The following is a 72,089-nucleotide window of genomic DNA, read 5'->3' on the forward strand; positions in this document are numbered from 1 at the left end:
AAGGGTTGAGCTCTTCTAAAAACTGTTGAGGTCTTAGGTTCTAAAAACATTCTGGAATCACATGCCATTCCAACTCATTATACAAGCGAAGGGATGCATAGCAGTGGGAAGCTCGCTCATGGTACACTGTAACCCAAACAGGACAGTACGAAATTTTGAGTTCCCAGTTAAACAGGAAATGTCAAATGTTGAACACTTCTGAGATCAACACCTCCTGGATCTCGTGGGATCTCGCGGGAATTCAGTTGCAAGTTGACACTCAAACAAGAAGTGCCAAATTTTGAGCCCACAGTGAAGCAGGAAATGTTGAATGTTGAACACTTCCGAGATCAATACCTCCTGGATTGACAATAGATGAGATCTTGTGGGATCTTGTGGGAATTCAGTTACAAGTTGACACTGAAAAAAGAAGTAACAAATTTTGAGCCCACAGTGAAACAGGAAATGTCAAATGTTGAATATTTCCTGGCATGGGAGTAGCTGGAGGGGAGCCCAGGGTGGCACTGGACCCCCTGAAATCTGATTGGACACCACAGGTGCTACATGAGATGACTGACATGTCACGGCATCACACGTCTGGTTGAAAAGCTGCATTTTGAAATCGTTGACACATACTGACTACTAGGTCTCTCCTGTACAGTAGTTTGCGCTGTGTATCACAAAACTTTCTAATACATCTTAGTAGAAGAAGAAAAATCTTCGAGCCAGTAAAGATTTGAACCTGAGCAGTGAACACAGCTTCCAAACCCTGGACTCCTAATGACACCAAAGTTATATCAGCGAGTAAACGAGTTATGTAACCCATCATCTTAGTTTTTATATTTTTAATTACCTTATATCAAGTTTCAGACATTTGCTTTCAGTCTGAGTTTAAGGCAGATAATTTTAGAAATTTTTATTTTTCACATTTTCTGTATTTTTTGTATTTGAAATGGCCTAAACAAATTAAAATGTATGAAATAACAAGTGTTCCATTACTTTTAGAGGACACTGTATCCTAATCTTATGATGAGTGCAAAATGAGTGTGGAATTATTACTGTTTGGTTTAAAAATGCTTAATATTCACTGGAGCTGCACTTTGTGTGAAATCCTAGTCATATTGTACAATATCATATTGATACAGATATAATATTTGGCTTCAATATTGAGATACGATAATTTGGCCATATCGTGCAGCCGTACTTTCAACTAGCTGAAAAGTTTGAATATTAATTTACATCTACAGGGGTGTATTTGTCCTGGCATTTTTTTTTAGGCTGGAAGTGGGTAATTAATAACATTGTGTAATTGCAAGTGATGCTAGGAGTAACAAGACTGGCATATTTTTTTCATAGGGTCAGTTGAAAAGGAAAAGACAGGGGGAGAAGATATATGACTTCTCTGGAAAGAGAAGCAAATCATGCACAGATAAGACAAAGACAGGGGTTAAGGGGGCTGTAGCTGGGGGGTGGGGGGGGGGGTCTGGGGTCTGAAGGTTTTTAACCATGCTAATGCTCCCCAGAAGCATTTACTGAAACAAAGGGGATCTAAATGTCATGGTGAGATGCTGAAGAGCGTGGATCATTCATTTCTGCGAAATATACATATTAGTTTATTAGAGACTATCATAGTACAAAATATCAACTGACTGAAATAACTCAAACATTATTGTTGATTTATAATTTATTAGAGACTATCATAGTACAAACCATTAAACTGATTGAAATAACTCAAACATTATTGTTGATTTATAATTTATTAGAGACTATCGTAGTACAAAACATAAACATTATTGTTGATTAATAGTTTATTAGAGATTATCACAGTACAAAACATTCAGCTGACTGAAATAACAGAAACATTGTTGATTTATAGTTTATTAGAGATGATCATAGTATGTTTTGTACTATGATCGTCAACTGGCTGAAATAACAAGCATTGTTGTTGACTGATAATTTATTAGATAGTATCACAGTTGAACAACATTTAACTGACTGAAATAACAGAAAAATGATTGTTGAATTATATTTTATTAGAGACAACCATAGTACAAAACATTCAGCTGACTGTAATAACATAAACATTATTGCTGATTAATAATTTATTAGAGACTATCATAGTACAAGATATTCAGCTGACTGAAATGACAAACATTATTGTTGATTTACAGTTTATTATAGACTATCATAGCACTAAATATTCAGCTGACTGAAATAACAGAAACATTATTGTTGATTTATAGTTTGCTAGAGGTGATTGCAGTACAAAACATTCAGCTGACTGAAACAACAAACATTATTGTTGATTCATTTTTTTTTATATATTTATTTCATTCATAGAAAAGCAGAAATGAATACATTACAAGACGCTGAATGAAAAGGAGCAGAGAGAAGAACATGTCTTATATTTTCTGCCCCTTTTTACAATACAATCTTTCAATTTTAAGCATCATTATTCAACATTATTTAACAGATTACATTTTTTTGACTTTATCACATACCACTGACTTATTTCATAATTTTAGCCATTATTTAAAATATTACATTTTTAACAGGTTACATTTTAGACTTAAAACATTTTAGACATTATTAACAGATTACATTTTAGACTTTATCACAACCCACTGACTTATTTCATAGTTTCATACTTACTTAATACATCTAAAATAAAATAGTAAAATAGTAAAATAACATTTATTTATTTATTTATTGAGTGAAATGCTGATTTGTAAAATCCTCATGTTGTGTCTAACCAGATCCTTACTCTGGATGGCATTACCCTGACCTCTAGTAATACTGTGAGAAATCTTGGAGTCATTTTTGATCAGGATATGTCATTCAAAGCGCATATTAAACAAATATGTAGGACTGCTTTTTTGCATTTACGCAATATCTCTAAAATTAGAAAGGTCTTGTCTCAGAGTGATGCTGAAAAACTAATTCATGCATTTATTTCCTCTAGGCTGGACTATTGTAATTCATTATTATCAGGTTGTCCTAAAAGTTCCCTAAAAAGCCTTCAGTTAATTCAAAATGCTGCAGCTAGAGTACTAACGGGGACTAGAAGGAGAGAGCATATCTCACCCATATTGGCCTCTGTTCATTGGCTTCCTGTTAATTCTAGAATAGAATTTAAAATTCTTCTTCTTACTTATAAGGTTTTGAATAATCAGGTCCCATCTTATCTTAGGGACCTCGTAGTACCATATCACCCCAATAGAGCACTTCGCTCTCAGACTGCAGGCTTACTTGTAGTTCCTAGGGTTTGTAAGAGTAGAATGGGAGGCAGAGCCTTCAGCTTTCAGGCTCCTCTCCTGTGGAACCAGCTCCCAATTCAGATCAGGGAGACAGACACCCTCTCTACTTTTAAGATTAGGCTTAAAACTTTCCTTTTTGCTAAGCTTATAGTTAGGGCTGGATCAGGTGACCCTGAACCATCCCTTAGTTATGCTGCTATAGACGTAGACTGCTGGGGGGTTCCCATGATGCACTTTCTTTCTTTCTCTTTTTGCTCTGTATGTACCACTCTGCATTTAATCATTAGTGATCGATCTCTGCTCCCCTCCACAGCATGTCTTTTTCCTGGTTCTCTCCCTCAGCCTCAACCAGTCCCAGCAGAAGACTGCCCCTCCCTGAGCCTGGTTCTGCTGGAGGTTTCTTCCTGTTAAAAGGGAGTTTTTCCTTCCCACTGTAGCCAAGTGCTTGCTCACAGGGGGTCGTTTTGACCGTTGGGGTTTTACATAATTATTGTATGGCCTTACCTTACAATATAAAGCGCCTTGGGGCAACTGTTTGTTGTGATTTGGCGCTATATAAAAAAAATTGATTGAAATTGATTGATTGATCTAGTTTAATACGTTTTTAAAATAATTTAAGCGACCTTGATTCTTTGATTTCTTTGTTGAGGTTGTTCCATAATTTTACACCATTCACTGCAATACTCCGTTCCTTTACTTTGGTTCTGAATCTTGGTTTTTTAAAGATGTCTATTCCTTTCAAATTATAACTATTTACTCTTTTTTCAAACATATTTTGAATGTTTATTGGTAAGGTATTATTAGCTTGGTGCATTGTTTGTAATATTTTCAAATCAACTAAATCATGAAATTTAAGTACCTTATACTTAATGAATAATGGACTAGATGGATCTCTAAAACGACTATTGCTAATCATTTTTAAAGCTCTTTTCTGCAGAATAAGTAATGGTTGTGTATAAGTTTTACATGTTGATCCACAGATTTCTACACAATAAGTTAAATATGGGACAAACAATGAATTGTACAATGTTAATAAACTATAACTATTCAATGAAAATTTTACTTTATGCAAAACAGCAATGGCTTTCGCTATTTTTCCTTTTGTGTAATTTATGTGTGACTTCCATGTAAGATCTTCATCAATCATGACTCCTAGAAATTTTGTTTCTTTTACCCTTTGTATGTCCATTCCATCTATTTTTAATGACACATCATTTTTTTCCACTCTGTCATTAAACAATATGAAATTTGTCTTATTAAGATTTAGTGACAATCTGTTTATATCAAACCAGTGTTTAACTTTTTCCAACTCTGTATTTATCACTTGTACTACTTCCTGTATATCTGATCCAGAGTAAAATAATGTTGTATCCTCAGCAAATAATATGCTGCCAAGTACTTTAGATACATTCACAAAGTCATTGATATACAAAATAAACAGTTTGCGTCCAAGTACCGACCCTTGTGGTACTCCATAAATAATGTTACACAATTCTGATTTAGTATTATTTATCTGAAGAAACTGTTTTCTATTTTCTAAGTAGCTTTTTACCCACTGATGTGCAATACCTCTAATTCCATATTGTTGTAACTTGTGAAGCAATCTTGAGTGGTCGATAACATTAAAAGCTTTTTTCAGGTCGATAAAAATACTTACAAAATAATCCTTATTATCTATTATTGTTGATATTTTCTCTGTTAATTCCATAATTGCCATAGCTGTCGAATGTTTTGTTCTGAATCCATACTGAGCATTATTTAAAATATGATGTTTCTTAATGAATTTGTCCAACCTTGTCACAAAAACTTTTTCCATAATTTTAGAAAACTGTGGAAGCAATGACACTGGCCTGTAATTTGAAAAATTATGTTTGTCTCCATTTTTATATAATGGGACTACCTTGGCAATTTTCATTTCGTCTGGGAAAATTCCTGTTGACAGAGACAGATTACAAATGTAAGTGAATGGTTCAACAACAGTTTCTGTTATACTTTTTACAGTCATCATGTCTAAATCTTCATAGTCAGTTGATCTTTTGCTTACACAGTTTTTTACAATATTTCTTATTTCATCTTTTTCCACATTGTCAAGGAAAATACTATTGACCGTATTTACAAGTGTATTTAATTTATCTTCTACTATTAGTTTATTTCCCACCAGACTTGATCCCACATTTGAAAAATAATCATTAAACTCATTTGCAACTTCTTTTATGTCATATATCTCTTTATTTTCCTTGACAAAGTAATTTGGAAAAGTTGATTTTGCTCCATCACTTTTAATCACACTATTTATAATTCCCCATGTTGCCTTTATATTATGTTTACTCTTATTTAATTGTTCACTATAATAATCTTTTTCTTGTTTCCTAATTATTTTCAATAGTTTATTTTTATATTTTTTGTATCTGTGTTCTGTTTCCTTTGTTTGCATTTTTAAAAAGCACCTGTATAAATAGTTTTTCTTTACACAAGCATTTTTTATTCCCTTAGTCAGCCATGGTTCATTTACTCTTTTCTTACTAATTTTTATTAATTTACAGTTTTTATTATATGATTTCATCAGTATTTTCATAGATGAATTATATGCTATGTTAACGTCACCGACATAAACTTCTTCCCAATTTTTGATTTTTAAGGTCATAATTTAATGCCTCTAAGGCTTTTACTGACTTATCTCTTTTAAAATTTACAACAGTTTTTTTATTGTACCAATTTTTGTATTTAAATATTGAAAAAACTGGCAAATGATCACTAAGATCTGTCATCAAGATCCCATTCTTAATAATTTCATCTGTTCTATTTGTGAATATATTGTCAATTACAGTTACACTTTGCGATGTAATTCTGGTTGGTTTTGTTATCAAGGGGAATAAACCCAAACTATACACTGAATTCACAAAATCACTTGTTCTTTGGCAACTGGAGCTTTCTATATAAATGTTAAAGTCTCCACACATAAAAAGCGTTTTGTTTTTGATTTGATGGAATAATTCTATTATTTTATCTGTAAATTTCACAACGCAAGAGTCTGGTGCTCCTGTATACACAACTGATTAGAATATTCTTAAATGTTTCATGTACAATTTCTATGACATCATCTATAATTGTCATTTCTTCTACAATTGTACATGTCAGATCTGTTTTTGTGTACAAAGCAATACCTCCGCCTTTTTTTATCTCTTCTGTTTACAAAATACAGCTCATATCCCTCCATTTGAACATCAGCCATGAGGTCATCTTTAAGCCAAGATTCTGTGATTGCAATAATGCTGAATCTATTTTAAAACTGATTTAAATAATCTTTTATTTTTGACATTTTACAATACAAGCTTCGGCTGTTTATATGTATAAGTGACAGGGTATCTTCTGTAATTTTTCACTATTTAACTGTTCTTCCATATAATACTCACAACCAATTGTTTTTAAGTCAAATATACTTTCATCAATGTTGGTGTCTGTCATATATTTTATCATCAGTTTCCATGTTTGATCTGATTTTTGTTGGTCAAATTACCAACTGGTGTCATACTTAATTGTCTATTCAGGTCTGTATTTTGTAAGGTCCTCCATGTTTTTGATTTGTATACCATTTGTTCCTTCTTTCACTCTGATCCACACCCTACAGTTCCAGACCAATGTAGCAACAATGTGTTTCTGTTTTCTTAGTAGTCTTGCTTCCCTAGCAATATCTGCATTTTTTTTCGTTAGATGCTCATTTATATAGACACTTGTTCCATTCAGAATCTTTGCCTGTCTTAATAATTCATTTTTGTATTTTCTGCTTGTAAATCATATAATAATGGTAGATAGTTTATTTTTACTATCTTTGGTTGGAATAGTATGACAGTCTGATATAGTGTCTTGATAGTTAGCTTTATCAGCTAAATTTCATTAGCGTTGGCAAGCTAACTAGCTTGCTAACACTTTCGTTTTTATTTTTTTATTTTTATTCTATTTTAGCATCGTTGTCGTGCGTTCGCTGTTGTCGTGCGTTGCCTGTGCTGCTTCATGGCCTGTTTGGTGCCTTGATTGGGGCACTCCTTCTGCTGAATCACCTCTGGATTATTTGCACATTATTCACTTTGTGTGTTTTTGGGAATCCGCTAGCTTAGCGCAGCTACTAGCTCTTAGCCGGTTTAGCATGGCGGCTTCTCCTGTCTCTCCCGTACTTTTCTGCTCTGGGTGTGAAATGTTTAGTTATTCCTCTGCCTCCTTTAGCAGTAACGGTACTTGTAATAAGTGCAGCTTATTCGTAGCTTTGGAAGCCAGGCTGGGCGAATTGGAGGCTCGGCTCCGCACCGTGGAAAATTCTACAGCTAGCCAGGCCCCTGTAGTCGGTGCGGACCAAGGTAGCTTAGCCGCCGTTAGTTCCCCCCTGGCAGATCCCGGGCAGTCGGGAAAGCAGGCTGACTGGGTGACTGTGAGGAGGAAGCGTAGCCCTAAACAGAAGCCCCGTGTACACCGTCAACCCGTTCACATCTCTAACCGTTTTTCCCCACTCGACGATACACTCGCCGAGGATCAAACTCTGGTTATTGGCGACTCTGTTTTGAGAAATGTGAAGTTAGCGACACCAGCAACCATTGTCAATTGTCTTCCGGGGGCCAGAGCAGGCGACATCGAAGGACATTTGAAATTGCTGGCTAAGGCTAAGCGTAAATTTGGTAAGATTGTAATTCACGTCGGCAGTAATGACACTCGGTTACGCCAATCGGAGGTCACTAAAATTAACATTAAATCGGTGTGTAACTTTGCAAAAACAATGTCGGACTCTGTTGTTTTCTCTGGGCCCCTCCCCAATCAGACCGGGAGTGACATGTTTAGCCGCATGTTCTCCTTGAATTGCTGGCTGTCTGAGTGGTGTCCAAAAAATGAGGTGGGCTTCATTGATAATTGGCAAAGCTTCTGGGGAAAACCTGGTCTTGTTAGGAGAGACGGCATCCATCCCACTTTAGAGGGAGCAGCTCTCATTTCTAGAAATCTGGCCAATTTTTTTGGATCCTCCAAACTGTGACTGTCTAGCGTTGGGACCAGGAGGCAGAGTTCTGGTCTTATACACCTCTCTGCAGCTTCTCTCCCCCTGCCATCCCCTCATTACCCCATCCCCGTAGAGACGGTGCCTGCTCCCAGACCACCAATAACCAGCAAAAATCTATTTAAGCATAAAAATTCAAAAAGAAAAAATAATATAGCACCTTCAACTGCACCACAGACTAAAACAGTTAAATGTGGTCTATTAAACATTAGGTCTCTCTCTTCTAAGTCCCTGTTGGTAAATGATATAATAATTGATCAACGTATTGATTTATTCTGCCTTACAGAAACCTGGTTACAGCAGGATGAATATGTTAGTTTAAATGAGTCAACACCCCCGAGTCACACTAACTGTCAGAATGCTCGTAGCACGGGCCGGGGCGGAGGATTGGCAGCAATCTTCCATTCCAGCTTATTAAGTAATCAAAAACCTAGACAGAGCTTTAATTCATTTGAAAGCTTGTCTCTTAGTCTTGTCCATCCAAATTGGAAGTCCCAAAAACCAGTTTTATTTGTTATTATCTATCGTCCACCTGGTCGTTACTGTGAGTTTCTCTGTGAATTTTCAGACCTTTTGTCTGACTTAGTGCTTAGCTCAGATAAGATAATTATAGTGGGCGATTTTAACATCCACACAGATGCTGAGAATGACAGCCTCAACACTGCATTTAATCTATTATTAGACTCTATCGGCTTTGCTCAAAAAGTAAATGAGTCCACCCACCACTTTAATCATATTTTAGATCTTGTTCTGACTTATGGTATGGAAATAGAAGACTTAACAGTATTCCCTGAAAACTCCCTTCTGTCTGATCATTTTTTAATAACATTTACATTTACCCTGTTGGACTACCCTGCAGTGGGGAATAAGTTTCATTACACTAGAAGTCTTTCAGAAAGCACTGTAACTAGGTTTAAGGATATGATTCCTTCTTTATGTTCTCTAATGTCATATACTAACACAGAGCAGAGTAGCTACCTAAACTCTGTAAGGGAGTTAGAGTATCTCGTCAATAGTTTTACATCCTCATTGAAGACAACTTTGGATGCTGTAGCTCCTCTGAAAAAGAGAGCTTTAAATCAGAAGTGTCTGACTCCGTGGTATAACTCACAAACTCGTAGCTTAAAGCAGATAACCCGTAAGTTGGAGAGGAAATGGCGTCTCACTAATTTAGAAGATCTTCACTTAGCCTGGAAAAAGAGTTTGTTGCTCTATAAAAAAGCCCTCCGTAAAGCTAGGACATCTTTCTACTCATCACTAATTGAAGAAAATAAGAACAACCCCAGGTTTCTTTTCAGCACTGTAGCCAGGCTGACAAAGAGTCAGAGCTCTATTGAGCTGAGTATTCCATTAACTTTAACTAGTAATGACTTCATGACTTTCTTTGCTAACAAAATTTTGACTATTAGAGAAAAAATTACTCATAACCATCCCAAAGATGTATCGTTATCTTTGGCTGCTTTCAGTGATGCCGGTATTTGGTTAGACTCTTTCTCTCCGATTGTTCTGTCTGAGTTATTTTCATTAGTTACTTCATCCAAACCATCAACATGTTTATTAGACCCCATTCCTGCCAGGCTGCTCAAGGAAGTCCTACCATTATTTAATGCTTCAATCTTAAATATGATCAATCTATCTTTGTTAGTTGGTTATGTACCACAGGCCTTTAAGGTGGCAGTAATTAAACCATTACTTAAAAAGCCATCACTTGACCCAGCTATCTTAGCTAATTATAGGCCAATCTCCAACCTTCCTTTTCTCTCAAAGATTCTTGAGAGGGTAGTTGTAAAACAGCTAACTGATCACCTGCAGAGGAATGGTCTATTTGAAGAGTTTCAGTCAGGTTTTAGAATTCATCATAGTACAGAAACAGCATTAGTGAAGGTTACAAATGATCTTCTTATGGCTTCGGACAGCGGACTTATCTCTGTGCTTGTTCTGTTGGACCTCAGTGCTGCTTTTGATACTGTTGACCATAAAATTTTATTACAGAGATTAGAGCATGTCATAGGTAGTATTAAAGGCACTGCGCTGCGGTGGTTTGAATCATATTTGTCTAATAGATTGCAGTTTGTTCATGTAAATGGGGAATCTTCTTCACAGACTAAAGTTAACTATGGAGTTCCACAAGGTTCTGTGCTAGGACCAATTTTATTCACTTTATACATGCTTCCTTTAGGCAGTATTATTAGACGGTATTGCTTAAATTTTCATTGTTACGCAGATGATACCCAGCTTTATCTATCCATGAAGCCAGAGGATACACACCAATTAGCTAAACTGCAGGATTGTCTTACAGACATAAAGACATGGATGACCTCTAATTTCCTGCTTTTAAACTCAGATAAAACTGAAGTTATTGTACTTGGCCCCACAAATCTTAGAAGCATGGTGTCTAACCAGATCGTTACTCTGGATGGCATTTCCCTGACCTCTAGTAATACTGTGAGAAATCTTGGAGTCATTTTTGATCAGGATATGTCATTCAAAGCGCATATTAAACAAATATGTAGGACTGCCTTTTTGCATTTACGCAATATCTCTAAAATCAGAAAGGTCTTGTCTCAGAGTGATGCTGAAAAACTAATTCATGCATTTATTTCCTCTAGGCTGGACTATTGTAATTCATTATTATCAGGTTGTCCTAAAAGTTCCCTAAAAATCCTTCAGTTGGTTCAGAATGCTGCAGCTAGAGTACTGACGGGGACTAGCAGGAGAGAGCATATCTCACCCGTGTTGGCCTCTCTTCATTGGCTTCCTGTTAATTCTAGAATAGAATTTAAAATTCTTCTTCTTACTTATAAGGTTTTGAATAATCAGGTCCCATCTTATCTTAGGGACCTCGTAGTACCATATTACCCCATTAGAGCGCTTCGCTCTCAGACTGCGGGCTTACTTGTAGTTCCTAGGGTTTGTAAGAGTAGAATGGGAGGCAGAGCCTTCAGCTTTCAGGCTCCTCTCCTGTGGAACCAGCTCCCAATTCAGATCAGGGAGACAGACACCCTCTCTACTTTTAAGATTAGGCTTAAAACTTTCCTTTTCGCTAAGGCTTATAGTTAGGGCTGGATCAGGTGACCCTGGACCATCCCTTGGTTATGTTGCTTTAGACGTAGACTGTGGGGGGGTTCCCATGATGCACTGTTTCTTTCTCTTTTGCTCCGTATGCAACACTCTGCATTTAATCATTAGTGATGTAGCCGCCGCTAGCCTCGGTTGTAGCGGCCGACAGCCTCGGTTGTAGTGGTTGCCAGCCTCGGTTGTAGCCGCCGCCAGCCTCCGATGTAGCCGCCGCCAGCCTTGGATTTAGCCGCTGCTAGCCTCGGTTGTAGCGGCCGTTAGCCTCAGATGTAGTCCCCGTTAGCCTCTGTCAGCTCCTGTTTTGCCACTCTGCCTGGGCACCGGGTCCACCACACCAGTTTGTCGTGGAGACTCCGCATGTTCCGACACAAGGAGGCGGAGAAAAGTCAGCAACCGTGCTGCTCCGGTTTGTGCACAAGCTGAACCCCTCGTCCAAGCCAAGTTCAACACTCACAGCTGAACATGAATGACTGCAGCTCCTGCAGATTCATAGTTTATTAGAGACTATCATAGTACAAAACATTTAGCTGACTGAAATAACATAAACGTTATTGTTGATTAATAGTTTATTAGAGACTATCAAATCAATTTTATTTATATAGCGCCAAATCACAACAAACAGTTGCTCCAAGGCATAGCGCCTTGGGGCAACTGGGGTAGCTGAATGTTTTGTACTATGATAGGACTCTTTTAAGATTAGGCTTAAAACTTTCCTTTTTGCTAAAGCTTATAGTTAGGGCTGGATCAGGTGACCTTGAACCAACCCTTAGTTATGCTGCTATAGATTTAGACTGCTGGGGGGTTCCCATGATGCACTGAGTGTTTCTTTCTCTTTTTGCTCTGTATGCACCACTCTGCATTTAATCATTAGTGATTTATCTCTGCTCTCTTCCACAGCATGTCTTTTTCCTGATTCTCTCCCCTCAGCCCCAACCAGTCCCAGCAGAAGACTGCCCCTCCCTGAGCCTGGTTCTGCTGGAGGTTTCTTCCTGTTAAAAGGGAGTTTTTCCTTCCCACTGTCGCCAAGTGCTTGCTCACAGGGGGTCGTTTTGACCATTGGGGTTTTTCTGTAATTATTGTATGGCTTTTGCCTTACAATAGTACAAAACATTCAGCTGCCTGAAATAACATAAATATTATTGTTGATTTATAGTTTATTAGAGACAGTCATAGTACAAAATATTTAGCTGCCTGAAATAACACAAACATTATTGTTGATTAATAGTTTATTAGAGACTATCATTGTACAAAACATTCAGCTGACTGAAATAACAGAAACATTATTGTTGATTTATAGTTTGCTAGAGACGATCGCAGCACAAAACATTCAGCTGACTGAAATAACAAACATTATTGTTGATTAATAGTTTATTAGAGAAAATCATAGTACAAAACATTCAGCTGATTGAAATAACATAAACGTTATTGTTGATTAATAGTTTATTAGAGAGTATCATAGTACAAAACACTCAACTGCCTGAAATAACAAATATATTATTGTTGATTTATAGTTTATTAGAGAGTGTCATAGTTCAAAACATTCAGCTGATTGAAATAACATAAACGTTAGTGTTGATTAATAGTTTATTAGAGACTATCATAGTTCAAAACACTCAACTGCCTGAAATAACAAATATATTATTGTTGATTTATAGTTTATTAGAGACTATCATAGTACAAAACATTCAGCTGACTGAAATAACATAAACATTATTGTTGATTAATAGTTTATTAGAGACTATCATAGTTCAAAACACTCAACTGCCTGAAATAACAAATATATTATTGTTGATTTATAGTTTATTAGAGACTATCATAGTACAAAACATTCAGCTGACTGAAATAACATAAACATTATTGTTGATTAATAGTTTATTAGAGACTATCATAGTTCAAAACACTCAACTGCCTGAAATAACAAATATATTATTGTTGATTTATAGTTTATTAGAGACTATCATAGTACAAAACATTCAGCTGACTGAAATAACATAAACATTATTGTTGATTAATAGTTTATTAGAGACTATCATAGTTCAAAACATTCAGCTGCCTGAAATAACATAAACATTATTGTTGATTAATAGTTTATTAGAGACTATCATAGTTCAAAACACTCAACTGCCTGAAATAACAAATATATTATTGTTGATTTATAGTTTATTAGAGACTATCATTGTACAAAACATTCAGCTGACTGAAATAACATAAACATTATTGTTGATTAATAGTTTATGAGAGACTATCATAGTTCAAAACATTCAGCTGCCTGAAATAACATCAATATTTTTGTTGATTAATAGTTTATTAAATCAAATCAAATCAAATCAATTTTATTTATATAGCGCCAAATCACAACAAACAGTTGCCCCAAGGCGCTTTATATTGTAAGGCAAGGCCACACAATAATTACGGAAAAACCCCAACGGTCAAAACGACCCCCTGTGAGCAAGCACTTGGCAACAGTGGGAAGGAAAAACTCCCTTTTAACAGGAAGAAACCTCCAGCAGAACCAGGCTCAGGGAGGGGCAGTCTTCTGCTGGGACTGGTTGGGGCTGAGGGAGAGAACCAGGAAAAAGACATGCTGTGGAGGGGAGCAGAGATCGATCACTAATGATTAAATGCAGAGTGGTGCATACAGAACAAAATGAGAAGACTATTAGAGACTATCATAGTACAAAATATTCAGCTGCCTGAAATAACAGAAAAATTATTGTTGATTTATAGTTTGCTAGAGACGATCACAGTACAAAACATTCAGCTGACTGAAATAACATAAACATTATTGTTGATTAATAGTTTATTAGAGACAGTCATAGTACAAAACATTCAGCTGACTGAAATAACATAAACGTTATTGTTGATTAATAGTTTATTAGACTATCATAGTTCAAAACATTCAGCTGCCTGAAATAACATAAACATTATTGTTGATTAATAGTTTATTAGAGACAGTCATAGTTCAAAACATTCAGCTGACTGAAATAACATAAACGTTATTGTTGATTAATAGTTTATTAGAGACAGTCATAGTACAAAACATTCAGCTGACTGCAATAACATAAACGTTATTGTTGATTAATAGTTTATTAGACTATCATAGTTCAAAACATTCAGCTGCCTGAAATAACATAAACATTATTGTTGATTAATAGTTTATTAGAGACAGTCATAGTTCAAAACATTCAGCTGACTGAAATAACATAAACGTTATTGTTGATTAATAGTTTATTAGACTATCATAGTTCAAAACATTCAGCTGCCTGAAATAACATAAACATTATTGTTGATTAATAGTTTATTAGAGACAGTCATAGTTCAAAACATTCAGCTGACTGAAATAACATAAACGTTATTGTTGATTAATAGTTTATTAGACTATCATAGTTCAAAACATTCAGCTGACTGAAATAACATAAATGTTATTGTTGATTAATAGTTTATTAGACTATCATAGTTCAAAACATTCAGCTGCCTGAAATAACATAAACATTATTGTTGATTAATAGTTTATTAGAGACTATCACAGTTCAACAACATTCAACTGACTGAAATAACATAAATATTATTGTTGATTTATAGTTTATTAGACTATCACAGTTCAACAACATTCAACTGACTGAAATAACATAAATATTATTGATTTATAGTTTATTAGAGACTATAACAGAAACATTATTGTTGATTAATAGTTTATTAGAGACAGTCATAGTTCAAAACATTCAGCTGACTGAAATAACATAAACGTTATTGTTGATTAATAGTTTATTAGAGACAGTCATAGTACAAAACATTCAGCTGACTGAAATAACATAAACGTTATTGTTGATTAATAGTTTATTAGACTATCATAGTTCAAAACATTCAGCTGCCTGAAATAACATAAACATTATTGTTGATTAATAGTTTATTAGAGACAGTCATAGTTCAAAACATTCAGCTGACTGAAATAACATAAACGTTATTGTTGATTAATAGTTTATTAGACTATCATAGTTCAAAACATTCAGCTGCCTGAAATAACATAAACATTATTGTTGATTAATAGTTTATTAGAGACAGTCATAGTTCAAAACATTCAGCTGACTGAAATAACATAAATGTTATTGTTGATTAATAGTTTATTAGAGACAGTCATAGTTCAAAACATTCAGCTGACTGAAATAACATAAATGTTATTGTTGATTAATAGTTTATTAGAGACAGTCATAGTTCAAAACATTCAGCTGACTGAAATAACATAAACGTTATTGTTGATTAATAGTTTATTAGAGACAGTCATAGTTCAAAACATTCAGCTGACTGAAATAACATAAATGTTATTGTTGATTAATAGTTTATTAGAGACAGTCATAGTTCAAAACATTCAGCTGACTGAAATAACATAAATGTTATTGTTGATTAATAGTTTATTAGACTATCATAGTTCAAAACATTCAGCTGCCTGAAATAACATAAACATTATTGTTGATTAATAGTTTATTAGAGACTATCACAGTTCAACAACATTCAACTGACTGAAATAACATAAATATTATTGTTGATTTATAGTTTATTAGACTATCACAGTTCAACAACATTCAACTGACTGAAATAACATAAATATTATTGTTGATTTATAGTTTATTAGACTATCACAGTTCAACAACATTCAGCTGCCTGAAATAACATAAACATTATTGTTGATTAATAGTTTATTAGAGACAGTCATAGTTCAAAACATTCAGCTGACTGAAATAACATAAATGTTATTGTTGATTAATAGTTTATTAGAGACAGTCATAGTTCAAAACATTCAGCTGACTGAAATAACATAAATGTTATTGTTGATTAATAGTTTATTAGAGACAGTCATAGTTCAAAACATTCAGCTGACTGAAATAACATAAACGTTATTGTTGATTAATAGTTTATTAGAGACAGTCATAGTTCAAAACATTCAGCTGACTGAAATAACATAAATGTTATTGTTGATTAATAGTTTATTAGAGACAGTCATAGTTCAAAACATTCAGCTGACTGAAATAACATAAATGTTATTGTTGATTAATAGTTTATTAGACTATCATAGTTCAAAACATTCAGCTGCCTGAAATAACATAAACATTATTGTTGATTAATAGTTTATTAGAGACTATCACAGTTCAACAACATTCAACTGACTGAAATAACATAAATATTATTGATTTATAGTTTATTAGAGACTATAACAGAAACATTATTGTTGATTTGTAGTTTATTAGCGACTATCACAGTTCAACAACATTCAGCTGACTGAAATAACATTATTATTGATTAATAGTTCATTCAAGGCTGTTGTACATTGTTTTCTGAAAACATTCCAGTGAAAGCAGGAAACACAGCAGAAACATCAGCAGCTTTATGACTGAAGAGGAAAGGCTGCTAAGCCCCGCCCCCAAGAACAGTATTTCCAGGAATCCCCTTTTCTCATTTGTCAAGGGATTCCTGGGAAAACTGGACCCCAGGAGAGAGGAGACGAAATCATTCACTTCTGATTGTCACACATTCTCACTTCTTTTTCATTAAAATCACCTGCACCTTCCTTCCTTCCTTCCTTCCTTCCTTCCTTCCTTCCTTCCTTCCTTCCTTCCTTCCTTCCTTCCTTCCTTCCTTCCTTCCTTCCTTCCTTCCCCAGTTTTAGCAAATGTCTAAGATTCTACTGTAAAAATCAGTCAATCAATCAATAAATATGTAATTCAATTTACACTGTTTTTTACTGATTCTTTACTGTATCTTTGCACTAATTTACTTTAATGGTTGCTTTAGATATTGCGTTCAATGAAAGTGTAAAAAAACCATTAAAAGGTCCTGTGGACATTTTGCTTCAGACTAATAAATATAACGAAGAAAAATATATGTAATAAAATTAGTATTTTTCCAAATTTACTGTATGTGATTTGTGACTTTTGATCGTTTAGCCATTGATTTAAGTTGAACTAATATTTTTAAAAACACTTTCTCATTAATTTAAATGTATTGCCAGTTGAGCATCCCTCAAATAATGCATATAACAAGATAAAGAATGTTATTCACCGGTATAAATCCCTGTTAAACAAAACAAAACAAAACAAAAAAAAAAAAACCCTTAAACGAACAAAATATACAGCACTGCCATAAAATAAAGACAGAAAAAGGTGTTGAATGATGACGGTGATGAATTGTGGTTGGAAGCTCTGCTGTTCCTCACAATCTCACCATCCTGTGCGTGGGGGGCATGGGCATCGTGGAATGTGGGTGTGTCCTCCGTCCCGAGCTACAGTGCTTCATCTCAGACTACCAAATGACCAGAGATGCAGCACTGCACCGTGGGCCGCAGGGCAGCAGTGCCGGTTCACTGGCAGCGAAAAAAAAAACCCCACACAAACATAGTGAGTGAGTGAAACCCAACAACCTGAAATTCATCAGTGAGATTCAGCAAGACAGTCTGAGTCCACATCAAGCCCTTTGTCAAACACAGCAGGATGCTGGAGGACTTTAAGTCGGGCTTTAGATCACAGAGACAATCAATCCACCTCAGACTGAACCTGGATGAGAATACGCTCTCAGTTCTTGTTCTTTTGATATCTGAATCAGCCCTAATCAATGGCCGTGAGAAATCAATCTGCATTTCTGACTTGTTTTACACTGGTTCATACATCAAAAGGAGAAGGTTCCATGTCAGTCTTGGATCTCACCTCACCAGGAAATATGTTAACAGCTATGGAGTTCCACAAGGACCTGCCTTGGGCTGCTAATGTTTTCACTGTACATGTTGCCACATGGTGACATCATCAGACTGTGTTTCCATAGTTACTGTGTTTCCACTCAAACATTATTACCTCCGCCAAGGAGGTTATGTTTTCGGTCGCATTTGTTTGTTTGTCTGTCTGTCAGCAGGATAACTCAAAACGTTTTGAATGGATTTTGATGAAATTTTGTGGAGTGGTTGGAAATGACAAGAGGAACAAGTGATTAAATTTTAGTGGTGATCCGGATCACCACTAAATGCCATAGACATGCTAACGTGTTAGCATGTCTATGGCATTTTCTATGTTAAAAGTTAGCATTAAGCAGTTGCAGCTGTCATCACGTTCGGGTGCATTTGTTTTCAAATTGTAATATTTCTTAAATTTATTTTTGTTTATATATTAATAATCTAATGATTATTATATACAATTTTAGAGAAAGAGACAAAAAGAAATAGATCACTGTGCCAAGGAGGGAATCTCTTTAGGGTCAGTGACCCTATGGCCTTGTTTAGAGAAATGTTTCATAAATGTTAAAAAAAATCATATATTTGCAGTTTAGTTGAATAATGAATTGAATTTTGTCTCTTATTTGTTTTTGTCTATAAGCACATGCAATATCAATATCAGTGCTCAGATGACAGTAGCTTCTGGGAAAGGTGCAAGTTGCAATAAACTGTGATGCCAAGCGCTAAGGATACATGCTATCCAGTCACAGCAGATGAAACTTTTTTACTACTGAGCAAACATCATCGTTAGACTTTTTTAGGTTCAGTGATTCCACGGCGTGCAGATGTTATGGCGTCAGTGACCCCATGGCCTTGGCGGAGGTTTGCACTCTCTGAGTGCTTCTAGTTTTCAGTTATAGATTCTGAAAAGGATACAAATTATTTATAAAACCCCCAACTGTACAATACAAGTTGAATTCATTAGCAAATATCCCTTTCCCACATGAATTTTGACTGTCAAATGATTAGTTACATTGGTTGGTTATCAGGTTTTGCCAGATTTTTAGATTTGATGGTTTTTTTTTTTTGGTTTGATGAATGTTCCTCTTACGTAAAGGTCACGCATGTACGGGGAGTGGAAACAGTTTTCTCAGATGTCCTAAAACCTTTGAAACATAGAAATGCAAGAAAGGGTAAACTTGATGTAAAATCATCAATAATTGGATTATTTCATCTTTTCATAAGCAAATCAGTAAAATATTTCTGAAAATGTCTTTTTATCTGCAAGTCATGTTAATCGGTTAACCGGTTATAAGATGTAAAGTCTGACGCACTAATATTTTTGTTTTCATAAAAAAATAAATAAATAAAACAGAAGCATCACTGGGTATCTTTTCTTCCCTTTGCCCACACACACAATTGGGGACTTATGGCTTCAACTTTTAGTGTGAGACAGGTTGAAAATGGCTCCGGCCCCGAACAAATGTAACATCCGTCATGGTGGAATTGTCCAACTGTGTTCTGGCAATAAACATCTGGATGAGCAATAAGTTCTTCAAATTCAGTGAGCATAAATCACATTTTTTGGTGTTATTTTAGATTAAGATCTAAACTTCAGTGCACACATCAGCAAAGTGACACAAACAGAACCTTTCCCCTGTGACCACCCGCTGCAGGATTACGGGAGGTTCCCAGAACACTGCCGTCATCCTCTGAAGGTTTATCGGAGGTTCCCAGAACACTGCCGTCACCCGCTGTAGGGTTACCAGAGGTTCCCAGAACACTGCCGTCACCTGCTGCAGTATTACCAGAGGTTCCCAGAACACTGCGGCCACCCGCTGTAGGATTACCGGAGGTTCCCAGAACATTAAGGTCACCTGCAGCAGGATTACCGGAGGTTCCCAGAACACTGCCCTCACCTGCTGCAGGATTACCGGAGGTTCCCAGAACACTGCGGCCACCCGCTGTAGGATTACCGGAGGTTCCCAGAACATTAAGGTCACCTGCAGCAGGATTACCGGAGGTTCCCAGAACACTGCCCTCACCTGCTGCAGGATTACCGGAGGTTCCCAGAACACTGCGGCCACCCGCTGTAGGATTACCGGAGGTTCCCAGAACATTAAGGTCACCTGCAGCAGGATTACTGGAGGTTCCCAGAACACTGCCATCACCTGCAGCAGGATTACCTGAGGTTCTCAGAACACTGCCATCACCTTCTGCAGGATTACCAGAGGTTCCCAGAACACTGTGGCCACCTGCTGTAGGATTACCGGAGGTTCCCAGAACATTACGGTCACCTGCTGCAGGATTAGTGATGGTTCCCAGAACACTGCGGCCACCCACTGCAGCTTTACCGGAGGTTCCCAGAACATTAAGGTCACCTGCTGCAGGATTAATGGAGGTTCCCAGAACACTGCCGTCACCCGCTGCAGGTTGACCGGAGGTTCCCATTTTGACAATACTCACTTTATAGTCACCCTTTCTTGACTTCAATGAACATAAATACTTGTTTTATAAAAAAAAATAAGTAAAAACATCTTTCTTGACCTCATATTTAACTGTTGACAGCACTGTAACAGTAAAATTTACACTTTCTAATCTACATTGTTTATAAATGTAACTATTAATTTTCAATTTCAATTTATTTTCATTTATATAGTGCCAAATCACAACAAAGTTGCCTCAAGACGCTTCACACAAGTAAAGGTCTAACATTACCAACCCCAAGAGCAAGCACATAGGCGACAGTGGTAAGAAAAAACTCACTTTGTAACATTTTTCCGGCACCTCTTGATTTTGACCCCCGTGTTCCGGGACTTATATGGGCTGATCCGGCACCTCTCATGAATAATAATAAAAAAAATTATATGAAAACCATTTTAAAATGTATAAAATAAATTGATACATTTTATTTAAATAACAAATCTTCATAAGTTCATGTCGTTTATTAAAACTCAACGTTATTTGAGTCGGAGATTTGTTGCTTGGCATACAAACCACGCCCCAACAGGAACAAAACGGAAACTAGAAAATTCACACGTGAGGAGCAACGAATGGTGTTTCATTTCCAAAAAAAAAAAACACGTCTAAACAGATGAATTTGATGTCCTTTTTTAAGAAAAAGAAAGAGGGAGATGCCTCAAAATGACTTAAAGCAACCGGCGATGGGGGCAGCAGCATCGCTCACCAACAGGCCAGTGCCTTAGCATCTAGCCTGGAGCAAGGAACAAGCAAGCTGGACCAAGAGGTGGGAACAGGGACAGCTAGCTTGGAATGTTCAGGGGGGAGAGGAGAGCACGGAGAGCGGAGAAGGAGTGTGGGACTTGCAGCGAGAGGTCAGGGATGGGATGCACAACTGTTTGGACAGCAGATCAGTTCTGGTGATGTGGAGTATTTTGAACAACTAAATGGTGAGCATACTTTGCATTCGTAGGCCGCCATGCCAATCCTTAAATAAAAATGGAAGATTTGTGTAACCTTTTGTAAGCTCTGATTTTTTAAAAATGTTTTATACGTAGACCTGTAAAGTCCCTCCTGGTGCGGACAGTTGCATGTGCCCTTCATAGTATAACCTAAATATTGGTTAATTGTTGTCATAATAGCATTTATAAAAATCAAATCAAATCAATTTAATTTATATAGCGCCAAATCACAACAAACAGTTGCCCCAAGGCGCTTTAGATTGTAAGGCAAAAACCATAGGGATGTTGTCTGAAATTGAGGCTTTTAAGTGCCACAGCTCTAGAAGTGGCCATTCACATGTTGTTTTTCTGTGCGTTCCGGGACCTGTGTCCATCTCGTCATCGCCGTGCTGTCATATATACTTTGCGTTCCAGTACCTAATGATTTACAAATTAAGCACTGGTATTAGTAGTAGTAATAGTATGAAAAAATGTCATCAAAAGTGGTCCTTTTATCTAGGGCTGTTGTGTGGAGCCATGCCCACCCACCCCTCCACCCCCTGTACACGTTCCTTTCCCACATGGATTCGCCCCTGGTTTGCTGTTTGAGCAGGAAGAATGGATAAACTTTATTTATGCAGAAAACATGACTAGATTGACAGGTAAAGTTTTTTATTAGTGTTTTTACGTCATGTCGTCCTCAGAAAGAGACTTCAACTCGGAGCTGCTGCACAGTGGATGCGGCTCTGTGCAGCTCAGCTCACCCCCCCCCCACATCTAGTCGGGACACCTGTTGTAAAGCTGCGATCAAACCACAATACAAAAATAATAGTAACGCAATAGTGACTCAGAGAAGTAACTTTAATCTGATTACTGATTTGTAAAGATTAACGCGTTAGTCGTTACTGAAAAAAAAGTGGTCAGATTAGAGTAACACATTACTAAGTGACGCGTTACCGGCATCGCTGGCCGTCACCCGCTGCAGGTTTACCAGAGGTTCACAGAACACTGTCAGCAACAGAAGCATTTCAGGGTTTTGGACTTTATGCTGATGCTGAAACATTTCCTGTAAATGCTGTCAGAGACTCTTCCACAGCATCAACACTCTAAACCAGTGATTCTCAACCGGGGTGCCGCGGCACCCTAGGGTGCCGTGATCGATCGTCAGGGGTGCCGTGGGTATTTTTCATATTCGCGATTATTTTTCATATTCGCGATTACCGTGAATTATTTATTTTATCCACAAAGCATAAAACGACTCAGAATCTGACGTCATTGTGCTGCAGTCTCGCTCTCGTCTTAAGGCGGGACAATAACAAGGAGGCTGACGGCCGATTAAAACAGTGCCATCTCCTTCAAAAGCCGTCTAAAATGCGGAGCTGTCGGTGTGTGTGTCTGTGCCTGTGTGTGCACGCGCGCGGAGTTAACAGGCTGCAGACTGCGAGGGAGGGGAGGGGGTGAGTGAGGGAGGGGGTGGGTGAGGGAGGGGAGGGGGTGAGTGAGGGAGGGGGTGGGTGAGGGAGGGGAGGGGGTGGGTTGAGGGAGGGGAGGGGAGGGGGTGGGTGAGGGAGGGGAGGGGGTGGGTGAGGGAGGGGAGGGGGTGGGTGAGTGAGGGAGGGGGTGGGTGAGGGAGGGGAGGGGGTGGGTGAGGGAGGGGAGGGGGTGGGTGAGGGAGGGGAGGGGAGGGGGTGGGTGAGTGAGGGAGGGGGTGGGTGAGGGAGGGGGTGGGTGAGGGAGGGGAGGGGGTGGGTGAGGGAGGGGAGGGGGTGAGTGAGGGAGGGGGTGGGTGAGGGAGGGGAGGGGGTGGGTGAGGGAGATTCCTGAATGCAGACACGTTCAGTGCGCAGCGAGCGCGGAGCAGAGAGGATTTTAAATGGAGTGAACATGTTAACAAAACGAACACGTGAAGCTTTTACTTCTCTCTGAACTTTCTCTAAAGGTGTGATTCTGCCGTTACCGTCCTGTTCACACCATGTGCGCGTCGTATGCTGAATTTATGAGATCATGAGATGAAATAAACGGTCAAATATCTTTAAAAACATATTTAAAAAATGAGAATATATGAATGAACTGAGATACACACACACAAAAAAAAATGTTCAGACGCACAGATCACAAAAAGCAGGTGAGAACTCTGAACTTTAACAGCTGTTATTTTCCAAATGTATTTATTTGTTCAGTCTTGAGCTTAATGTAGTGTTTAATCACAAAACGTGACTGATGAGGAGAAACAATTTCAGAAATGCAACAGAAACAACCACAAATCAGAAAAAGTTGGGACTGTATGTAAAATGAAAATAAAAATAAAAATGTTGCACCATTCCCAGTTTCTCCACTTACAGAAGCCAAACATTCTTCCAGAGTTGTGTAATTATACTACAATAGTAGAATATAAAGAAGGGGAAAAAAAGAAAAAAAAAATAGACAATATATTCGTCAATCGCAATTATTTGTCTGACAATTAATCGTCTCCAGAAATTTCTAATCGTGACAGCCCTACTTGAGATCAGAGCGCAAAATGCTTGAGGATTTTCGAAATGCGATGTTTTCTGTATCGATTTTCTATTGCGATAATTGGGTTTTGCGCAAAACCAGAGGTAATAGCATTATAATATTATTTTAGTTGGTGGTGTGCCGCAGGATTTTGTAAATATAAAAAGGGTGCCGCGACTCAAAAAAGGTTGAAAAACACTGCTCTAAACGACATGTTCTCCTTCATGAGTGTTTGGTTCTACAGCTGCATGGTCACACTCACACATCTCAGCGCCTGTGGGAAACTTTGCCCATATAAGGTGTCAGCTGGTCTCTTATTTTTAGGATCATGGAAAAATCAGACGGCTGCTTGGATAAACATTCCCTCTCCGGGCCGATGGCTCCCAGTGATAGTCTGTCATCTGTCAAACCTCCTCCCCCACCTCCACACACATTCCCTTTTCCAGTCACAAACTCACTATCTCAGGCGCTGCGTCTCTCCAGCTCCAACAAGTCCATATTAAGAAGAAAGACAGGCTGGTGTCACAGAACCAGAACCACGTGCTCCAGTCCAGGCTCAGCCCAGACCTGCTGCATCAGGGCTGCGAAAAGAGAAATTAGTCTGAGTCACAGTCCATCTAAATCCACCAAACATCTCCAGACGTCCACCAAAAACCAAATCAGCAGGAAGTAGAAAGTTTAATCTGTTTTTATCTCCACTTCCTGCCTGGACCTGCCCCACACGGACCCTTACCCAGGACTCCAACCAACGTTCATGATGCATTTCATAAGGCCACAGTTTAGTGCACGTGAAGCTACAGCTGTGCACGTGAGACTGTGAGAATCTTCTACAATCTGTATATTTGCAGCAGCCAGAAGTGACAGGGGCTTCTTCTTCTGCTGCATCTTCTGCTTCAAACTTCAGTCTGACACCATTCAGACGTACAGTACATCACTGCTGTGACCAATCAGAGGTCAGCAGATGATAGACTTTACAGATGAAAAAAAGAAGACATGGCAAATATTTTTCTTTCTACCACTGGCAATGTTGAGGTATGAACTGAGCCAGTGATGTCACAAAGGCAACACAGTGGTAATGGAGTGATATTACAGTCATACTGTAGTGGTAGCACAGTTGTAGTCCAGGGTTAGTACAGTGGTAATGCAATGATATTACAGTCGTATCTGTAGTACAATGGAATTCCACATTTATGGAGTTCCACAAGGTTCTGTGCTAGGACCAATTTTATTCACTTTATACATGCTTCCCTTAGGCAGTATTATTAGACGGTATTGCTTAAATTTTCATTGTTACGCAGATGATACCCAGCTTTATCTATCCATGAAGCCAGAGGACACACACCAATTAGCTAAACTGCAGGATTGTCTTACAGACATAAAGACATGGATGACCTCTAATTTCCTGCTTTTAAACTCAGATAAAACTGAAGTTATTGTACTTGGCCCCACAAATCTTAGAAACATGGTGTCTAACCAGATCCTTACTATGGATGGCATTACCCTGACCTCTAGTAATACTGTGAGAAATCTTGGAGTCATTTTTGATCAGGATATGTCATTCAAAGCGCATATTAAACAAATATGTAGGACTGCTTTTTTGCATTTACGCAATATCTCTAAAATCAGAAAGGTCTTGTCTCAGAGTGATGCTGAAAAACTAATTCATGCATTTATTTCCTCTAGGCTGGACTATTGTAATTCATTATTATCAGGTTGTCCTAAAAGTTCCCTAAAAAGCCTTCAGTTAATTCAAAATGCTGCAGCTAGAGTACTGACGGGGACTAGAAGGAGAGAGCATATCTCACCCATATTGGCCTCTCTTCATTGGCTTCCTGTTAATTCTAGAATAGAATTTAAAATTCTTCTTCTTACTTATAAGGTTTTGAATAATCAGGTCCCATCTTATCTTAGGGACCTCGTAGTACCATATCACCCCAATAGAGCGCTTCGCTCTCAGACTGCAGGCTTACTTGTAGTTCCTAGGGTTTGTAAGAGTAGAATGGGAGGCAGAGCCTTCAGCTTTCAGGCTCCTCTCCTGTGGAACCAGCTCCCAATTCAGATCAGGGAGACAGACACCCTCTCTACTTTTAAGATTAGGCTTAAAACTTTCCTTTTTGCTAAAGCTTATAGTTAGGGCTGGATCGGGTGACCCTGAACCATCCCTTAGTTATGCTGCTATAGACGTAGACTGCTGGGGGGTTCCCATGATGCACTGTTTCTTTCTCTTTTTGCTCTGTATGCACCACTCTGCATTTAATCATTAGTGATCGATCTCTGCTCCCCTCCACAGCATGTCTTTTTCCTGGTTCTCTCCCTCAGCCCCAACCAGTCCCAGCAGAGGACTGCCCCTCCCTGGGCCTGGTTCTGCTGGAGGTTTCTTCCTGTTAAAAGGGAGTTTTTCCTTCCCACTGTAGCCAAGTGCTTGCTCACAGGGGGTCGTTTTTGACCGTTGGGGTTTTACATAATTATTGTATGGCCTTGCCTTACAATATAAAGCGCCTTGGGGCAACTGTTTGTTGTGATTTGGCGCTATATAAAAAAATTGATTGATTGATTGATTGAATTCCAGGGTTAGCACAGTGGTAATGGAGTTACCACTGGTATTGCACCGGTAGTACAGTTGTAGTCCAGGGGTAGTACAGTGGTAATGCAGTGATATGTGAGTCATATCGGTAGTACAGTGATATTCCAGGATACGTACAGTGGCAATGCAGTGCTATTACAGTCGTATCATTAGTACAATGGAATTCCAGGGTTAGTACAGTGGTAATAGAGTGATAATACAGTCGTATCATGGTGGTAGTACAGTTGTATTCCAGGGTTAGTACAGTGGTAATGCAGTGATATTACAGTCATATCAGTAGTACAATGATATTCCAGGATACATACAGTGGTAATGCAGTGATATTACAGTAGTATTGGTAGTACAATTATATTCCAGGGTTAGTACAGTGGTAATGCCGTGATATTACAGTCGTATTGTAGTGGTAGTACAGTTGTATTCCAGGGTTAGTACAGTGGTAATGTAGTGATTTTACAGTTGTATCATAGCAGTAGTGCAATGGAATTCCAGGGTTAGCACAGTGGCAATGGAGTGATATTGCAGTCGTATCATGGCAGTAGTACAGTTGTGTTCCAGGGTTGGTACAGTGGTAATGCCGTGATATTACAGTTGTATTGTAGCAGTAGTACAGTTGTATTCAAGGGTTAGTACAGTGGTAATGCAGTGATTTTATAGATGTATCATAGCAGTAGTGCAATGGAATTCCAGGGTTAGCACAGTGGTAATGGAGTGATATTACAGTCGTATCATGGCGGTAGTACAGTTGTATTCCAGGGTTGGTACAGTGGTAATGCCGTGATATTACAGTCATATAGTAGCAGCATTACAATTGTATTCAAGGGTTAGTACAGTGGTAATGCAGTGATATTACAGTTGCATCGGTAGTACAATGATATTTCAGGATACGTACAGTGGTAATGCAGTGATATTACAGTCCTATCTGTAGTACAATGATATTCCAGGATACGTACAGTGGTAATGCAGTTATTTTACAGTTGTATCATAGCGGTAGTACAATGGAATTATAGGGTTAGTACAGTGGTAATGCTGTGATATTACAGTCATATCGCAACAGTATTACAGTTGTATTCAAGGGTTAGTACAGTGGTAATGCTGTGATATTACAGTCGTATCGGCAGTACAATGATATTCCAGGATACGTATAGTGGTAATGCAGTTATATTACAGTCATATCTGGACTACAATGATATTCCAGGTTATGTACAGTGGTAACGCCATGATATTACAGTTGTATCATAGCAGTATTACAGTTGTATTCAAGGGTTAGTACAACGATAATGCAGTGATATTACAGTCGTATCTGTATTAAAGTGATATTCCAGGGTTAGTACAGTGGTAACGCTGTGATATTACAGTCGTATCATAGCAGTATTACAGTTGTATTCAAGGGTTAGTACAATGGTAATGCAGTGATATTACATTCTTATCATAGAATCAGAATTAGAATCAAATTTATTGCCAAGTAAGTTTGCACATACATGGAATTTGATCTGGTGCGTAAACAGTAAGAAAAGAAAAGAAAAGAAAAGCACTTCTATAAGAAGTAAAAGAGCCAAATAGACAAACCTATATTCTATTTTAAATAAATGTAACGTAATGTAATGGATACTCACAGCAGTGGATGGAAATGAAATTATAGACATTGTGAATAATTGTAAATATAAAACATCTACCGATTTAAATGAAATTGATATGGTGGTGGTAAAACAGGTCATTGAATGGATTGTAGAACCATTAACATACATCTGTAACTTATCATTTCAAACTGGTAAATTTCCCAATCAAATGAAAATAGCTAAGGTTGTGCCGCTGTATAAGACTGGGGATAGACACCACTTCACAAATTATAGACCTGTTTCTTTGCTTCCACAATTTTCCAAATTATTAGAAAAGTTATTCAATAATAGATTAGACAAATTCATAAATAAACATAAATTACTTACTGATAGTCAATATGGATTCAGAGCACATAGTTCAACATCACTTGCATTAATAGAATCAGTTGAGGAGATTACAAACGCCATAGACCAAAAATTACATTCAGTTGGAATATTTATAGACCTTAAAAAGGCTTTTGATACAATTAATCATGACATATTAATCAATAAACTTGAACAGTATGGGATTAGGGGGTTGGTGTTGCACTGGGTGAGAAGCTACTTAAGTAACAGAAAACAGTTTGTGAAGTTGGGGGAATATACATCATCATGCTTGGACAATGCTTGTGGCGTCCCACAGGGGTCAGTATTGGGTCCAAAACTGTTTCTAATTTACATAAATGATATTGTCAATGTTTCCAAAATATTAAAATTAGTATTATTTGCAGATGACACAAGCATTTTTTGTTCAGGGGGGGATTTGCAGGAGTTACTGAGGAGGATCAGTATAGAAATGGGAAAATTGAAAATATGGTTTGACAGAAACAAATTATCATTAAACTTAAGTAAAACAAAATACATGTTATTTGGCTATTGTAATACAGACATACAGGTTCAGTTACAAGTCGAGGGGGTAGATATTGAAAGGGTACATGAAAATAAGTTTCTGGGGGTGATAATAGATGATAAGATAAACTGGAAGACTCATATAAAACATATACAAAGTAAACTGTCAAGAAGCATTTCAGTTCTAAACAAAGCGAAACATATTCTGGACCACAACTCACTCCGCATTCTTTACTGCTCACTGGTTTTACCATATTTACAGTACTGTGCAGAGGTATGGGGTAATACTTATAAAGGTACAACACAATGACTATCAGTAATGCAGAAAAGAGCTATAAGAATTGTTCATAATACTGGCTATAGAGATCATACAAATCCACTATTTTTACAATCCAAATTCTTAAAATTCACAGACTTGGTTCATTTTCAAACAGTACAAATTGTGTATAAAGCAATAAACAATTTACTTCCAGCAAATATTAAAAATATGTTTTTTAACAGATCAGGGGATTACAGTCTGAGGGGGAAATTTAATTTAAAGCATCAGTGGGCACGAACAACATTAAAAGGTTTCTGTATTTCTGTCTGTGGGGTGAGGATGTGGAACAGATTGGGAGTGGGGCTCAAGCAATGTCCAAGCATGAACCAGTTCAAACAGCGGTACAAAAATATGTTTTTTTCTGGGTATAGGGAGGAGGAAGGGTAATGAGGGTTAGGGTGTTTTTGTTTTTTGCTTCGGCTTGTAAATATATAGTATTTTGTATGTAAGTAGGTATGTGTAGGTGTATATTTATGTTTGTGTATATATATATGTGTATATATGTATATGTGTGTATATGTGTATGTATGTTGATGTGTGTATGTATATATATATGTGTATGTGTATGTATATGTGTATATATATATATATATATATTGATATCGGTTTAGGTGTGTAGGAATTTATGTGTATATGTGGCAAAGGGTATTACTGGTTGTGGGGAAGAAGGGGTAGGGATAAATAAGCTGATGCTTCACCCTACCCCTTTTCGGACATGTTGGGTACACAGTAGGAACTTTTTTGTTGTTGTCTTTACTGATCTATCTTGTAATTGTTGTTGTATCAAATGTTCGAAATAAACAGTTTTCATTCATTCATTCATTCATTCATTCATTCATTCATTCATAATGGGACCTTTTCCTTTCAGTGCAGGGATGAATAATCTGTCTTTATGGTAGTTGGGGGTGGTGCAGGGTAGGTGGGAGTGTCTGGTATTGTTTATGAGTCCAGTTGCGGATGGAATTTTTTTTGTGTGTGTGTGTGTGTGTCTTGAGGTTTTTGTCCTGATGGACCTCAGCCTCCTGCCAGGGGGGAGGGTGTTAACCCCCAAAACATGAATTTTTTTGGTGCGGGTGGGGGAGTCACTACAGCTGGTGACGTGGTGAGGTCTCACTTCTGGTGTGACACGCTTCGTCCCGCTGTGTGTGTCCCGCAACGGGGACAGTGACAATTGTGGAGTTTGAGTGGGGCGGTCCACCTGTCAAACAGTAACGTAGATGTCAAACACAGGGAGGACAGAAACCTCCGCTGGATACTCCGATGAAGTTAGAAAGATATTCACAGATTCGAAGTTCACGGCTCAATAAATCATTGTAGAAAAGCAAACAACACTAGTTTCTAACCTCAGGAAGGTAGACAATGAGCTACAACCTTATTTTATCCACATGAGCCATCCTCTGAGCTGGAAAAATAATACCGATCTGAACGAGCAGCTGACTGAGAAACAGAAGCTTAGGGACCGTCTACAAAGTGCAAAAATGAAAAGAGACACCAGAAAAATATTCAGTGAATTCAGGTGTGGTGTCACCAATTCACTGAACACACCAATGGTCACCTGCTGGTTATACTACAGCACTCAGTTTGGAAAAATGTCACTGTATACAGTGGTAATGCAGCATTATTACAGTCGTATCGTAGCGGTAGTACAGTTGTATTACAGGGCTAGTACAGTGGTAATGCAGTGATATTACAGTCCTATCGTAGCTGTAGTACAGTTGTATTACAGGGTTAGTACAGTGGTAAAGCAACATTATTACAGTTGTATCGTACCAGTAATACAGTTGGATTACAGGGTTACTATAGTGGTAATGCAGTGTCATTACAGTCGTATCGTACTGGTAATACAGTTGTACTACAGTGTTACTACAGTGGTAATGCAGTGATAATACAGTCGTATCGTGGAGGTAGTACAGTTGTAATACATGGTTAGTACAGTGGTAATGCAGCGTTATTACAGTCGTATCGTACCAGTAGCAGAGTTGTATTACAGGGTTAGTACAGTGGTAATGCAGCGTTATTACAGTCGTATCGTACCAGTAGCACAGTTGTATTACAGGGTTAGTACAGTGGTAATGCAGCGTTATTACAGTCGTATCGTACCAGTAGCAGAGTTGTATTACAGGGTTAGTTCAGTGGTAATGCAGCGTTATTACAGTCGTATCGTACCAGTAGCAGAGTTGTATTACAGGGTTAGTTCAGTGGTAATGCAGCGTTATTACAGTCGTATCGTACCAGTAGCACAGTTGGATTACAGGGTTAGTACAGTGGTAATGCAGCGTTACTACAGTCGTATCATAGCAGTAGGACAGTTGGATTACAGGGTTAGTACAGTGGTAATGCAGCGTTATTACAGTCGTATCGTACCAGTAGCACAGTTGTATTACAGGGTTAGTACAGTGGTAATGCAGCGTTATTACAGTCGTATCGTACCAGTAGCAGAGTTGTATTACAGGGTTAGTTCAGTGGTAATGCAGCGTTATTACAGTCGTATCGTACCAGTAGCACAGTTGGATTACAGGGTTAGTACAGTGGTAATGCAGCGTTATTACAGTCGTATCATAGCAGTAGGACAGTTGGATTACAGGGTTAGTACAGTGGTAATGCAGCGTTATTACAGTCGTATCGTACCAGTAGCACAGTTGGATTACAGGGTTAGTACAGTGGTAATGCAGCGTTATTACAGTCGTATCGTACCAGTAGCACAGTTGTATTACAGGGTTAGTACAGTGGTAATGCAGCGTTATTACAGTCGTATCGTACCAGTAGCACAGTTGTATTACAGGGTTAGTACAGTGGTAATGCAGCGTTATTACAGTCGTATCGTACCAGTAGCACAGTTGTATTACAGGGTTAGTACAGTGGTAATGCAGCGTTATTACAGTCGTATCATAGCAGTAGGACAGTTGGATTACAGGGTTAGTACAGTGGTAATGCAGCGTTATTACAGTCGTATCGTACCAGTAGCACAGTTGTATTACAGGGTTAGTACAGTGGTAATGCAGCATTATTACTGTCGTATTGTAGCAGTAGTACAGTTGGATTACTGGGTTAGTAATAGAACATTCAACTGGAACACTGTTTTTTTTTTAATGTTTAAAACATAAGCAACAAGAATATAAGACATTGAAGAATAATTCACAGAAGAAGAGGAGTTGTAAACGGTGATGTTTACCGTGAATTACATGACGTCATCTGCATGACGCTACTCTATGAAAAACATACAGTGACAGTCAACACGCAGCACTGAGGGCGGTTCAAGCAGGGGTCACAACCCCCCTCTTGGAGGTCACCTGTTGTGCATGTTTTCCATGTGTACCTACTCCAACCAGATGATTCGTTAAGTCTGACGTTTTGTGGCTCTTAATTGGCTGAGACACCTGATTTAGTGAATGAGCCATGGGCGGAGCAAAAAGAGCAATAAAACACGCAAAACAGGTGACCTTCAGGAGAGGGGTCGTGACCCTCACTTACTGTTGCTGTCATTTAGTTTACTACTACTACTACTACTACTAATAATAATCATGGCATTCTTTTAATAAAGAAAAATGTGCTGCTTGTGGATGTATGAAAATTTATGAATTGCCTAAGAGTTCTAATTCATCTGACCTCAGTAAAGCTGTTTAAATCTGTGCACGCTGCACATGTACACGCTGTGCGTTACACGTTTACTGAGTGAAACAAAGTACTTCCTGTGTGTTCAAACTGTGTGTGTGTGTGTGTGTGTGTGTGTGTGTGTGTGTGTGTGTGTGTGTGTGTGTGTGTGTGTGTGTGTGTGAATGCGTGCACTCTGTACATGTGCATGTTGTGGGTACGTGTTCCAGATGTTCCGTGTGGCACATGGATGGAGTGAAACAAAGTGCTTCCTGTGTGTGCAGCTTCCACAGCGGTGAGGAATCAGAGAGACGACCTTATAAGGAAATGTTTGGCTCAAGACAGCAATGGTTCTGACTCTTATCACAGCCTGTCTAAACACACACACACACACACACACACACACACACACACACACACACACACACACACACACACACACACACACACACACACACACACACACACACAAAGATTTTGCTTTTCCTCTTACTTTGTGTTGCTGGATGTGCTGGATCTGCTGCTGGATGTCAGAAACTCAGATTCTGTTCAGTCTTTCAAACACATACTTGATTCATACTATTGATGTTGTAGTTTTAACTGTTTAAATATATATATAGATTGATACACAGCAGCACAGATAAAGTGAGTAAAGAGTGACATGAACGGGCACACTGACAAAGTGAGTAAAGAGTGACTGATGAACGGGCACACTGACGCAGTGAATAAAGAGTGACTGACGCACGGGCACACTGACACAGTGAATAAAGAGTGACTGATGAACGGGCACACTGACGCAGTGAATAAAGAGTGACTGATGAACGGGCACACTGACGCAGTGAATAAAGAGTGACTGACGCACGGGCACACTGACACAGTGAATAAAGAGTGACTGATGAACGGGCACACTGACGCAGTGAATAAAGAGTGACTGACGCACGGGCACACTGACACAGTGAATAAAGAGTGACTGATGAACGGGCACACTGACGCAGTGAATAAAGAGTGACTGACGCACGGGCACACTGACGCAGTGAATAAAGAGTGACTGACGCACGGGCACACTGACGCAGTGAATAAAGAGTGACTGACGCACGGGCACACTGACGCAGTGAATAAAGAGTGACTGACGCACAGCACACTGACGCAGTGAATAAAGAGTGACTGACGCACGGGCACACTGACGCAGTGAATAAAGAGTGACTGATGCACAGCACACTGACGCAGTGAATAAAGAGTGACTGATGCACAGCACACTGACACAGTGAATAAAGAGTGACTGATGCACAGCACACTGATGCAGTGAATAAAGAGTGACTGATGAACGGGCACACTGACGCAGTGAATAAAGAGTGACTGATGCACAGCACACTGATGCAGTGAATAAAGAGTGACTGATGCACAGCACACTGACGCAGTGAATAAAGAGTGACTGATGCACAGCACACTGATGCAGTGAATAAAGAGTGACTGATGCACAGCACACTGACGCAGTGAATAAAGAGTGACTGATGCACAGCACACTGACGCAGTGAATAAAGAGTGACTGATGCACAGCACACTGATGCAGTGAATAAAGAGTGACTGATGCACAGCACACTGACGCAGTGAATAAAGAGTGACTGATGCACAGCACACTGATGCAGTGAATAAAGAGTGACTGATGCACAGCACACTGACGCAGTGAATAAAGAGTGACTGACGCACGGGCACACTGACGCAGTGAATAAAGAGTGACTGATGCACAGCACACTGACGCAGTGAATAAAGAGTGACTGATGAACGGGCACACTGACACAGTGAATAAAGAGTGACTGATGAACGGGCACACTGACACAGTGAATAAAGAGTGACTGATGAATGGGCACACTGACACAGTGAATAAAGAGTGACTGATGCACAGCACACTGACGCAGTGAATAAAGAGTGACTGATGAACGGGCACACTGACACAGTGAATAAAGAGTGACTGATGAACGGGCACACTGACACAGTGAATAAAGAGTGACTGATGAACGGGCACACTGACACAGTGAATAAAGAGTGACTGATGAACGGGCACACTGACACAGTGAATAAAGAGTGACTGATGCACAGCACACTGATGCAGTGAATAAAGAGTGACTGATGAACGGGCACACTGACACAGTGAATAAAGAGTGACTGATGCACAGCACACTGACACAGTGAATAAAGAGTGACTGATGAACGGGCACACTGACACAGTGAATAAAGAGTGACTGATGAACGGGCACACTGACACAGTGAATAAAGAGTGACTGATGAACGGGCACACTGATGGGTTGTGATTCCAGTGATTCATAGGAGACAGCAGCAGTTTTTGTGATATTTTGTGTGTCAAACACGATGGATTTTTAATTCTTGGACTCTGTGGAGATGAGTTGAGTTTTCAGGTTGATCAGATTTTGAGTTCTTCTTTGACACTGTAAGAGAGGTTCCTCACTGTTTATGTATCTGAAGAACCAGCCTTGTGACATCACAAAGCATGTTGAACAGTGAGAAAGAGGACAGTGTCTGTCCTCATCCTGTGTGAAGCTGGTCGTGGGAACGCTGCGGTCTTTGGTCCCAGAGGGCTGCCGCTGGATGAGAGGTTATGTGAACTTGAGGTTATGTTATCTTGACTTTTGACTTCTTGCTTAATAAAATAAGCACTTCCTGTTCTCCTCAGACATGTCCTCATGTTCTTACAGTCCATGCTACCATCCACATTTCTTTCACCATCTGCCTCACACAACCTGCTGTTCAATGTGCAGAACAAGAAAAACCTTCACACATGTGAAACATCTCACAGTGAGGATTTTTAAACTTTACACAAACCAGTGATCCAGGATCAAAGGTGGCTCAGCAACACGCTGTAGAGCAGGTCAGATCACCAATGAGTAGGCCTTTATGATATCACAAATAATGTTTGTTAATCCAGTGAAACCTTGTTTCAGATCAAAGACAGAAGTTATGTCACATTGAAACAAAAATTGAATTCAAAGTCAACACTGGGCTGATGCACTCTGCACACCGACACATAAGTTCATTATATCAATTATTCAGACATATTCTGAATAATAATAATAACAGTGAGCTTCAAGGGATCACACCATTGAGGAAAGTGGCTTTAACTTATATTTCCCTTTGTCTATATATATCATTGTGGTACCACGCACGCACACACATGCACACACACACACACACACACACACACACACACGCACGCACGCACGCACACACACACACACACACACACACACACACACACACACACACACACACACACACACACACACACACACACACACACACACATGCAGTCAGTTTCATAAGCAGTTGGACAAACTAAATACAATAATCATGATTGTTGATTGTCAGATTTGTTTGGATACTGAGGGGATGACTATGTAACTCCAATCAAGGGTCACAGGGAGGCTGAAGACTGTCCCAGCAGTCACACGGTGTGAAGCAGGGTTCAGCCTGGACAGGATGCCAGTCTATCGCTGGGACACATATAGACAGACAAACACATTCACACCAACAGTCACCAGTTCACCAAACCTGCAATCAAGCCGGAGGACAGAGACACATACACAGGGACAACATGCAAACTCCACACAGAATGGACCAGGCAAGATGTCAACCTACAACTTCTTGCTGTGAGGCAGCAGTGCTGACCACAAAGCCACCGTGCTGCCACTTCTCTGTAACAAAGCCTGTAATAAATACTATGAAATAAAAACAGCACTTGAAATTTAACTGGAATCATTTATCTGTCTGTATGTTGTCTGTATGTGTCTGTTAGTGTCTGTCACAATGTGAAGCACCATTACATTCAAGAAACACTTTGAGGTCTCAGGATGTCTCAAACCTTTTTAAAGCTACAAACATGCTGTTTCCTCCTGTGATTAGGTCACGATCCCAGTGACTCCACATTCTTAATCTGAGTGTACTCAAAGAATGTCTGGGGTGTCAGTGAACGTACCACAGTGAGTGGGGTCGCCTGCCAGGTCCGTCCACGCCATCCTGGTCCACCGGGTCCGTCCACACTTCCTGGTCCGCCGAGTCCGTCCACTCTGTCTTCTCCTGAAACACAAAGCAGCCGTCTGGTCTCCCTGAGTCCGTCTTTTCAAGAAGAAACATTCCTCTCTTCCCTTGTATGGTCATTGGGGGAGGGGCTCATACCAGGAAATGGGCCCTGAAAACGTGTGTGATTGGCCAAAGGCAGGGAGTCGAGGACCCTAAAGTGATGTCCTGCAGGGAGTCTGGGAAGGAGGAGAGGAGAGGAAGATGGAAGGGAAAGAGGATAAAGGGAGAAAAGACAGGAGGAGGAGGGATGTTGAAGAACAGGAAGGGAGAAGAACAGAAAAAAAGGAGGTACCAAAGTGCGGGGGGGGGGGGGGGGGGGGGGGGGAGTCTGTGTGTGTGTGGCATTACTTCCTGAGAGAGAAAAAAGTGTTTGACAATATTCATATTTCTTCTAAATTAGGACTTTTTCTGCTCAGGGAGTTGAGAGGACAAGAGAAAGAAGAAGCACATAGAAATAACCACCACAATGGAAGAGAGAGAGAGAGACAGAAAGAATGAGACAGAGAGAGAATGTTATTTGGCCCTAAACAGACTGAACTCTGTGGCAGAATACCTGAGCACAAAGCTCAGGAAATCCTTGACCATGTAGAGACGCAGTGAGCACAGCCTGGCTGTGGAGAAAGGCCGCCACACCTGGCTCCCCAGAGAAGACAGACTGTGCACCCTAGTATTGTGAGCAGTGGGTGCACAGTGGGTTTATAATTTTGGTCTTTGTTGGATCACCTGCCAGGGACCTGGACTGGCAGTATTGCTCCAGCAGGGTAAGGAGCTGGTGTAGCCCTTCTCATGACGGTGACAACAGGTCATCTACATAGAGCAGGATTCGGACCTCTGTTTCTTGGAGTCTCAGTCTAGGGGTTGGAGATTGTTCTGCGAACACACTGATGTAAATATTGAACAATGTGGACTCAGAATGCAGTCCTGCCTCACTCTTCTATTTGAAAGTCAGGAACTCTGTTTTCTTCAGTTCTCCAGCACACAGACACAGTGAGAGCTCTGTGTCTGTCTCCCTCTCTGTATGTCTCTGTGTGTGTATCTCTCTCGCTCTCAATTTCAATTTCAGTGGAGCTTTAATGAAATGGGAAACATACATTTAAATTGTCAAAGCAAGTGTTACATAGTGAAAAAAAATTAAATTAAGAAAATTTACATACAGTGGGATTCAAATAATAGTAAAACTTGTGCTTTTGGTGTAAAAATATACTATCCTATAAACTGTGTCATACATAGATAAAGTGACATAGCAGTTCAATCTCCTGTTTTGGGTTTACGGTGGTTTATGTCCATTGGTGCTTCTTGTCATGTGGCAGCAGCTCACAAACCTTGCTGCTGTGTTTGCACATTGTTGTACTTCAGCCAACAGATACAGACGTTTTTTGATGCTGGTCATACTGTCAGTTTGTTTGGGTGTTTGTGATCTGTGTCTCTGTTCGTGTCTCTGATGTCTTGGTGCAGCAGGCAGGTGGTTAGGAAGTGCAGTTCGGGCTAATTGGCTAATAGCTATTGTTACCCTAAATTACATTTTAGTCATTATTTTCAAATTCTCCATGAGCAGAACTTTACATAAATGTACAGGAATTGACATATAAGAGAAAATGTTTGAAAAACTTCACAATGAACAGAATTATGCACATCTGTGTTGTGAACACAAGGCAAACAGCATCCAAGTCAGTAGTCCATCATTCAGTCAATACTTCACCTGTCACCATTGTTTTGGTGTCAAATGAAAGCTAATGATTTCTAGTTGTAATATTATCAGTTATCAAGTTGTTCACCAATGAATATGGCTTTTTACACCCTTCAGAAAACCATACACCCTTCGGCCTTTGGCCTCAGGATGTATGGTTTTCTGGAGGGTGTAAAAAGCCATATTCATTGGTAAAACAACTTGATAACAATTTTATCATATACCTATAAATGATAAATGTTGTATGGTTTTCTGAAGGGTGTAAAAAGTGTCAGGATCTTGAGGTGATGTGGCACAGAAGGTTGTGGGACCCAAATGCAAAAACTCACAGACAGTGGAATTGAAATTGAAAGGCTTTATCGGTCAAAATGAGCTTGGATTCGGTACACAGTTAGAAAGTCAATGATGCAGAGGTACAGATAGTCAGCAGGCCAAGGCGTCGTCAAAAAGGCAGGCTCAGATCTTTTACACAGGCAGACAAAGTACGTGGGCAGAAGCAAGACGAGGTCACAAAACAGAGCTGGGTCAGTACACGGCAAGACAAGGCAGAGCTATGAAAAGGCTGGTACGAGGACTGTGAAAATCAACGAACTGGCGGGGCTTGAGTGAAAACAGAGGGTTTAAATAACCAAGGTGGAAATCAGGAAAGTGAGAACAGGTGTGTTGGAAGAATCAGGAAGGGCAAACAGAAGAAAGAAAAGTTCAGGTGGGCGTGACTAAGTGCAACAACACTGAACAGCAAAAACCAAAAGGTAATCCTGATGAAGAAAAAACAGAAATGACAAAATGCAGAGGCAAGTGCAATGAGACAGAGACGAAAGAAAACAGAGAGGAAAAACCAACTAAACATCATCAATCAATCAATCAACTTTTTTCTTATATAGCGCCAAATCACAACAAACAGTTGCCCCAAGGCGCTCCATATTGTAAGGCAAGGCCATACAATAATTATGAAAAACCCCAACGGTCAAAACGACCCCCTATGAGCAAGCACTTGGCCACAGTGGGAAGGAAAAACTCCCTTTTAACAGGAAGAAACCTCCAGCAGAACCAGGCTCAGGGAGGGGCAGTCTTCTGCTGAGACTGGTTGGGGCTGAGGGAAAGAACCAGGAAAAAGACATGCCGAGAAGGGGGGCAGAGATCGATCACTAATGATTAAATGCAGAGTGATGCATACGGAGCAAAAAGAGAAAGAAACAGTGCATCATGGGAACCCCCCCACAGTCTACGTCTAAAGCAACACAACCAAGGGATGGTCCAGGGTCACCCGATCCAGCCCTAACTATAAGCCCCAGCGAAAAGGAAAGTTTTAAGCCTAATCATGACATGCTAACAGAAAGAAATGACCCCAAAAACTAGTAAATGATAAAGTGAACAGACCAGCCAGAAAATAAAAGACTAAGACAAAACTAGAACGGAACTGACCGTGGCTAAAGAATAAAAACTAACAAGAACAAAATGGCAAACAAACCTACAGACTACAGAATAACAGAAAATGCCTAAAATGACTAAACAGAAAACTAAGTGATAAACTGAAAACAAAACCAGAGACAAAAGTAAACTTCACAGAAAAGGCCAGACTAAAACATAACACAAGAAATGAAATAAACAGAACCACTAAGACTGAAGTGACTAAGATAACAATTAATGAAAACAATATGGAAAAACAACTATTAACACAAAACTACACGATACATGAATGATTAACAGAAAACAAAACCAATGAAAACATGAACATGGCAGGAATACAAATACAGATGTACAGAACAAGAAAGCAAAGATCAATGAAAAGTCATAACACGAAGCCCATCAAGGGCAGGATCATGACAAAAAGCCATATTCATTGGTAAAACAACTTGATAACAATTTTATCATATACCTATAAATGATAAATGTTGTATGGTTTTCTGGAGGGTGTAAAAAGCCATATTCATTGGTAAAACAACTTGATAACAATTATCATATACCTATAAATGATAAATGTTGTATGGTTTTCTGGAGGGTGTAAAAAGCCATATTCATTGGTAAAACAACTTGATAACAATTATCATATACCTATAAATGATAAATGTTGTATGGTTTTCTGGAGGGTGTAAAAAGCCATATTCATTGGTGAACAACTTGATAACAATTTTATCATATACCTATAAATGATAAATGTTGTATGGTTTTCTGGAGGGTGTAAAAAGCCATATTCATTGGTGAACAACTTGATAACAATTTTATCATATACCTATAAATGATAAATGTTGTATGGTTTTCTGGAGGGTGTAAAAAGCCATATTCATTGGTGAACAACTTGATAACAATTTTATCATATACCTATAAATGATAAATGTTGTATGGTTTTCTGGAGGGTGTAAAAAGCCATATTCATTGGTAAAACAACTTGATAACAATTTTATCATATACCTATAAATGATAAATGTTGTATGGTTTTCTGGAGGGTGTAAAAAGCCATATTCATTGGTAAAACAACTTGATAACAATTATCATATACCTATAAATGATAAATGTTGTATGGTTTTCTGGAGGGTGTAAAAAGCCATATTCATTGGTAAAACAACTTGATAACAATTATCATATACCTATAAATGATAAATGTTGTATGGTTTTCTGGAGGGTGTAAAAAGCCATATTCATTGGTGAACAACTTGATAACAATTTTATCATATACCTATAAATGATAAATGTTGTATGGTTTTCTGGAGGGTGTAAAAAGCCATATTCATTGGTGAACAACTTGATAACAATTTTATCATATACCTATAAATGATAAATGTTGTATGGTTTTCTGGAGGGTGTAAAAAGCCATATTCATTGGTGAACAACTTGATAACAATTTTATCATATACCTATAAATGATAAATGTTGTATGGTTTTCTGGAGGGTGTAAAAAGCCATATTCATTGGTAAAACAACTTGATAACAATTTTATCATATACCTATAAATGATAAATGTTGTATGGTTTTCTGAAGGGTGTAAAAAGCCATATTCATTGGTGAACAACTTGATAACAATTTTATCATATACAGTGGTCCCTCGTTTATTGCGGGAGTTACGTTCTAAAAATAACTTGCGATAGGCGAAATCCGCGAAGTAGTCAGCGTTATTTTTTACAATTATTATAGATGTTTTAAGGCTGTAAAACCCTTCACGACACACTTTATACACTTTTCTCAAACAGGCATTAACATTTTCGCACTTTTCTCTCCTGTGTAAACACTCAAAGTTCAAACCTTAGTTGAAATAAAAATAGAACGTTTTCCTGATGGCTTTTAGAACTAACAAATTTAATTTTAACGATCAACCGACGAGGTTGGACACATGAGAAATTATTAATAGTGACTCACCAGTATTTCACAGTTCCTCTGACCGCGCCTCTTCGTCGTGGTGCCGCTCCGCTGTCCGGATTGGCTGATTACTCAGGTGGTATGAAAAATATTACCCGTCCTCAAAAAGGGTGTATTGCTATTTATTCTTTAGTGTTTTATCCAATCATATTGGCGTACCATTTATAGGTATATGATAATGGTGTTTATTCTAGGTCATGAGGCTTCAGTTTTTCTGACAAAAGACTTTTTATAAAATGTTTTGAAATTTTTTGGTCTGGGTTAGGGTTATACATACGGTTGTACTGTAAGCCGTACTAATGGGACATGCCCACCTGTCCACAATTTCTCTTATACTCACTGGGCTGGTAAGCATTGAAAGCTGAAATAGGCATGTCCCAACTTGTCCCCTGGCACTCCGAAACGGAGGTGTTCCTTTGTCTCACTCGATCAGCGAATCGGTCCTGACGCGCGAAGCCTCCGCGTGGCTTTCCATGACAAAATCTCTTGTTAAAAGTGAAATCTGCTGGAAAATGGCTGATGTACAGCTCTTGTGATAACCAGAGAAATTGCTCACGATGGTCCCAGCTCCACACAGCGATCCGTTTAGAAATGATGTGGTGTTTTCTGCCCCTTGATGGCGGCTCGGAGCGCGGCGCGCCGTGCGCCATTGTGGGGCGTCCTTAAAGCTGTAGTAACAGTCCTTATTTTCTGTGAAGCCCGTAAAATTTTCACCGAAAGCCAGATAAATTTTTCGAATGGTTTCCAGCTGCTTGTCTCTAACAGTTTCTGAAAAAATTCTGATGGAAAAAAAGCCCAAATCATTCCGCCATTTCCTCGCAATGAAACAACGACGAGAAGGGTGGAGCAGTGCTCACTCAAAGCCTGCCCACAGGCGAATGACGCAACCGACAGGCGTGGAAAAACTCACGCATGCGCACGAAGGTTCAAGCTTGGCTGACGTAAAAACATATGAATCAAATCCATATACTTTTTGAAAAAAATAAAACGGTACGATACTTTTCTCACAGACCTCATACAATAACTTCAGTTTTATCTGAATTTAAAAGCAGGAAATTAGAGGTCATCCATGTCTTTATGTCTGAAAGACATTCCTGCAGTTTATCTAATTGGTGTGTGTCCTCTGGCTTCCTGGATAGATAAAGCTGGGTATCATCTGCGTAACAATGAAAATTTAAGCAATGCTTTCTAATAATACTGCCTACGGGAAGCATGTATAAAGTTAATAAAATCGGTTCTAGCACAGAACGTTGTGGAACTCCATAATTAACCTTAGTCTGTGAAGAAGACTCCCCATTTACATGAACAAATTGTAATCTATTAGATAAATATGATTCAAACCACTGCAGTGCAGTGCCTTTAATACACTCAACAAAAATATAAACGCAACACTTTTGGTTTTGCTCCCATTTTGTATGAGATGAACTCAAAGATCTAAAATTTTTTCCACATACACAATATCACCATTTCCCTCAAATATTGCTCACAAACCAGTCTAAATCTGTGATAGTGAGCACTTCTCCTTTGCTGAGATAATCCATCCCACCTCACAGGTGTGCCATACCAAGATGCTGATTAGACACCATGATTAGTGCACAGGTGTGCCTTAGACTGCCCACAATAAAAGGCCACTCTGAAAGGTGCAGTTTTGTTTTATTGGGGGGGATACCAGTCAGTATCTGGTGTGACCACCATTTGCCTCATGCAGTGCAACACATCTCCTTTGCATCATCCGTGAAAAGAACACCTCTCCAACGTGCCAAACACCAGCGAATGTGAGCATTTGCCCACTCAAGTTGGTTACGTCGACGAACTGGAGTCAGGTCGAGACGCCAATGAAGACGACGAGCATGCAGATGAGCTTCCCTGAGACAGTTTCTGACAGTTTGTGCAGAAATTCTTTGGTTATGCAAACTGATTGTTTCAGCAGCTGTCCGAGTGGCTGGTCTCAGACGATCTTGGAGGTGAACATGCTGGATGTGGAGGTCCTGGGCTGGTGTGGTTACACGTGGTCTGCGGTTGTGAGGCTGGTTGGATGTACTGCCAGATTCTCTGAAACACCTTTGGAGACGGCTTATGGTAGAGACATGAACATTCAATACACGGGCAACAGCTCTGGTTGACATTCCTGCTGTCAGCATGCCAATTGCACGCTCCCTCAAATCTTGCGACATCTGTGGCGTTGTGCTGTGTGATAAAACTGCACCTTTCAGAGTGGCCTTTTATTGTGGGCAGTCTAAGGCACACCTGTGCACTAATCATGGTATCTAATCAGCATCTTGATATGGCACACCTGTGAGGTGGGATGGATTATCTCAGCAAAGGAGAAGTGCTCACTATCACAAATTTAGACTGGTTTGTGAAGAATATTTGAGGGAAATGGTGATATTGTGTATGTGGAAAAAGTTTTAGATCTTTGAGTTCATCTCATACAAAATGGGAGCAAAACCAAAAGTGTTGCGTTTATATTTTTGTTGAGTATATTTATGGCATGCTCTAATCTCTGTAATAAAATTTTATGGTCAACAGTATCAAAAGCTGCACTGAGGTCTAACAGGACGAGCACAGAGATGAGTCCACTGTCTGAGGCCATAAGAAGATCATTTGTAACCTTCACTAATGCTGTTTCTGTACTATGATGAATTCTGAAACCTGACTGAAACTCTTCAAATAGACCATTCCTCTGCAGATGATCAGTTAGCTGTTTTACAACTACCCTTTCAAGAATTTGTGAGAGAAAAGGAAGGTTGGAGATTGGCCTATAATTAGCTAAGATAGCTGGGTCAAGGGACGGCTTTTTAAGTAATGGTTTAATTACTGCCACCTTAAAAGCCTGTGGTACATAGCCAACTAATAAAGATAGATTGATCATATTTAAGATCGAAGCATTAATTAACGGTAGGGCTTCCTTGAGCAGCCTGGTAGGAATGGGGTCTAATAGACATGTTGATGGTTTGGAGAAAGTGACTAATGAAAGTAACTCAGAGAACAATCGGAGAGAAAGAATCTAACCAAATACCAGCATTACTGAAAGCAGTCGAACATAAAGATATGTCTTTGGGATGGTTATTGAATAATTTTTTCTCTAATAGTTAAAATTTTATTTGCAAAGAAAGTCATGAAGTCATTACTAGTTAAAGTTAAAGGAATACTCGGCTCAATAGAGCTCTGACTCTTTGTCAGCCTGGATACAGTGCTGAAAAGAAACCTGGGGTTGTTCTTATTTTCTTCAATTAGTGATGAATAGTAAGATGTCCTAGCTTTACGGAGGGCTTTTTTATAGAGCAACAGACTCTTTTTCCAGGCTAAATGAAGATCTTCTAAATTAGTGAGACGCCATTTCCTCTCCAGCTTACAGGTTATCTGCTTTAAGCTGCGAGTTTGTGTGTTATACCACGGAGTGAGGCACTTCTGATTTAAGGCTCTCTTTTTCAGAGGAGCTACAGCATCCAAAGTTGTGCTCAATGAGGATGTAAAGCTACTGACGAGATAATCTATCTTACTCACAGAGTTTAGGTAGCTACTCTGCACTGTGTTGGTATATGGCATTGAAGAACATAACAAAGAAGGAATCATATCCTTAAACCTAGTTACAGCACTTTCAGAAAGACTTCTACTGTAATGAAACTTATTCCCCACTGCTGGGTAGTCAGAGTAAATGTAGTCCATTAAAGTAAATGTAAATGTTATTAAGAAATGATCAGACAAAAAGGGGTTTTCAGGGAATACTGTTAAGTGTTCAATTTCTATGCCATATGTCAGAACAAGATCTAAAGTGTGGCTAAGGTGATGGGTGGGCTCATTTACATTTTGAGCAAAGCCAACTGAGTCTAATAATACATTAAATGCAGTGTTGAGGCTGTCATTCTCAGCATCTATGTGGATGTTAAAATCACCCACTATAATTATCTTATCTGAGCTAAGCACTAAGTCAGACAAAAGGTCTGAAAAATCACAAAGAAACTCACAGTAACGACCAGGTGGACGATGGATAATAACAAATAAAACTGGTTTTTGAGACTTCCAATTTGGATGGACAAGACTAAGAGTCAAACTTTCAAATGAATTAAAGCTCTGTCTGGGTCTTTGATTAATTAATAAGCTGGAGTGGAAGATTGTTGCTAATCCTCCTCCTCGACCCGTGCTTCGAGCATTCTGACAGTTAGTGTGACTCGGGGGTGTTGACTCATTTAAACTAACATATTCATCCTGCTGTAACCAGGTTTCTGTAAGGCAGAATAAATCAATATGTTGACCAATTATTATATCATTTACTAACAGGGACTTAGAAGAGAGAGACCTAATGTTTAATAGACCACATTTAACTGTTTTAGTCTGTGGTGCAGTTGAAGGTGCTATATTATTTTTTCTTTTTGAATTTTTATGCTTAAATAGATTTTTGCTGGTTATTGGTGGTCTGGGAGCAGGCACCGTCTCTACGGGGATGGGGTATTGTGGGGATGGCAGGGGGAGAGAAGCTGCAGAGAGGTGTGTAAGACCACAACTCTGCTTCCTGGTCCCAACCCTGGATAGTCACGATTTGGAGGGTTTAATAAAATTGGCCAGATTTCTAGAAATGAGAGCTGCTCCATCCAAAGTGGGATGGATGCCGTCTCTCCTAACAAGACTAGGTTTTCCCCAGAAGCTTTGCCAATTATCTATGAAGCCCACCTCATTGTTTGGACACCACTCAGACAGCCAGCAAATCAAGGAGAACATGCGACTAAACATGTCACTCCCGGTCTGATTGGGGAGGGGCCCAGAGAAAACTACAGAGTCCGACATTGTTTTTGCAAAGTTACACACCGATTCAATATTAATTTTAGTGACCTCCGATTGGCGTAACCGGGTGTCATTACTGCCGACGTGAATTACAATCTTACCAAATTTATGCTTAGCCTTAGCCAGCAGTTTCAAATTTCCTTCAATGTCGCCTGCTCTGGCCACAGGAAGACATCTGACTATGGTTGCTGGTGTCGCTAACTTCACATTTCTCAAAACAGAGTCGCCAATAACCAGAGTTTGATCCTTGGCGGGTGTGTCGCCGAGTGGGGAAAAACGGTTAGAGATGTGAAGGGGTTGGTGTTGTACAGGGGGCTTCTGTTTAGAACTATGCTTCTTCCTCACAGTCACCCAGCCGGCTTGCTTTCCCGGCTGCTCGGGATCTGCTGGGGGACAGCTAATGGCGGCTAAGCTACCTTGGTCCGCACCAACTACAGGGGCCTGGCTAGCTGTAGGATTTTCCAAGGTGCGGAGCCGAGTCTCCAATTCGCCCAGCCTGGCCTCCAAAGCTACGAACAAGCTACACTTATTACAAGTACCGTTACTGGTAAAGGAGGCCGAGGAATAACTAAACATTTCACACCCAGCGCAGAAAAGTGCGGGAGAGACAGGAGAAGCCGCCATGCTAAACCTGCTAAGAGCTTCCTAAAAACACACAAAGTGAAGAATGTGAAAATAATTTAGAGGTGATTCAGCAGAGAGAGTGCTTTAGTTAAGGCACGTGAAGATTACACTGTGAAATAAATCGTTATCTAGTTATATAGATCAATCTAACTATGCAGATTTAACAGCTAACAGATACAGCAAAACACAGCTGTGGAACAGGAAGTGATACAATACCACAGTGAGAGCCAACCACCAGTAGAGTGCAGTCGCACTCCCATACAAATATCTCCACCACGACACGCGGAACTCCTCCGCACGTCTGTCTTAATGTGCCGAAAAAGTGCTGATGTCCATGTCTTTTCACAATTCCTGTGCTAGTCAGATGACATACCGCATCAAGACAGCGTCCAGTTTAGAAATGAACGGCACATTCCACTGTTACAGGAGTTTTTGTCATGGAAAGAGGAGCGGCTCCACCGCAACGCGCAGTGGAGCTGCATGGCGCAAAGCAACGCCGTGATGAAGCCTCACGGGACATGTTGGGGCATGTCCAGCTCATGCACAATCACAATCGGATAATCACACAATTGGAAAGCAACCGGAATCCGTCTGAAAGCCATCTCAAAGCCGTCCTTTGAGACCAACACCGAGGTGGTTTTCTCCCGCGCCATGAGCGGCATGGTGGCGCATTCATCCACTTCTTTTTCCATGAAAAAAACTCCTGTAACAGTGGAATGTGCCGAAAAAGTGCTGATGTCCACGTCTCCTGCCTTTTTGTGAAAGTCAGACGACCTCCTGGATCAACAAAGCCTTCACGTTGGAAATGATCTGGTTGTTTCAGCGGGGTCTGAGCATGTCGATCGGCGCTGGGAGCGTGCCGCGCTCTCAGCAGTTGTCGGCCATCCTTAAAGCGGCAGTAACACTCCGTAATCTGTTTAATCCCCATAAAATCGTCCCTGAAAGCCATATTAATTTTTCGAACGGTGTCCACCTGGAGGTCTCTCAAAGATTCTGGAAAAAAATTGATGCAGCAAAGCTCCAAATCGTTCAGACATTTATTCGCAATAAAAAAATGATGAGAGGGGTGGACCAGTGCTCACACAAAGCCTGCTCACAGGCGAATGACGCAACCGACAGGCGTGAAAAAACTCACGCATGCGCATGAAGGTTCAAGCTTGGCTGACGCAATCATACGTGATTCAAATCCATATGGTTTTTGAAAAAAATAATAAGGTCAGATACTTTTCTCACAGACCTCGTATTTATTCAACCAATAATTTGCAGTTTAAGTTTAACTTTTGACCCCTGTACAAACAGAAATCAACTTTTCTCACCATTTTTACTATTTTTTTAACCCCATAACTCCATAGAATTCAGTCCCAGATAGTTCAAACTATACCTTTTGAAATTTGTATGATCAGTCAAATACTATGGAATGCCTTTCAATATGATTGCAGCATGTTTAGATTGACCTGTTTAAAAAGCCAAAAAGCTCTGGCTGAGTTTTTCGTTCTTCTGTGCAGCTTGCCACAATATATTAAGAGTGGTGGCATCTGTGTACGTGTAACACTGTTTAACACTTATGAACACTTAGGATTCAGGAGCTAACTCCTATAATAATATGCATATGTCGCGGACATGAATAAGCAAAGCTCATCAGCATCTCACCATGTCATTTATGTCCTTCAGACTTTATTTTGAGTAAATGCTTCAAGGGAGCATTAGCATGGCAAAAACCTTTCAGCTGCTGGGGGGGGAGCTGTGCTCCCCCAGACCCCCCGCCTCTTTAAGCATTTTTATTTGCCTCTCACATGCCTGGGGCAGCTCCTCACCATCTAACCATGTCCTTTAGGTCCTTCAGACTTTTTTCAGTAAAATTGTTCTTGGGAGCATGACCATGACTAAAACCTTTCAGCTTCTGGGGGAACTCTGCCCCCCATACTCCCCACCTTTTAAAGCATTTTTCTTTTTTTGCTTTTCAGCTGACCCCCCAATTACAGCCCTCTTGACCCCCTGCCACTTTAAGCATTTTTTTTATTCTAGATGTAAATTAATATTCAAAGTTTTCTGCTAGTTGACAGTAGGGCTGTACAATATGACCAAATTATTGTATCTCAATATTGTCATATAAATTGTCATGTAAATGTCACTTATATACATGCTGTTCATATTCTTGAGCCGCTTAGCTGAGTTCCCATGGGATAAAAAAGCTTTTCAACCTACCATCCCTGGTTCTCAAGACCAGGCACCAAAGTGGCTCTGCTCTCTTTTTTTTTTCCAGATATTTAGGTGTACCTTAGTAAACACTAGTAGAGTTCCACTCAGTGGCGGTCCTAGAGTGATTTACCTCCCGGGCGAAACCCCCTGTGTGCGCCCCCCCCCTGCGCACACTAACGTGGCCACCACCTCCGCCCCACCACCCATGAAAACACTAACTTCGTCCAGAACACCCACAATCCCACAAATTAACTCACAACAGCTATTTTCAAGAACAAATTTCCAGTTTTAATGACTACTGCAATAACAAACACAAAGAAATTGGCACAGTCTAATGTGTCATCATCCATGGACTTATCTGCAATGATCATCTCAAAAGTTTGCAGGAGGCATCATAATTGTTTGCCACAGTGCTCACTATCCGTGATGTGAAATTCCATCGAGTAGGAGCATTTCTGGGCAACCTTGAGCAGCCTGCAGACTCAAGAAAAGACATCCTCTTTGTGGATTTTGAGAAAAATGTGGCAAACCCAGAGAGTGATACAAAAAGCACTCAGCAGTGTTGCCAGATGTACGATAATTATCATATTTGTACGATAGCTTTGCCCTCTGATGATGATGTACGATCAATAATGGGAAAAAACCCAATATGTACGATAATTTCAGTTGGTTGCCCAAACACGCATCTCTCTCTGACACCCAAGAATCATTTTGCAGGCGTTGCACTCAGGCGGCATCAAAGACACACCACACACAGGGCTGCTGCTGGCTTTGGCCGGCCGGGATAAAGTCATTTGAAAGCCCGCCCCCTCCCCATACAAAGTAATGAGTTCCCATCCAATCTCTGCCATGACAGGAAGATTCCCCAACCAACATCTTTTTTTTTCGAAACTTTATTTCAACAAATGCAATAACAAACGAACAAAACACAAGAGCAAAGAGATATACAAGAAAAATAAAAAGTTCAAGTTCCTTATGGAGGTGTCAACATTTTTTCTGTGTTCAACAAAATCTGCACAAGTGGCCATGGCATCGGATGACGACAGCGACCTGGAGGTTGAATTCGACTCTTTCTAGTAATTAACACGTTTGTGTCCCTTCACAGAAAAAAAATCTTTCTAGTCTGGTAGTGCATTTGCGTTCTTTTTGTGCCATAATTTCCCCATTACTATAATTACATAAAATTCTTTGGAAATTAAAAAAACGCTAAAATAGCTACGTTGTATGCATTTTGTTTGTGTACGATAATTTCTCCCAAAATACGACAATTTTGAGGTTTTGGTACGATAGTTTCCTATTTCATATCTGGCAACACTGGCACTCAGATAAGCATTTAGCCCCCTGAGACAGAACCAGATTCAGTCTGTGTGCATAGAAATGCACAAACACGGCACTGGGGACTACTGCTTTAACTTTCGCCTGCAAACCATTGAGAGCTGAAGCCATGACAGCAGCCATGGCTTCTTCGTAAGGAAGACTATCAAATGGCTTCTCCAAAATCCGGTCCACAACATTCAAATTGTCTGCCATTATGTGCAGCTCGCTAGCTGGGACTGGCGCGAGGCTAGTGTGAAGTTTGTCCGCCTGTGAGTGGTTTGTGATGGTGGAGGAGCTCAGCAGCACCCGCTGCTCGGTAGGGACAGAAACTGCGATAGAAGTCAGAAAGAGTGATAGAAGTCAGTCTCCAAACACAAGCAGCTACAAAAAAACCCCACGAGAAATAGAAGCTCGATTTGTCGCTAGTCGTTTTTAACAAAGAAAATGCCGCTAAGAGGATTAGGAAAGTCTCCGATTCAACTCAGAAAAGAATGAAAATGCTCCCACAGATGTTTACACCAAAAGATCGTTGATTCGCTCATTTCGCTGTCAATCAAAAAGGGATTCAGCCTCAGACAGATCATCCAATCATTATGCAGAAGCTGAGCGTCCGGGCCGGCCGAGGCCAGCCCACTGCCCCATAGACCCCCAGAGACGCTGAGCGTCCAATGGGTGGGACAAAGCCCAGCATTTATCCAATGACTCGTCTTGTTTCGCTGCAGTCTTTGCTTTGCTACTGTTTATAGCACTGTGAAGCTGCGGGAATGAGTGAGAGGAAAGCCGCCATGGGACGGGAAGGTGGGGGCGCCGCTCTGCCGTAACGTAACGTAACCACGAACCCCCCCCCCATCAGGACAACCCCCCCCACCCCGTTTTTTTTTTTTTGACTTTTTTTTTTCCGCACAGTCGTGGCCCCCCCACCGCGATGCCGCCCCGGGCGGCTGCCTGGTCAGCTTCCCGGTCGGCCCACCTCCAGGACCGCCCCTGGTTCCACTTTAGATTTGGAATGTATACAACCCCTGGAAAAAATTATGGAATCACCAGCCTCTGAAGATGTTCATTCAGTTGTTTAATTTTGTAGAAAAAAAGCAGATCACAGACATGACACAAAACTAAAGTCATTTCAAATGGCAACTTTCTGGCTTTAAGAAACACTGTAAGAAATCAGGAAAAAAAATTGTGGCAGTCAGGAACGGTTACTTTTTTAGACCAAGCAGAGGGAAAAAAAATATGGAATCACTCAATTCTGAGGAAAAAATTATGAAATCATGAAAACAAAAGAACGCTCCAACACATCACTAGTATTTTGTTGCACCACCTCTGGCTTTTATAACAGCTTGCAGTCTCTGAGGCATGGACTTAATGAGTGACAAACAGTACTCTTCATCAATCTGGCTCCAACTTTCTCTGATTGCTGTAGCCAGATCAGCTTTGCAGGTTGGAGCCTTGTCATGGACCATTTTCTTCAACTTCCACCAAAGATTTTCAATTGGATTAAGATCCGGACTATTTGCAGGCCATGACATTGACCCTATGTGTCTTTTTGCAAGGAATGTTTTCACAGTTTTTGCTCTATGGCAAGATGCATTATCATCTTGAAAAATGATTTAATCATCCCCAAACATCCTTTCAATTGATGGGATAAGAAAAGTGTCCAAAATATCAATGTAAACTTGTGCATTTATTGATGATGTAATGACAGCCATCTCCCCAGTGCCTTTACCTGACATGCAGCCCCATATCATCAATGACTGTGGAAATTTACATGTTCTCTTCAGGCAGTCATCTTTATAAATCTCATTGGAACGGCACCAAACAAAAGTTCCAGCATGCCCATCTTGCCCAATGCAGATTCGAGATTCATCACTGAATATGACTTTCATCCAGTCATCCACAGTCCACGATTGCTTTTCCTTAGCCCATTGTAACCTTGTTTTTTTGTGTTTAGGTGTTAATGATGGCTTTCGTCTAGCTTTTCTATATGTAAATCCCATTTCCTTTAGGCGGTTTCTTACAGTTCGGTCACAGACGTTGACTCCAGTTTCCTCCCATTCGTTCCTCATTTGTTTTGTTGTGCATTTTCGATTTTTGAGACATATTGCTTTAAGTTTTCTGTCTTGATGCTTTGATGCCTTCCTTGGTCTACCAGTATGTTTGCCTTTAACAACCTTCCCATGTTGTTTGTATTTGGTCCAGAGTTTAGACACAGCTGACTGTGAACAACCAACATCTTTTGCAACATTGCGTGATGATTTACCCTCTTTTAAGAGTTTGATAATCCTCTCCTTTGTTTCAATTGACATCTCTCGTGTTGCAGACTAACGAGCAGATCTGATTTGATGCAGGTGTTAGTTGTGGGGATGAAAATTTACAGGGTGATTCCATAATTTTTTCCTCAGAATTGAGTGAGTCCATATTTTTTTCCCCTCTGCTTGGTCTAAAAAAGTAACTGTTACTGACTGCCACAATTATTTTTCCTGATTTCTTATAGTGTTTCTTAAAGCCAGAAAGTTGCCATTTGAAATGACTTTAGTTTTATGTCATGTCTGTGATCTGCTTTTTTTCTACAAAATTAAACAAGTGAATAAACATCCTCCGAGGCCGGTGATTCCATAATTATTGCCAGGGGTTGTAATTGAAGATATACCTTACTGAATTTTCATATCAATATGACATATGATATGACTATGATTTGACACAAATTGCAGCAACAGTGAAAATGAAACGTTCTTAAACAAAACAGTAATAATACCACACTCATTTTGCACTCATCAGAAGGTTAGGATACTGTGCCCTCCAAAAGTATTGGAATACTTGGAATTTCACACAGTTCTCACAATTTGTTTATGCCATTTTAAATACTAGAAATACAACAACAAAATTTCTAAAATTATCTTCCTCAAACTCAAACTGAAAGCAAATATCTAAAACTTGATAAAACCTGTAAATAATAATCAGTTTTATTGCCAGTTTTCTTCAGACAAGTCAGGGGATGGAAACATGAACATTTCCAAGTCACTGAATATGTCTTGGAATTTATTTACATCAATTATGAAGAAATACAAAAGTTTCTTTCACCAAAACATCAAATCTAGGCTTTCATCTCAAATGTACTTTCTGTCAAATTGTAGCTGAACTTTCAGGTCTTCTTTTTAAGAAATTCCTCTACACCACTTCATCAGGAAGCTGGATTTTATATTTTTAATTAATTTATATCAAATTGTAGAGATTTGCTTTCAGTTTGAGTTAAGGAAGATAATTTTAGAAAAAAAAATTGTTTGAAATAGAATAAAGAAATTAAAATCTGTGAAATACCAAGTGTTTCAATACCTTTGAGAGCAATTGAGAAACACTGAGGAGCAGCATCTTACTTTTTATATATAGTACAGCAGATAAGAGAATATTTAGAGTGGAATCCTGCAAATGGTGATGCAAACAACAAATTTGGCACAAATAATCCATAGACATCAACTCTTTAAAAAATAAATAAATAAAACTGATTGGCCACTTCAATTTTCAATAGGCCGCCAGGTAGAGGTCAATTGAAGAATTACACAGGGCTCAAAATCAGGGGTGGGCAACTAGTTCCAGAAAGGGCCAAGAGGGTGCAGGTTTTCTTTGCAGCCACTGACTCCACCAGGTCCCGTGGCCCGTTGTGAGGGTGGGTGGTGGCGGTGGGGCGCGGGTGTTAGCACTGGGGGTTGGCAGCTGCTGGGGGGATAGGGGCCGTGGTCTCCGCAGGGTGGTGCCCTGCTCTTGCTCGGGCGGTCTCCTGATCATGGGCTTTGGTGTTTGCGGTGGGATCCGGGGTGGGAGGGTTTGGGGGGCCCTGCTGGCTGCGCTGGGGGGGGGAGCCTGGCTGTTGGGAGGCCTTGTGCGCTTCCTGGCCCTGGGGTTGGGCCTCTGCTTTTATCTGGGGGCCGGGCCCCGCCCCGCCCTCATATGGCTCGGTGGTCCCTACCTGTGATTTGGATTCGGTTGCGGTGGCTCCATTGCCCCCCGTCCTTGCCACCGCTTGCTCCCGCCCTCCACACCACCACACCGCCTCCACACCGCCTCCACACCGCCTCCACACCGGGGTCCCCCTATTGGTGGGCTCATGCCAGCGCCTTGTGTGCTTCCCTTGGGTATGGGGCTGCTCCCTGTGCCTCCGTGAGGAGGGGAGGTGTCGGGGGTGCGTTCCGGCGCCGTCGGTCCGCTCCCCTGTTGGTTTGTCATGCTGCTCAGTGGCTCTGGGGGCTGCCCTTCCTGGCCCCTGTGCCCTTCCGCTGCCCTTTTTCCCCTGGTTTCTCCTGGGGCCCTGCGTCCTGGACCCATTTCCGTCGGTGCTCGCGGCCAGCCACATGGCTTCTGACGTGCCGGAGTGGTCCATGTCTTTTGGTAGGGTTCTGTACTTTTATCTTGGCCCAACACACCAGCCACAGTAGTGATCAGATATATAGCTGTGATCTGGGTCTCTGTGTGTGGCTGGTCATGTGTTTGTGGCCATCACCACAATTCGGTTTTGGGTGCTCTCAAGGGGTTCAAGACTCTGGTGTCCTAGATTAGGGTATGGATGCTCACTAATTAGACAACAGACTGTTGCTGTCACTGTGTGTTCATGTGTGGTTGTTTGTCCTGGTATGTTGTATGGTTGGGGACCCGTCTCCTCGATGTCTCACGTCACAGTTATTGTTTTCACCACTCGTCTTTCGTTCTTGTCTGTCTTTGTGTTGTTTTGGTGGTCGGCCCTTCCTGATAGAAGTTATCAGTTGGCTTTGAGTAGGACGTTGTAGGCTGATCGGGAAGGGCGGATGGGGATCACACACATGCCACTCACACAGTACCTGCTGTCTTACAAGAATAAATTGCATATATGTGTATTAATGTTCATAAATGGTTCTGCCAGTGTGGCATTTACCATTACAATATATGCAGACAGGGAAAATAATAATAATAATAATAAAAAAGAAAACCTGCACCTCTTGGCCCTTTCTGGAACAAGTTGCCCACCCCTGGTTAAAAGTTGCTCCAATCATGTAGAAAACTACACCACATTATTTGCCTGATCAGAAAAATTCCAAAAAAGGTATAGTTTGTACAATCTGTGACTGAATGTTCTGGAGTTATGAGGTAAAAGCAGCAAGAATGGTGACAAAGGTCAGTTTCAGTTTGTACAGGGGTCAAAAGTTAAAGTTGCTCCATTAATTTTGCTCCAGCTGTATTTGTGCAGAATTTGATGCTTGTATCACAATTTGAAGGATAGTTTCAGTTATCTTCTGCACTAATAAGCCAACAGAGCATGAACCTGTTGTGTGTTGGGGGGTTTGGCTGGACATTTTGATGTTTTCTTTTCTTTGCTCTCCAGGTGGTATGCAAACTGGTTTTTGTCTGTGGAGAAGGTGCTGGCAGAAGAGTCCTTCACCCTCATCAGCATTATTGGCTGCACTTGTGGAGGATGTTCACGTGCAGGCCTAATGACTTGCAGCACCTGTGGATGATGCTCACGTGCAAACTTAAAGACTTTCAGCTGAAGCAGATAATGAGATGGCGTTCTGCATTTAAGCCATGAGTGATTCGAGCAGAATTGTCGGGAACTCGACCTTGTGACGTTCGTTTGTGAGACGCTGAGGACCGCGCCTGGGTTTGACACATCGTGCCTGTGAAGGAGGATGGGTGAGGGACACATGCTGTCAGCACACATCAGAGGTGATGATTGTCTGAATAAGTGTTAACAGTAATTTGGTATTTTGTTACGCAGTATATTTGAACATTGATGAGAACTGTGCAGCTCGCTTCTCACTGCCATGGCGTACGGAATGATGATCCTCCACCTGTTGTGAGAAGCTACTCATTTACATAAAGCTTAAATTCAGACCTGAATGTGTTGCTGATAATGTGTGCCTTTGAAGGATATTTGTTGTAGCTGTTGACTTACCTCACCTCTTCCATCCTTCACAGAGTCAGTTTGTCGTGTCCACCTGGGGGGTGTTCAGCGGTGAGTCTGGGTCCAGAAACGTCGGGCTTCGATCCATTTGGGTGCTGGAGAGCGCGCCGTCCTTCACCTCGCCAGACAACCGCACTTTTATGTTGTACACAATTATTGCACAGAAGGGAAATAAATTTGTTTTGTTTTTGGAACCGCTTTCTGGTTATTTTAGCGCTGGGTTCAGTCAGACGCTGGTCTGCTCCTCAACTCGCGTCTGCACATAACAATAGTTCCCAGCCATTCCAAAATGGACCCAGCGGCAGAAGCGGTTCCTTTTGCTGAAAGAGTTCAAAAATACTTGGAGAAGATATGGGAGCAATTACGGCCTCTCATAAATCAAATTAAACAAACAGATGCTCGCATTACGGAGCTTGCAGCGCAAGCCGTTCTGCTTCCTGCTGCTCCAGCTGCGGCACTATCGATACCGGTGCAGATAACTCCGTCACCCAAGGGGAGGCGGAGTGCGGCGGATTATTCCGTGGATTTCCGAATTTTTCTGCTCACTCTGGTTGGAATGCCGCAGCTTTGAGAGGAGTGTTTGTGGATGGTTTGAACAATTCATTAAAAGACGAGCTAGCAGTCCGTGACGAACCAAAAGATTTAGATGAGCTGATATCTTTGGCTATTCGTCTAGATGATCGGATAAAGGAGCGTGGATGCGAGAGAGGGCGGACATCAGAGCGGGTCTTTTCGTCTCGGGGCTTTCCCCGACACAGATCAGGGCTGCCTCTTCTTCGCCCCACTGAGACTCTTCCGACGGGACCTCTGGCTCCTCTTGCGGATGAGCCCATGCAGCTCGGACGAGCTGAAGCCACCATATTGCCCCGGTCACATAAGCGTCAAGAAAGATAACAATGATGTATCTCCAGGTGTTCTTAGACAGGCATAATAACGGACACAAAAAAAAAAAAAAAAAGGGGGCAGACCTTTGGTTGTTTAGTTATTTGGGCTGTTTTTGTTTTTATGTAAGGGGTTATAAATTGTTTGGGGACTTAGAGGCGGTTCTGGTGGAGTGAACGACTGGCAGTTCGGAGCTCAGCTGGACTCAGGTAATCATAGGTTTTCATTTTTTGGACTTAGGTAATTTCTGTTTGAGGATTGGGTCGTTTTGTTTTGTTGTTTTTATTTCCCTGTTTCCCTAACCCCAACCTCACATGCTCTAAGACCGTTTGTCTTTTGGGTTGTGGGTTGGTGCAGGTTGGTTATGCTGAGCGTTTCTCAGAAAACCTCTGCACCTAGGGGGGTTGTCAGGGGCGTTTTTTTGGGTTTGGTTGATGCCCGGTTCCTCTCCAGCCCCGGTTGGCCTTTGACCGTTCGTCATTGGCGTTACCGGGGTGTGGTGCAGCAGGAACGTACCTCAGTCGGAGTGGTGGGCCGATCTGTGCCGTTCGCCATTTCGGTAGTTCCACCCCTCCTGATGGGCTGGTGGTATGGTCGGTTTGGGGCACCGGACGTATTTCCGGTTTTCCACTGTGCTTAGGGGATGGGACTGGGTTAGTTCTTCCTGTTTCCTTCCCCAGCTTGGTAGTTTTGTGCCGTTCGCCAAAATTGAGCTGACGATAGGCTCCTGGAGTGATCTGGGGTCTTTCGGTGTGCTGGGGGGGGGGGGGGGGGTAACAGGGTTTGCCCCCGGGGTGGTTTATTGAAGTCTGCCAGGGGTTGGATTTTTGTTTTTTTTATGTTTCCTTCCAGGTTCCACCTCCAGGGTTGATGGGACGGTCCTCTGGGGGGGAATTGATTGTGGGGCCGACTAGCCAAGTGTGGCCGGGTCTGGGGTTCCTGGGTTGTGGGGAGGGTGCCTCCTGGGGTTGATGGTACGGTCCTCTGGGGGGCGCTGTTGCTCCATGAATACCTGGGACCTCTGTGGGATTCCGGCTTTGGCTGTTACTCCTGGAACTGGCGGTAAAGGTCTTCTGGGGGGTGTTGGGCTCTGCAAGTCATTCTGGGGGGGTTGTTTGTTATTTTTCTTTGTGAATTTATGTTGGTATTGTGTTGTTGGGGCTATGTTGGGATTTTGGATTTGGGTGTTTTTCTTTTCTTCCCGGGGTTGGATGGGATGGTCCCCTGGGGAGGGTTTGTGGGTTTTGTGTTTTTTCTTGTATGTTGGGTTGTATATGGGACTTTTTGGGGTTTTTCGTTGATGCCAGCCGGCCTTCCAGCCGCGGTGCCCTGTCCTGCTGTCTGCGGTGGACCTTGGGAGCGTTACGCCGTCTGCTTCCTGACGAGGACCCCGGTGGGAGGTGCTGTTCTCGGGCCTGGTCTGTTTGGTCGCCAGGAGGCTTCCCATTGATGGGGGGGTACTGTTGTGTGTTGGGGGGTTTGGCTGGTCATTTTGGTGTTGTTTTCTTTTCTTTGCTCTCCAGGTGGTATGCAAACTGGTTTTTGTCTGTGGAGAAGGTGCTGGCAGAAGAGTCCTTCACCCTCATCAGCATTATTGGCTGCACTTGTGGAGGATGTTCACGTGCAGGCCTAATGACTTGCAGCACCTGTGGATGATGCTCACGTGCAAACTTAAAGACTTTCAGCTGAAGCAGATAATGAGATGGCGTTCTGCATTTAAGCCATGAGTGATTCGAGCAGAATTGCCGGGAACTCGACGTTGTGACGTTTGGTTGTGAGATGCTGAGGACCGCGCCTGGGTTTGACACATCGTGCCTGTGAAGGAGGACGGGTGAGGGACACATGCTGTCAGCACACATCAGAGGTGATGATTGTCTGAATAAGTGTTAACAGTAATTTGGTATTTTGTTACGCAGTATATTTGAACATTGATGAGAATTGTGCAGCTCGCTTCTCACTGCCGTGGCGTACGGAATGATGATCTTCCACCTGTTGTGAGAAGCTGCTCATTTACATAAAGCTTAAATTCAGACCTGAATGTGTTGCTGATAATGTGTGCCTTTGAAGGATATTTGTTGTAGCTGTTGACTTACCTCACCTCTTCCATCCTTCACAGAATCAGTTTGTCGTGTCCACCTGGGGGGTGTTCGGCGGTGAGTCTGGGTCCAGAAGCATCGGGCTTCGATCCATTTGGGCGCTGGAGAGCGCGCCGTCCTTCACCTCGCCAGACAACCGCACATTTATGTTATACACAATTATTGCACAGAAGGGAAATAAATTTGTTTTGTTTTTGGAACCGCTTTCTGGTTATTTTAGCGCTGGGTTCAGTCAGACGCTGGTCCGCTCCTCAACTCGCGTCTGCACATAACAGAACCAGCTGCTTTCTGTTAGCTTAAACGTGTATATAAGGCAACCCGAATTAAAGGAGAAACGCTGCTTTTAACAACCTGGACCTTATTTCTGGCATAAAATACAGTTGTTTACTCACCAATATAAGTCTGGTGTGATTAGAAGTCCATAGTTCACACGACGTGTTCAAATAGAACATTTTGTAGTACACAGCACAAACTACTGGACAGCAGGAACCTAGCAGTAAATGTGACTCACTGATTTGAAAATGCAGGTCTTTCAACCAGACGTGTGGTGCTGTGACATGTCAATCATCTGTGTCCAATCAGATTCCAGGGGAGTCCAGTGAAACCTCAGCCTCCGCTTTAACTCCACCCATGCCAGGAAGTACATTTCCTGTTTCACTGTGACTGAAAAGTTGGCACTTCCTGTTTGAGTGTGAGCTTGCCACTGAGTTCCCGCGAGATTCCATGGGATCTCATCTGTCAATCCAGGAAGTGTTTGTCATTTGAACATTTCCTGTTTTACTGTGGATTTGAAAATTGGCACTTCCTGTTTATGACGCCTTGCACCATGAGTGAGCTTCACGCCGCTGCGCGACGCTTCGCTCATATAACTAGCATTATAAGTTATCCTTATGGCTCTTTTTTTGTAGTATCGATGGTGAATGTAGTGTATATTTACAAGTATCGTCCCAACCTTCTGCATAGTAATTTAAATGGTAAAACTGGTGAACAACAGAGAATGTGTAGTGATTTGTAGTCCAGAATGTTTAACCTTACTGAGTACTGAGATACTTCTTCACACTTTATTTTGTACATGTTTTGAGTGAGGTATGGAGTGAGGGGGTCCCTTCTCAAGGCCATCCAATCTCTGTACTCACAAAGCAAGAGCTGTGTTCAGGTGCTCGGCCGTAAGTCGGACTCGTTTCCGGGGGGGGGGTTGGCCTTCGCCAGGGCTGCATCTTGTCACTAATCCTATTTGTGATATTCATGGGAAGGATATCGAGGCGTAGTCGGGGATGGGGGGGTGGGGGGTTCCAGTTTGGTAGGCTCAGGGTCTCATCATTGATTTTTGCAGATGCTGTGGTCCTGTTGGCTTCATCGGCCTGTGACCTCCAGCACTCACTGGATCGGTTTGCAGCTGAGCGTGAAGCGGCTGGGATGAGGATCAGCACCTCTAAATCTGAGGCCATGGTTCCCAGCAGGAAACCAATGGATTGCCTACTCCGAATAGGGAATGCGGTCTTGCCCCAAATGAAGGATTTCAAGTACCTCGGGGTCTTGTTCATGAGTGAGGGGACATTGGAGCGTAAGATTAGCCAGAGAATCAGTGTAGCAGGGGCAGTATTGCATTCTGTCTACCGTACTGTTGTGACCAAAAGGGAGCTGAGCCAAAAGGCTGATGGAATATCCAGAATGTGTGCCGAAGCTGCCTCGAATGATTCACGCACATTGGGCAGCAGCTACTGAATCCAGGTTGACTGCGGCCAGAACAGAGCACGAATACCAAGAGTGCAGGTGGAATGCAGCCACAACACAGCAAGAAACCCAACATTGTTAACAGAATGCAGCAGGAATATGCAGAATGCACATCGAATGCCATACATGTGTGGTCTGATCGCCACCCAAGGTCTGGGTGCATGGCAAGCAAGGGGAGGGGCGTACCAGAGCAAGTGCTGTGGTCCGCTCATTTGAAGACCTGCCATGTCTCACTGCTGGATGTCGAATGACATCCAACCCTTGAACTGACATGTAAACTGGGGTCCCCTGATTATCGCATCACTGTAGTGCATGTGATAAGATTATTACGGTCATCAGATCACCGATGTACAGACCCACAGCTGCTATTACCAGTAATAGCCTCCAGTCCGCAGTGCATTGCAGTATACCCATGATCAGAGGACTCTGTATTACATATGTCAGTCCATATATTGGATAAAATACAAAAACCAGAGGAGAGGTAAGGTAGGTCCTGACATTAATGCATCACACAGTGGCTGCACACACCCCTCCCCCATTGCATGCGCACCCTCTCTCTCACACACACACACACACGCAGCTGAGCAATCATTTGATCCAGTCTCACACACACGCAGCAGATCGTTTGCCTGTTATGAGCACACACACACGCAGCTGAGCAGCAGAGTTTTTTTTATACCTTGGTAATATCATTTATATAAAGAATAAACAGTTTGGATCCAGTACTGACCCCTGGCAGATGCAACAAGCAATGTCCAAGCATGATGATATATGCTCTCCCATCTTCACAAATTGTTTTCTGTAACTTCTCACACAGTGCAATGCTATCCCCCGAGTTCCATACCGTTCTAATTTATTGATAAATATGTTATGATTGATTGTGTCAAAAGCTTTTTTAAGATCAATGAAAGTCCCACTGCACATTGTTTATTATCTATTGCCCCTGTGACTTCCTCCATTGATTCAGTTATTGTCAGTGTAGTTGAGCTGTTGGATATGAATCCTTATCATATACCTATAAATGATACGCCAATATGATTGGATAAAACACTAAAGAATAAATAGCAATACACCCTTTTCGCAGACGGGTAATATTTTTCATACCACCCGAGTAATCAGCCAATCCGGACAGCGGAGCGGCGCCACGACGAAGAGGCGCGGTCAGAGGAACTGTGAAATACTGGTGAGTCACTATTAATAATTTCTTACGTGTCCAACCTCATAGGTTGATCGTTAAAATTAAATTTGTTAGTTCTAAAAGCCATCATAATTATTTATAGGAAAACGTTCTATTTTTTTTTCTACTAAGATTTGAACTTTGAGTGTTTACACAGGAGAGAAAAGTGAGAAAATGTTAATGCCTGTTTGACAAAAATGTATAAAGTGTGTAGTGAGGGGTTTCACAGCCTTAAAACATCAATAATAATTGTAAAAAATAGCGCTGACTACTTTGCAGATTTCGCCTATCACGGGTTATTTTTAGAATGTAATTCCCTTTCGCGGCCTCGCAGTTTCGCGGATTTTTTTAGTGCAATTTTGCATGCTTCTTTTTTTTTAACAGCACATTGTCTTCTGCGTCCTTATCAGGTGGACCGGTTGGCATCACCGCGATTGCTCTCACTGCCTCCAATGCGCTTACTGAGTCTGCGGGCTCGGTAAGCGCTGCAGCGGGCCACTCACACCGCCCCCCTGTCTACTGTGCTGAGCTGCATCCAACTCCAGCACCAGGTCCAGAGACAACACCTTCTGTTTTGATGCGCAGCGCCCGCTGCATGGTCTCGATAACCGCAGAGCTCCGTGGCCATGACTTGGATTCTTTGCGGGTCCCGCATCCATACCCCCGGAGGCAGTCAGCGAAGGGAGAGCACACGCATTGTTTTCTGCGTGCATTTATCATTTATAGGTATATGATAAAATCGTTATCAAGTTCTTTTACCAATGAATATGGCTTTATACACCCTGAAGAAAACCATACACCCTGAAGCCAAAGGGTGTATGGTTTTCTTCAGGGTGTATAAAGCCATATTCATTGGTAAAAGAACTTGATAACTGATAATATTGACTGTCCAAAAGTAGTTTATGTTTTTCTATAAATTTGCCTAATCTGTGATTGAAAGGTATTTCTAGAATTTTGGAGAATTGTGGAAGTAAAGAAACAGGCCTATGTTTGATGAAGTGGTGTCGATCCCCACTTTTATACAACTTTTGCTATTTTCATTTTGTTTGGAAATTTACCAGTTTGGAATGATATGCTACAGATATGTTAGTGGTTCTGAGATCCTCTTCATGACTGCATATCTGCTTTAAGCTACGAGTTTGTGAGTTATACCACGGAGTCAGGCATTTCTGATTTAAAGCTCTCTTTTTCAGAGGAGCTACAGCATCCAAAGTTGTCTTCAATGAGGATGTAAAACTATTGACGAGATACTCTATCTCACTTACAGAGTTTAGGTAGCTACTCTGCACTGTGTTGGTATATGGCATTAGAGAACATAAAGAAGGAAACATATCCTTAAACCTAGTTACAGCGCTTTCTGAAAGACTTCTAGTGTAATGAAACTTATTCCCCACTGCTGGGTAGTCCATCAGAGTAAATGTAAATGTTATTAAGAAATGATCAGACAGAAGGGAGTTTTCAGGGAATACTGTTAAGTCTTCTATTTCCATACCAGAGGTCAGAACAAGATCTAAGATATGATTAAAGTGGTGGGTGGACTCATTTACTTTTTGAGCAAAGCTAATAGAGTCTAATAATAGATTAAATGCAGTGTTGAGGCTGTCATTCTCAGCATCTGTGTAGATGTTAAAATCGCCCACTATAATTATCTTATCTGAGCTAAGCACTAAGTCAGACGAAAGGTCTGAAAATTCACAGAGAAACTCACAGTAACGACCAGGTGGACGATAGATAATAACAAATAAAACTGTTTTTTGGGACTTCCAATTTGGATGGACAAGACTAAGAGTCAAGCTTTCAAATGAATTAAAGCTCTGTCTGGGTTTTGGATTAATTAATAAGCTGGAATGGAAGATTGCTGCTAATCCTCCGCCTCGGCCCGTGCTACGAGCGTTCTGGCAGTTAGTGTGACTCGGGGGTGTTGACTCATTTAAACTAACATATTCATCCTGCTGTAACCAGGTTTCTGTAAGGCAGAATAAATCAAAATGTTGATCAATTATTATATCATTTACTAACAGGGACTTAGAAGCGAGAGATCTAATGTTTAATAGACCACATTTAACTGTTTTAGTCTGTGGTGCAGTTGAAGGTGCTATATTATTTTTTCTTTTTGAATTTTTATGCTTAAATAGATTTTTACTGGTTATTGGTGGTCTGGGAGCAGGCACCGTCTCTACAGGGATGGGGTAATGAGGGGATGGCAGGGGGAGAGAAGCTGCAGAGAGGTGTGTAAGACTACAACTCTACTTCCTGGTCCCAACCCTGGATAGTCACGGTTTGGAGGATTTAAGAAAATTGGCCAGATTTCTAGAAATGAGAGCTGCTCCATCCAAAGTGGGATGGATTCTGTCTCTCCTAACAAGACCAGGTTTTCCCCAGAAGCTTTGCCAATTATCTATGAAGCCCACCTCATTTTTTGGACACCACTCAGACAGCCAGCAATTCAAGGAGAACATGCGGCTAAACATGTCACTCCCGGTCTGATTGGGGAGGGGCCCAGAGAAAACTACAGAGTCCGACATTGTTTTTGCAAAGTTACACACCGATTCAATGTTAATTTTAGTGACCTCCGATTGGCGTAACCGGGTGTCTTTACTGGCGACGTGAATAATACAATCTTACCAAATTTACGCTTAGCCTTAGCCAGCAGTTTCAAATTTCCTTCAATGTCGCCTGCGCTGGCCCCCGGAAGACAATTGACTATGGTTGCTGGTGTCGCTAACTTCACATTTCTCAAAACAGAGTCGCCAATAACCAGAGTTTGATCCTCGGCGGGTGTGTCGCCGAGTGGGGAAAAAATGGTTAGAAATGTGAACGGGTTGGCGGTATACACGGGGCCTCTGTTTAGGACTACCCTTCCTCCTCACAGTCACCCAGTCGGCCTGCTTTCCCGGCTGCTCGGGATCTGCTGGAAGGGAACTAACGGCGGCTAAGCTACCTTGGGCCACACCGACTACAGGGGCCTGGCTAGCTGTAGAATTTTCCACGGTGCGGAGCCAAGTCTCCAATTCGCCCAGCCTGGCCTCCAAAGCTACAAATTAGCTACACTTATTACAAGTACCATTACTGCTAAAGGAGGCAGAGGAATAACTAAACATTTCACACCCAGAGCAGAAAAGTGCGGGAGAGACAGGAGAAGCCGCCATGCTAAATCGGCTAAGAGCTAGTAGCTGCGCTAAGCTAGCGGATTCCTAAAAACACACAAAGTGAATAATGTGTAAATAATTTAGAGGTGATTCAGCAGAGGGAGTGCTTTAGTTAAGGCACATGAAGATTACACTGTGAAACAAATCGTTATCTAGATAACTAGATCAATCTAACTGTGCAGATTAAACAGCTAACAGATACAGAAAAACACCGCTGTGCTCCGGAACAGGAAGTGATACAATACCGCAGTGAGAGCCAACCACCAGTAGAGGCAAGCCAATATATGATAACAAGAACCTAAACAATTTATAAATACATTAAGACAGTAAATTAACATAAACAAATACACAATTAACAAGAAATAAACAATTTCCGCTTTAAAAGCTTAATTCATCACAGCGTTGCATTATTCAGGTCTGTGATGACCTGATCAGGTGTGAGTCTGATCAGGTCTGATCAGGTGTGATCAGACCTGATCGATCAGACCTGATCAGGTGTGATCAGCAGAGGGTCGGCTGATCAGCTTTAAGGGTTGGCTTTAAGAGTCACAGCACTCCATTCATTCATGACAGCCTTTCCCACAGCCAGCCCACTCATCATCATTCTGTACACAATGAAAATGGTCCACCAAGATAAAATAAAAAATAAAATAATGTGTTATTACTCTGTTTCTGACATGCACCACACGGTGCAGTACCAACCAGAACCACTGTGTTCTGGTTGGTACTGCCGACAGAACCACAGGGCTGTCGGCAGACGCTGGATAATCGTTAAGGTGTGACAGGGCCTTAAAACGAGTGCAACAGGATGTCCAAACACATATACAACAGAGCACCTCCACCAGACACCCACAACTGTACACACAACACAAGACAACAATAAAAACACTCCTTCCCTCCAAAACCAATGGCAAAGACACTGGACAACACACAACTAAAAACTGTCATCATAAACATGGACAGGAATAAAAAAATAAATAGTACAATATTTAAAAATCATGTAAAAAATTCTCAGTTCAGTGCATTCAAATAGTCACAGATAGTCACAGGAATAAAAGGATTCCTGGCACGACTAGTCCTTAGCTTAGGGAGCCTAAAAGGGCAGCCAGAGGGGAGCAAATTAAACTCCCCAAAGAGTGGGTGCTCAGGGCAGTGCAACATCTGGTTAGTCTTTCCTCTGACCTGTTTATCATAAATATGTTGTAGCTGTGGTAGCGGTACCCCGACCACTTTAGATGCCACGTTTACTAGCTTTATTAACTTACGCTTGCTGCTCACTGGAAGGCCACAGTACCACACCACCATACAAAATGTCAGGACTGATTCAGTGAGACACTGATAAACCATCAGAGTCCAGCACATGCTGAATGATTCATCTCCCTCAAAAAGAAAAGTCTCTGTTGGGTCTTTTTTGCAGACAGCGTCTGTGTTGCTCTCAAAGGATAATTTGCTGTTGATGATAGACATTTGTACTCATCCACTGTATCAACATTGATATTCTGAATAACAGTTTGTGAGACATTATGCTGTGATCTTCAGAAATCAGTTATCACGTCCTTTGTCTTAGAAACACAGTCCTCATCGTCATTCAGAAGGGTCATTATTAACCATGTTGTCTGCAAATTTCACACAGTATTTACTCATATTTACTCTTACAATCATTAGTACAGCAGTGTTCAGAATATTAGTAGTGCTATGTGACTAAAAAGATTAATCCAGGTTTTGAGTATATTTCTTATTGTTACATGGGAAACAAGGTACCAGTAGATTCAGTAGAGTCTCACAAATCCAACAAGACCAAGCATTCATGATATGCACACTCTTAAGGCTATGAAATTGGGCTATTAGTAAAAAAAAAAAAAAAAGTAGAAAAGAGGATGTTCACAATAATAGAAGCATCTGCTGTTGACGCTACAAACTCAAAACTATTATGTTCAAACTGCTTTTTTAGCAATCCTGTGAATCACTAAACTAGTATTTAGTTGTATAACTACAGTTTTTCATGATTTCTTCACATCTGCGAGGCATTAATTTTATTGGTTTGGAACCAAGATTTTGCTTGTTTACTAGTGTGTGTCTCTTATTGAAACACCCATTTCAAGGGCATGTCCTCTTCAGCATAAGGCAACATGGCCTCTTCAAGTATTTTGACATATCCAAACTGATCCATGATACCTGGTATGCGATATATAGGCCCAACACCATAGTAGGAGAAACATGCCCATATCATGATGCTTGCACCACCATGCTTCACTGTCTTCACTGTGAACTGTGGCTTGAATTCAGAGTTTGGGGGTCATTTCACAAACTGTCTGTGGCCCTTGGACCCAAAAAGAACAATTTTACTCTCATCAGTCCACAAAATATTCCTCCATTTTTCTTTAGGCCAGTTGATGTGTTCTTTGGCCAATTGTAATCTCTTTATTTACCAGAGGGACTTTGCGGGGGATTCTTGCAAATAAATTAGCTTCACACAGGCGTCTTCTAACTGTCACCGCACTTACAGGTAACTCCAGACTGTCTTTGATCATGCTGGAGCTGATCAATGGGTGCCATTCTGGTTATTCTTCTATCCATTTTGATGGATGTTTTCCGTTTTCTTCCACGTGTCTCTGTTCTTTTTTGTCCATTTTAAAGCATTGGAGATCATTGTAGATGAACAGCCTATAATTTTTCGCACCTGCGTATAAGTTTTCCCCTCTCCAATCAACTTTTTAATCAAACTATGCTGTTCTTCTGAACAATGTCTTGATAATCCCATTTTTCTCAGGCTTTCAAAGAGAAAAGCATGTTCAACAGGTGCTGGCTTCATCCTTAAATAGGGGACACCTGATTCACACCTGTTTGTTCCACAAAATTGACGAACTCACTGAATGAATGCCACACTACTATTATTGTGAACACCCCTTTTTCTACTTTTTTTTTTTTACTAATAGCCCAATTTCATAGCCTTAACAGTGTGCATATCATGAATGCTTGGTCTTGTTGGATTTGTGAGAATCTACTGAATCTACCTTGTTTCCCATGTAACAATAAGAAATATACTCAAAACCTGGATTAATCTTTTTAGTCACATAGCACTACTATTATTCGGAACACTACTGTATATAAGATAAAAAGCAGTGGTGACAGAATACAGCCCTGTGGAGTGCCTGTCGAAGAACAGGTGTTTGAGGATAAAACACCATTAACCCGGACGCACTGCAACCTGTTGGACAGAAAATCCAGTATCAAACCAGTGAAGTTAGGCTTCAAGTTAAAAAGGTTTCTCAGCCAGCAGATACAGCTGATAATATTGAACACTGAAGAGAAGTCAATAGAAAGGAGCCAAGCATGAGTTTCTGAGGTTTCCCGATGTTTGTAAAGGAAATTTATCAATGTAAGTTTTGCATCCTTAACACCTCTGCAGCCCTGTGATCTAACTGTTCCTCCACCTGCTTCAGTAACTCCTGCTGAACCATCCTCTCAAAGGTCTTCATCACCAAAGAGGTATGAGCTGCCAGTTGAAAGTCATTTAAGACCATAGGGTTCTTACACTTAGCCACAGGAATGATTGTATAGTGCTTCCAAATCTTTGGCACTGTTTGCATCTGGAGTGACTGAGTGAAGATCACTTTGAAGATCTCACTTTGCCGACTCGACCACTGATGTTGTCAGGGCCAGGGCTTTTACTAAATGATGATTTGTTTAAATAATGATTTGACCATAGACATGTCAATATCAAAAGCGGGGGGGCACTGATCAAATTCTCCCTCATATGACTGAAATCGTTGTTTGAAAATCTCATATAAAAGCCATTTAATTCATTAGCTAAAATCACATCAGAATTAAAACCACATTGTTACTGCCTTTATATGCCACCAGCCTGTCATTAGTTTCATACCATCAAACAACAGATCTGAGATCAGATTCAGTAAATTTGGCCTCAGTTTTATATTTATACTGAAGATTAGCCTTTCAGGTCACCCAACGCTCCTAATTTCAGCATGTGCCTTCTTATCACCACTATTAAAAATAGTCCTCTTTTCCCTCAGCAGGTGTTTCAGTTCTTTAGATATCCAGGGCTTATTGTTAGGATAAGAAAGCCCTGTCTTAGTTGGGATCACAGTGTCCACACAGAAGGGGATGTAACTGCATACAGCATCTGTCAGATCATCAATGCTGCTGGATGATTCCTGAAAAATGGAGCAGTCAGTACAGTCCAGACAGCCGTGTAGGGCCAAAGTGCTTTCCTCATTCCATACCTGAACCACACGAGCCTGCACTCTGTCTCTATGCAGCAAGCAGCACAGAAACTCAGAGCAAACTTCAGTTTTATTTGGTACTCAGCAGACAGTACACAGACTGATGACAACCTGAGAAAGACATTAACCAGGACCAGGCTCAGTGACCAACACCCGACACAGGAAACGGGCAGCCAGAGGAACAAAAAAGAACAAAAAAGATGTGGTCACTGTCAGGCAGAGGAGCATGAGACAGAGGAGCAGTTTCTTATACACTGGGAAAAATATGAAAATTTAAGAAAGAGCTTCTTTCCTAAACATAAATATGTCCCAAATTTTAACAGACTTGATAAAAAAGAAAAAAAAAAAAAAGAAAAAAGGCCAACGTGTTGGTGTGAAGGGCCATCAGCAAAGTCTCTTAAAAATGTGAGAGCCTAGTCACTAATGTAAAATAACACAATGCGCACACACACACACACACACACACACACACACACACACACACACACACACACACACACACACACACACACACACACACACACACACACACACACACACACACACACACACACACTCACCATATGCTGCGTTGTTCTTTTTCCTTTTAATTAATTAATTTATTTTTCCACTACTACTTGTATAATCTACGATGAACCCCTGAAATGGCCAGATCTCCGTGGATGGATACACCTACTTCTAGTTTGGTTGTTCTAACTGTTGTGTTAGACCAGCTCCTTCCAATGGTGCCGGATGTTACCCCTGTCAGTGAGTGTATATGGTGAGGCTCAAACTGGAACATTCACTGGGTGTTTTGTCTGTTGTCTGTTGCTCTGACTGTGATGAGTGAGGTATCTGTGAGGGAGAACTTTTATTCACGGCTTCACTCGGTGACTGGTGACTGCCGCAGAGGTGATACCTTATTGGTCATGGGTAATTTTAACGCAACCTCTGGTATGGACAAGTTTGGCTACAAGGACCGTACTGGTCTGCATGGATCTGGTAACCGGAGTGAAAATGCCTCAATGCTCCTTGAGTTTTGAGGCTCAGAGTTGCTGAATCCTGCTTTCAACATCCAGATGTCCACTAATGAACAAGGGGTTCTAATACGGATGTGTTGCCTTGGAGATTGACCATGTCCTTATGGGAAACTGCAGGAAAATTCTGCACAACTGTAGGGTCTACAGAAGTGCCCAGTTTGTTAATTCCAACCACAGACTTGTTGTGGCTTCCCTGGGGATTACATTCAAATTTCGCATGGCACTGCCTGCTCAGTGCCCAAGGTTAAATCTGGCAGTACTTCAGAATGAGACTGTTTCTCATGAATTTTCATGCAATTTGGCTGGATGACTTGCAGGCATGGACACGACTGGTGATCCCAGTGGATTGTGGGAGTTGTTCCGCAATCAGACTCTGGAAGTTGTTGAGGATTGTACTGCAAAACCAGTGTCCATAGGTGGAGGTGTTTTATATCGGAGGACATTCTAAATATCATCCAGAGGAGTTACAGTGAGGAAAATAAGTATTTGAACACCCTGCGGTTTTGCAAGTTCTCCCACTTAGAAATCATGGAGGGGTCTGAAATTTTCATCTTAGGTGCATGTCCACTGTGAGAGACATAATCTAAAAAAAAGAAAAATCCGGAAATCACAATGTATGATTTTTTAATAATTTATTTGTATGTTACTGCTGCAAATAAGTATTTGAACACCTACCAACCAGCAAGAATTCTGGCTCACACAGACCTGTTAATTTTTCTTTAAGAAGCCCTCTTATTCTGCACTCTTTACCTGTATTAATTGCACTTGTTTGAACTTGTTACCTGTATAAAAGACACCTGTTCACACACTCAATCAATCACACTCCAACCTGTCCACCATAACAAGACCAAAGAGCTGTCTAACGACACCAGGGACAAAACTGTAGACCTGCACAAGGCTGGGATGGACTACAGGACAACAGACAAGCA

General features: G+C 40.8%; 1 protein-coding gene and 1 long non-coding RNA gene across 2 annotated transcripts; both read right to left on the reverse strand.

Moving 5' to 3' along the window:
* Nucleotides 1-16,576: 16,576 nt before the first annotated feature.
* Nucleotides 16,577-32,973, reverse strand: LOC117505937. Its single transcript, XR_004559313.1, has 3 exons — nucleotides 32,460-32,973; nucleotides 24,399-24,521; nucleotides 16,577-17,707 (listed from the first exon to the last, which is right to left on the reverse strand). It is a non-coding gene; the product is annotated as an uncharacterized LOC117505937 (long non-coding RNA).
* Nucleotides 19,184-20,523, reverse strand: LOC117505936 (uncharacterized PE-PGRS family protein PE_PGRS54-like). The gene is made up of 2 exons (XM_034165472.1): nucleotides 19,924-20,523; nucleotides 19,184-19,839 (listed from the first exon to the last, which is right to left on the reverse strand). Exons 1-2 carry the CDS (start codon nucleotides 20,495-20,497, stop codon nucleotides 19,673-19,675), a joined length of 741 nt encoding a protein of 246 aa, XP_034021363.1. The 5' UTR covers nucleotides 20,498-20,523; the 3' UTR covers nucleotides 19,184-19,672.
* Nucleotides 32,974-72,089: the final 39,116 nt, after the last annotated feature.

The sequence above is a fragment of the Thalassophryne amazonica genome, unplaced genomic scaffold, assembly GCF_902500255.1.
Source record: "Thalassophryne amazonica unplaced genomic scaffold, fThaAma1.1, whole genome shotgun sequence".
NCBI classification, from domain to species: domain Eukaryota; kingdom Metazoa; phylum Chordata; class Actinopteri; order Batrachoidiformes; family Batrachoididae; genus Thalassophryne; species Thalassophryne amazonica.

What these genes read in the sequence shown, in the direction of transcription:
- LOC117505936 (XM_034165472.1), bottom strand. Translation starts at nt 20,497, where the DNA reads ATGGGAACCTCCGGTCAACCTGCAGCGGGTGACGGCAGTGTTCTGGGA. An exon ending in CTCCGGTAATCCTGCTGCAG is followed by an intron (nt 19,840 to 19,923) that starts GTGACCTTAATG and finishes ATACTGCAGCAG; the next exon opens with GTGACGGCAGTGTTCTGGGA.